This window comes from Prionailurus viverrinus, chromosome F1 (assembly GCF_022837055.1).
Source record: "Prionailurus viverrinus isolate Anna chromosome F1, UM_Priviv_1.0, whole genome shotgun sequence".
In the NCBI taxonomy this organism is placed as follows: Eukaryota; Metazoa; Chordata; class Mammalia; order Carnivora; family Felidae; genus Prionailurus; species Prionailurus viverrinus.
Genome location: NC_062577.1, coordinates 268,385 through 338,818, shown reverse-complemented (window position 1 = coordinate 338,818; position 70,434 = coordinate 268,385). Strand labels below are relative to the sequence as shown.

Below are 70,434 nucleotides of genomic sequence, written 5' to 3'. Positions count from 1 at the left end.
ACCCCCTCTCCCTGCCCAGCTCCCCCTCCTTCCTCCACGAGCGCTCTCCCCGCCTACGAGCGCGGTCGCCTTCACTCTCTCCTTCCACCGAAACCGTCCCGCTCGAGTCCACAAACCCGCTCCCCCAGCCTTCTTGGGCCAAGTATAAAGATCGCCCTGCTGACTGCCTCCCGTCCCCCCCCCCCAGCCTCCTCTCGCTCAGCAGACCCCAGTTCCCCCCAACACTCTCCACAGCCATCACGGCCACCGGATGCCTCAGGCCACCTGGCTCAGCTAACACCACTCCCCTCTGTTTCCTACCGGGCCCTCGCTGTCACGTGAAACCCTTCCTTGGTCCCCACAATGCACTCCCACATCTCGCTCCAGCTCTGCAGCCTACACCGGTCCCTCCTCCACCTCCCACCCAGCTCAGGGGGTCCCCAGGCCTGGTCCTACCCCACCCCCGTGCCCCCCGCCAACCCTCACCATTCCCCGGGCTGGCCCAGGTCTGCGCATCCCTGCGCTCGGCCCGGGCCATCTCAACCACTGAGCCGGTTCTAGAACTGACCCGGCTACACACACACACCACATCATCCCCCCAAGTCCCACAGGCACCGATGAAGGGGCACAGGGAAACGTGGGCGCCGACGCATCTGTCCTACACCCTGACCACAGTGACAGTTATGTGACTCTGTGCGGTTGTCAAACTGCACGACAGCCCGTGAGGAAGGTGAGCCCATTGCACACAAACTATATCTTCGAGCAAAGAGCAGTTGAGTCCACAGGCACCTCAACCGCTTTGTGTCCGGAACCATCATCACCGCCTTCCCTAAACCAGCTGTCCCTCCTCCCGCAGACTCTGTTTTCAGCGGTGACACCACCATCCGCCCCAAACAGCTCCTCCCGAAACTTCAGCCGCCAGCAGCCAACCAGTTGCTTCATCTAGAACCTCCACCTGCACAGATTTATATTCTCTTCAACCTATGCATTGCACCTCCCCTCCCGCACCCTGCCACCCTCGCTTCTCACAAGCCGCCTCACTGGGCTCCCGGCCTGGCTTCCACCCGGCACCCTCCCCCTGGCAATGCCCACTGGCCGCCAGACCTTTGTCCCTGCCTCGGCCTCCAAACTTTTCTCTCCTAGGGAAAACACACGCGTCCTTCAGGCCAAGCACCTAGGCGTCCGGGCACAGAAGGCACTTTCCCAGTCCTCTCCAGCAGAACCAGCTTGCACGACACCCTGGGCTCCCGCAGCAGAGGGCTGGTACCCCGCTGGGCCCTGCACCATGTGCCCCAGACTGTGCACACACCAAGGCAGCAAGCGATCTCTCTTTCTCTCTCTCTGTCTCTCTCCGGGCCCCCTAGGCTGCAGCTGGACTCATGACCGGGAGTGCTTGGCAACCCCTTCTGGCCTGAGCTGAATGTCAGCTGAAAATTGCCAGGAGTGCAACGCCAAGCCCTCCTGGCCCCAACCCCACTGCTGAGATAAAAGGTGTGGAAGCACCACTCTGCCTCACCCAAGCTCACCCAACTCACCCAAATTCACCCAAGCTCACCCAACTCACCCAATTCACCCAAATTCACCAAAACTCACCCAACTCACTCAACTCACCCAAATTCACCCAAATTCACCCAACTCACCCAATTCACCCAAATTCACCAAAACTCACCCAACTCACTCAACTCACCCAATTCACCCAAATTCACCCAAGCTCACCCAACTCACCCAAATTCACCAAAACTCACCCAAACTCACCCAACTCACCCAAACTCACCCAACTCACCCAACTCACCCAAATTCACCCAAGCTCACCCAAACTCACCAAACTCACCCAAGCTCACCCAAACTCACGAAACTCACCCAAACTCACCAAACTCACCCAAACTCACCCAAACTCACCAAGCTCACCCAAGCTCACCCAACTCACCCAAACTCACCCAACTCACCCAAGCTCACCCAAATCGTGAGGGTGGAGGACAGAGGCTACTTCAACAGGAAACATGAGAGCTCATCCCAACTGTTCCCACCAGCCTGCACTCACCCACCCCACGGCCCCTGCTCAGGGAGCCACGGGTGCTACTCAAACAGGAGTCTTGGACGGGTAACGTGCTCCATGCAGTAAGAGAAGTGAGCGCCTAGAAACTTCTACAGCAACAGCATCGTGTGACATGTTTACTCTGCTTTGCACGCACCGCTCAAACAAACTGAGGGAAAATAAAACCTGGTCCTTTGCCACAGAGAGTCTGGGAAGCACTGACCCCTGACCCCTCAAACTCCTGCCTCTTCCTGCGGATGCCCTGCTCATCCTCAGAGCCCTCCCCCAACACTCCTTGTCCAAAAAGTCTTCGCAGTTTCCCCCCCAGAGCCCCTAATCTAAACCACACGGAGGGCCGTGAGATGGGATCTTACTACAAGGTCCCTGTGGTCAGGGACCCAAGTGCTGTTCACTTTGATACTCCCAACACCAGGCGCAAGGCCGTCAACCAATCAATGAGGAGGAAATTCCAGATTGCAGGGTGGGCTTTTCTTCAGGGACAGGATACGGAGGGGCACTGACCCGCAGGGACACAGGATTTTCCAGGTGTGGACCAAATGTAGCCCCTCTCCCCCAGCCCAGGTGGGAATAGGAGGACATTTAAAACACACACACACACACATACACACACATGCAAGTCTAGGGCTCTCAGGACAAGAACACAATCGCTGTTCCGTTACACCCTGAAATGTCAATCTGAGCGAAAAATCACTCGGCTCTCCCGTGAATCTTCTCCACATGCACACACTAAAAACAAATCACGCCCAAGTATGAAAAATAAAAAGACATTTCCAGGGTCATTTCTGACTTTATTCTATGGGCCCCTGACCTCAAAGCAAAAGGTCAAGGGTTCAGGAGTCTGTAACCCCACAACGAGCAATATCGCTTACGACAGACCAGCGGGTACCCACTCGGGTTCGCAAAGTGCAGGGAGAAGCCCCCAGATGCATCAGGGTCCTGGCCCTGCCTCAGGATGGGCGGATGTCGTCCCTCTTGTAGATACAACTCTCGACAAAAGGGGCCCCTGTGCTCCCCACTGCGCTCTCTCTTTTCCACGGGCCCCAAGTTCCTGGCTGTTATTCGGCAGGAATGCACGAACTATTTCCAGATGCCACTGTCAGAGCAAGACAACTCTCTAAATATTCCTGTCTAATTTTGCACACGGCTCTTGTTTCAACCGGCAAAGATAATGACTCACTGTCCGTGGCTCTTGGCGGAAAATTATCCTGCCAAGTTTGGAACTTCTCTAAACTTCTTGTTGAGAAAGGAGAAGTGACCTCTCTGCCCAGATCCTTTTCTACAGGCAACAAAAGGCACCCAGCCGCCGCCTAACTGACCAAACAACGTTATGGGAAAATCCTGACACATCCCCCCAGGATCGATGAACAAGAAAGGGAAATTTGTGGGAGGTGGAGACTTGAGATGTTTTTCCTCACCCTACGCAATAATCACTGCTTTTCAGCTTTTCTGCATCCCCATCGGTTTGGCACTTAGAACTCTGGGATGGAAATTCCAGGTTATCCAAAAGGCAAAATCTACACGCAGAAGTAAACGCATCTTTCTCCGACATGACCGTCTTTGACTCGGACGCTTCGATCGACCATAAAAGAACTTTACGAAGGACACATGTGCCCACGCTGCACTCTCTCTCGTGGAGGAACACACGTTAACATCCCCACGCACGTGCTTGAAATGTGGCTGCTTACTCTCTGCGCACACGGCCCGGCCCCCTCCTACATCACAACACGCAAGATAACTGAAGTGTCACCTTGGTAACGCCACTTGTGGATACGTGAGTTGGCCTTTCTGGCAGGGTTCAGAAGCTGAAACTTGTTTTGCTCACCATTTACAAACCACCCCACGGTCATTTCCTATGCTTATCCCCCACCGTCTCGCAAAGCCCCCAAAGATAGAAACCGCCAGCCTCCACTTTTGCACTCTGGACCCAGCCAGCCACTCACTGTCTTGCACCCAGCAGGCGCAAGTCAATGCCCGGGCGTTCCTCCCTCCTCCCTCCTCCTCCTCCAGGGGCAGGTGTGGAATCCCCTTTAAAGCCCAATTGACAGGGCTTCCCTCAGTGGCTTAGGGCACGGGGACCACACGACCCTTTGCCTAAACCCCTCAACTACTCACAGGCAGGGAACAGCAGGCTTCATGAGAACACTGGCGACATGAGAACACTCTTGTGACAGTCTCATGTCAATTGTTCTCAACCAAGGGCGATTCTGCCCCCGGAGAGACAATGTGGCAACGGCTGGAGAGATTTCTGATTGTCACCACTGGCGGGGGCGGGGGTGCTACCAGCATCTGTATAGTGGATAGAGGCTGGGATGCTGTTATACATCCTACAACGCACAGGTCAACCCTCCCACAACAAAGAACTCTCCGGTCTGAACGTCAACGGTCTGAAGAGTAAAAATCCCTGTTTTCCCGCATCACACAGGGAAGTCCTCAGACCACCTGCTTCGCTTTGCCCTCGACTTCCCCAAGGTCAGGCCCAAAATCGTAATAACCCTGCTTTGCCTGCATTATTTTGCAAGGCTGAACAAAATACAGAGCCGTCGCCAGAGTCCTAAAGATGCTGGTCCTGTGAACCAACAGCACCCGCCCTGTCTCTTCTCGGAAGGGCCCTCCTGCGGGGTGACCTGTCCAGCCACAACATGACAACTGGCGGGCTGGCATCATGCACGCTCGGATCTCTGGCAACCAGTGGGGCTTGGCAGGCCCAGCTCTTCGGTCCTCTGTCACGCACACCCAAGGGCCAAGTGAGCGCCACAAGTTTTCCAATGGGTAGCGTCCAGCGCAGGCTGAGAGCCAGCCCAAAGTCTGTCGCCCTTCAGGAGGCTGGCATCTCTCAACCACGTGGAGAGCACCTGCACCCAGACTTGCCCTTGCTGCATCCCCCATCCCCAGGGCACGCGGGAGGGTGGGGGGAGGGGAAGGCAATGGGCAGGGTGCGGCAGGGGGGCTTGCTGGGGCGGGGGAAAGGCACCAGCGCGGGCAATGTAGCCCAAACCCCTCCCAGGACCCCCAGTGCTTGGAGAAGTAGGGGGACGGGCCCCAGGGAAGCGAACGGAGGAAGGGACCAAGAAGGGCCTCTTTTCCCAAGTACACCGCCAGCCGCCACCTGTGAGACCCAACAGCTGGGCCGGGCCCAGGGGGTCAAAGTTCGGACACAAGCCTCCAGCCGGGGACGCGCAGAGCCCCTGAGACACAGCGCACGGGGGGTGGGGGTGAAGAGAACGAGCCTGAGACGGCCAGGCGACCGGGCGGCCACCGGGACTGCTCTGCGCGCCTCAGGGACCCCGCGGCCCGCCAGGGCAGGAGGCGCCGCGAGCGGGGCCCGGAGTAGGCGGAACTCGCGGCGGGGAGGCCGCGGGCCTGCAGCAGGGTGCCGAAGGGGCCCGCGCGGAGGGCGAGCAGGACGCGCCGCAGGCTTACCCGGCGGCAGGAAGCGGGGCCCCGCGGTCACCTTCGCGCCGCCTCCACGCGCTCGCCCGCCGCAGCGCCGGCGCCGCACGCGCCCCGGATCTGTTTACCCACTCGCCCGCGCCCGTGCTCCGGGCCTCCGCGGCCCCGCCCCGCGGGCGCCCTCATTGGCCGCGCCGCCGTCTCCGGCTTCACACCGTGACCAATCGGGACCGAGGGCGGAGCGAGGGAGGCCAATGGGAGGCCGCCCGCCGCTCAGGCCCCGCCCGACCCCCCTCCGTGCTGCCCTTTGCCCTAGTTAGGCGGCCCGAGCCGCGGGGCAAGGTGGGGGGGCGTGTCCCCGGGACGCGCCCTCCGCAGGCACCCCCGCTCCGGGGCCGGAGCTCGCGGGGCGCCCCCCCGCCAGGCTGATCCCCTTCCCGAGGGCCCCCGAGAACGGGACTGCGGAGCTGTCCTCGGCCGTCACCCAAGCCTAAGGTGGTCCAGTGTGAGACTGTTTGGGAATAAACGTTGAAGTCTTTGGAAAAATATCAAAACCCATCCGTCCACACGGAGTGGGGGGCGGGGTGGCATAATAAATCCAGGAGTGAACGTAGCTCCCCAGTTCCGTATGGCCCGTGGCCCCAAGAAGGAGCCCCTTCTTCCCGGGGAGGGGGCTTCGTCCCCAGGAGAGCGGATCCTGCGGGGCGCGGCCCAGATTCTGACCCCGTCCCCCCTCACTTCTGCACCTGAAACACAAAGTTTACTTCGAGGAGACTTAGGGGGTTGTGGGGAGGGGCATAGCTGCTAAGAACTTGACAGGGCTAAGAACTGGGAACTTGGACTTTAGCAGGAGAGAAAGGTCAACCCCAAGGGTCAAGTCTTCAACAGGTGCCCCCTGCTGCCTCCCACCCTGCTCCCTCACACTGCCCCCCTTCCTGGACCCCTGCCCGCCTGGGACCCCCGCCCCGGTCCTTAGGGTCAGGGGACCCCCCCTGCCCCCGCCCCCGTTCATCCCTTTCTGTAGTTTGTAACTCCACCCCCTTAGATGAGTCGGATGAGGCTTGCTTCATGCCAGCTCAGTTCTCTGCCTGCAAAGCCAGGGGTCGCTTTTCTCTAAAGGACCTGAAGATCAACATAACCCCCTTCCATAAAGAGTTTTTCTAAACGGCCACCAATCTAGTTTACTAGAGATGTGTCCCCTGCTAGTCTGTGCAAAGAAGGAATCCGCCACATTATAATGATTTGGACCTTACTCCTTGCGAAATGACCTCAGCCTTATTATGTTAAAAACGCATTTCTCTCTTTCCTGATCTATGGTGTGTGTGTGTGTGTGTGTGTGTGTGTGTGTGTGTGTCTGTGTGTGTGTGTCTGTGTGTGTGTGTCTGTGTGTCTGTGTGTTTACTGCAAAACAGATTCCCCCACTACTGCAACTTAAAGATTCCTGGAAATTACATTTCAAGGTATGATAATGACATTGTAGTTGTTTTTTTGCAAAGATTCCTTGCACACACAGAAGAGATACACACGAAATTATTTCCAGATAAAATAATACAATGTAGGGGACTAGCTTCAAAATGTGACAGGGTAGGGCAAGGGTTGATAATCATGGAAGGAGAATAATGGATATATTGGGGTTCATATTACTTTGTATCTTTTTATATCCTGGCACCTTTACATTAAAAAAAAAAAAGTTGGGGCCCCTGGCTGGCTCAGTCTGGAGAGCATCCAACTCTATCTGAAGATGGTGAGTTCAAGCCCCACATTGGGTGTGGAGCCTACTTATAAATAAGTTAATTAATTAATTAATTCAGGCGGGGTGAAGAACAAGAAAATAATGAATACAGTCATGACAAGAAAAGTCATGACTGCTGTTCATATGAACCTTCACAAGAGCAAGGATGACTCTTAACTGTAGCTGATAAACAGCCAAAAAATTCAAAATTAGCGAGATGATATTTGAAATACGGATTTAATTTCCTATGCACCTCACTCTTGAGTGTCTTGCGGTATTAGTTAATGATTATAGAATATGTCATCTTCATTAACAAGACATTTTTTCAAGTTTTTCTTAAGCTTCTAAATATTTATATTTTGTGCATTTTTTTTAATACTTGCACATCCACAAATATTTCTCTTTTTTAAATGTGTATCTATTTTTGAGAGAGAGAGAGAGAGAGAACATGAGCAGGGACAGGGGCAGAGAGAGAGGGAGACACAGAATCCAAAGCAGGCTCCAGGCTCTGAGCTGTCAGCACAGAGCCTGATGTGGGGCTCGAACTCACAAACTGTAAGATCATGACCTGAGCTGAAGTCAGATGCTTAACCGACTGAGTCACCCAGGCACCCCGATTTGTATATGTTTCCTAATGGGTGCGATATATTAGTACAGTATTATTCAATGTATACATACTCTCCCAATAACCAAAGATGCCAGTGCCTGGGGCATTTGGGTGAGAAGCATCATGCTCCAATAATCCCCCTCTGATCTCCAAAAATCTTCCTAATGACAGAGACAGAGAAGGCACTTATCAATTTTTCCCACTCTGAATCTTTCCCACCAGCATGCAAACCTGCTGAGCTGCCTCTCACCCTTCACCCCATCTCCATTTCTCTGCTCCCATTTTCAGCAAAACTCTTTATATTCATTTTCTCTACTTCCTTTTCTCCCATTCTACCTGATCCAACCTGGTCAGCTTTCCCCCCTCCCATCCCCCAGAATTGTGCACCCGTGACGTTAATGTTGCCAAACCAACCAGTCAATCCTCAGGGCTCATCTTAAACTATCAGTCGCGTGTGACAAAGTTGGTCATGCCCTTTTCTCTTGGTGGTTGCGCTGGAGTATAATTAATATTCTGGTCCAAATTAATACTAACTTCGTTTCAATAATATACAAAAACTTTGCTCCTATATAGTTCCATTCTCCCCCTTCTGTGTTGTTATTGCCGTACACTTACATTTTTTTTAAGTTTATTTATTTATTTAGAGAAAGAGAGAGTGTGCAGCATGAGCAGGGGAGGGGCAGAGAGAGGGAGAGAGCAAGAATTCCAAGCAGGCTCAATACTGTCAGAACACAGAGCCTGATGCAGGGCTCGAACTCACAAACCATGAGATCATGACCTGAGCCAAAATCAAGAGTCGGACACTTAACCAACTGAGCCACCCAGGCACTCCAGTACAATTACATTTTTATACATTGTCTGCCCATCCCCACAGATTTATCATTATTGCTTTATGTAGGTTTTTTTTTTTTTTACATCAGGAAAAAAATAAGAGTTACAAACAAAAAATATACCTATCCTGCCTATTATACTTACCTATGTAGTTTCCTTTACCAGGGTTCTTTATTTCTTCATATGGATTTGAGTTACTGTCCCTTCATTTTAGCCTCAAGGATACCATTTATTGTTTTACAGGGTAGATGTGCTAGTGATGAATGGTTTTTGTTCATCTGGAAATGTCTTAATTTCTCCTTCATCTTTTTTTTGGAGGATAGTTTTGCTGGATATAAAATGTTTAGTTGACAGGGCTTGCTTGCTTGCTTTTTTTTTTTTTTTTTTTACTTCAGTACTTTAAAATCTGTCATGTCACAGCCTTCTGGGCTTCATGGTTTCTGATGAGAGAAACTGATCTTATTGAGGACCTTGGTACAAAAGTACATGATGAGCGGCTCCTTTCTTGCTGTTCTCAGGATTGTCTTTGTCTTTTGACAGTTTGATTGCCATGTGTCTAGGTGTCTATCCTGTCTCTGAGTTTATTCTATTTGAAGTTCGATGTGCTTCTTGGACATATAGATTAATGATTTTAATTAAAATTGGGATGTTTTCTGCCATTATTTTTTACAAATATTCTTTCTATCCCCTTTCCTGTCTCTTCTCCTTCTGGAACTCCCATTATATGTATGTTGATATGTTTGATCCCATTCCACAGATTTCTGGAGCTGGGTTCATTTTTCTTCAATCTTTTCCCCTTGTTTTCTTCGAAGTGGGTCATCTGAATTGACCTTTCTTCAAGTCAGGATGCTTTCTCCTGCCTGCTCAAATCTGCTGTGGAGCCCCAGCCATGAATTTTTCATTTCAGTTACTGTTTTTTTTTTCAACTGTAGAACTACTATTTGATTATTTTTTATAATTTCTATTTTTTTATTGATTGTCCCCATTCAGTGAGACATTATTCTCAAACTTTTATTTCATTCATTAGACTTGGTTTCATTTAGCTCTTTAAATACATTTAAAACAGCTGAGTTAAAGTCTTTGGCTAGTAAGCACCATGTCTGGGACATTTACGATGCTTCTATGGACTGCTTTTTTTCGTATACATGGCCATACTTTCTTGTGTCTTTGCCTGCCTCATAATTTTTTTATGAAAAACTGGGCATTTTAAATAATATAAGGTGGCATCTCTAGAAATCAGATTCTCCTTTACACCCCGGGTTTGTTTTTTGCTGCTGCTTATTGTAGTTGTTGTTGTTTGTTTAATGACTTTTGGAAACTAATTCTATGAAGTCTGATTTTGTTGCATGTAGCCACCAAAGTCTCTACTCAGTTACCTTAGTGACCAGCTAATGGTAAGACAGAGATTTCCTTGAGTGTCTGGAACCAACAATACCTCCAGCCATCGCTGACGGACTGTGTGTGTGTTGGGGCATGCCTTCAGCACTGAGCTGGGCAGTTGACAACTCTACCTTCCCCTAACTTCCTGCTAGTGCAGAGCCTCACAGTCAGTCAGAAGTGAGATCTTGGGGCCTTCTCGGGCCTTTCCTGGGCACGTGCACAGCCCTGACTCAGCAGGGTTCTTGCTAAAACCAGATTATCTTACACAGAAGTACACAGATGGCCCTAGGAGAAGGTTCAGGAGCCAGACTCAAGTTTGGTCAAGCAAAGAATCTTTGCCAATTCCTGGGACATTGGGGTATAAATTAAACAACATGTGGCCAAAATTAAAAACAACTCAAAACTTGGGGTGCCTGGGTGGCTCAGCTGGGTAAGTGTCTGATTCTCCGGTTTCCACTCAGGTCATGATCTTGTGGTTCATGAGTTTGAGCTCCACATTGGACTCTCTGCTGTCAACGCAAAGCCTGCTTCGGATCCTCTGTCTGTCTTTCTCTCTCTCTCAAAAATAAATATAAAAAACTTCTGAACTTTTAATTATTCCAATCTTCCACTGGGTAATATATTCACATGACTTTGAAAAAACTATTTTTGCGGGGCGCCTGGGTGGCTCAGTCGGTTAAGCGGCTGACCGGCTCAGGTCACGATCTCACGGTCCGTGAGTTCGAGCCCTGCGTCAGGCTCTGGGCCGACAGCTCAGAGCCTGGAGCCTGCTTCGGATTCTGTGTCTCTCTCTCTCTCTGCTCCTCCCCCGTTCATGCTCTGTCTCTCTCTGTCTCAAAAATAAATACACATTAAAAAAAAAAAAAACTAGGGGCGCCTGGGTGGCGCAGTCGGTTAAGCGTCCGACTTCAGCCAGGTCATGATCTCACGGTCCGTGAGTTCGAGCCCCCGTCGGGCTCTGGGCTGATGGCTCAGAGCCTGGAGCCTGTTTCCGGTTCTGTGTCTCCCTCTCTCTCTGCCCCTCCCCCGTTCATGCTCTGTCTCTCTCTGTCCCAAAAATAAATAAAAAACGTTGAAAAAAAATTAAAAAAAAAAACAAAACTATTTTTGAAAGATTTTCAGTGAAAAGTCTACCCCACTCCATCTCTCTTCTGCCCAGTTCCCAACCCCAGTGACCCCTCCCCCCACCCCCACACATGTGACCACTGCAATTCCGTTCCTTACGCCTTTTCAATGCTTCTTTATGTATATGGGCAAAGACACACACTTGTATTTTATACAGATTATACGCTCTGTTGGTTTTTTCATTGACCAGCCTGAAACTTTCCAAATTTGCACACAGAGAACCATCCTCACTCATTTTTCAGTATTACATTATGCGGACAAGCCCTAATTTAACGAGCCTCCAACCGATGGCTGTGCAGACTGTCTCTACTCTTTTGGCATTTCAAACAGTGCTGCGGTGAATAATCCTGTTTTCAAAATGCAATTAGCCTGGACCTAGGTGAGGCTGGGTTGGCGGGCGGAGAGTCCCGTGCCAGTAGAGAGCCCACCACGAGTGCCCTTGCTGTGCTCAGAGGCCTGACGTGCATGACTCATGGACTCCAAGATTAATCACATCCAAACACCCAGTGGTGAAAACAGGTCATTTCTGGAGCACCAGAGATACAGCCTGACGGGCCACAACCTGAGGTCTCCAGACTTGGGAAAATCCAACCCAGTCCTGCGAAAAGAATGACTTCAAGGAATCCCCAAGCCTGTTCAACAAAGGCAACACTAATGACTGTAATTAGCTGGCTGCACAATTAGAAGCGATTAACTGCATTAAGGGAGAGATTCGACTCCCCACAACTGGAGACGGCCCAGCCCAGTGCATTAACCATGTCTGCTCCCTTCTCTCCATTTCCCTCAGCCTGTACTCACAGCACACGTCTGACTTCACAGTAGGGTATTTATTTTTCTTTTTCCAGATTAATTTCTTGTCAATGCACCGTAACATGTGGACATTAGCCAAGGAAGGCTAATCGTCGGTTTGATATTTTTCTATTTTCAAATTGAGATCTAGTTCACATGCAGTCAAATGCACAGATCTTAAGTCTATGGTTCACGAGTTTTTACATCATGTAATATATATCATGTATATATATCATGTAACTAACACTCCGATTAAAACGTAGAACAAACTTTTTTCCTCCAAAATGTTCCTCTATGACCTCTTCCCAATCACCCCCACCTTGACCAAAGCAATGGTTCTGGGTTTTGTTTTCTCTTGAGAGAGGGAGTGCAAGAGGGTCAAAGGGGGAGAGAGAGAGAGAGAGAGAGAGAGAGAGAGAGAGAGAGAGAGAGAATCTTAAGCAAACTCCACACTCAGCACAGCGTCCAATGTGGGGCTCGATTCCACAGCCCTGGGATCATGGCCTGAGCCTAAATCAAGAGTCAGCCACTCAACCAACTGAGCCACCCAGGTCCCTCCCTACGTTGATTCTGTTAAGGAGAAATAGCTCATTATAGGACAGGAACTGAAAAGTAGCATTCTCTTGATCCAAAAAGGGTAGGTAATCCATTCTCTTGTCCTTATATTCTCGAGTTTGTGTGGAAAGCCATTCTGGTCGCTGACTGTGTATTTTTTTTTTAAGTTTTTTTTTTTTTTTTTTTTTTTTTAGTATTTATTTATTTTTGAGAGACAGAGCATGAGCAGGGGAGGGGCAGAGAGAGAGAGGGAGACACGGAATCCGAAGCAGACTCCAGGCTCTGAGCTGTCAGCACAGAGCCCAACGCGGGGCTTGAACCCACAAGCCGTGAGATCATGACCTGAGCCAGAGTCAGACGCTTCACCAACGGAGCCACCCAGGCACCCCACTGAGTGTGTATTTGACTTTGTCCTCCCTCAATCACTGGATACTTTAAAACTTTTTTTAAAAATTCACTTGTATTTAGAGTAGTTTCCAGATTTGCGCCCCAAGTTCATAGACTAGAGAAGCAGCAGCATGCTGGGCACTGGAAGCCAGGAGCGGAACCTAACCGTGTGTCTGTCTCTTGCACCACATCCCACTGAGACCAACAGAACCAGGGTTGAGACAGCAGGGTTGTGAAAGGGAGGAGGCCTAGAAGGAAAAGAACTCCAGCTGGAAAGTGGGGACGGCCCAAGGGCATACACATGACTCTATTTTGCCAATGACCACAGAGGTTGAAAGTCAATGTGAACTTTTTTTTTAAGTTTATTTTTTTATTTTGAGAGAGAGAGAGAAAGAGAGAGAGTACGCTGAAGGGACAGAGAGAGAGGAAGAGAGAGAGAATCCCAGCAGGCACGGCACCATCAGCGCAGAGCCCAATGCGGGCTCGAACTCACAAACTGCGAGATCGTGACCTGGGCAGAAATCGAGAGTCAGACACTTAACTAACTGAGCCACCCGGGCGTCCTCATGTGAACTTTCAGTAAAAGAACAGAGAGAGCCTGGCCCCCTGGGGTGGGACAAGCAATCCCTGGCTGGAAGAGACAAGATGTATGAACCCACTAGTCTGGGTAAGGCAGAATGTCCCTCTGGGGACTGAACTATGGGTTCTATTTTCTTTCTCTGTGGCAGTGAAAGTGACATCCTCGGTCAGGGCAACATAGTTTTGCACCCCAAGGCTCCCAGGGGTGTGCGTGTGGTGGGGAAAGGGTGTGCAGGGGGGTAGTCGTAGAAGGGAGGGCGGATAACCGTGTTGCTGGGGATGGTGTGGCTGACACGGAAAAGCTCCCAGCCTCCTGGTGCTGTGGACCCCAGGGAAGGACAGAGGTCCGGAGTTCCGCATCCACGAGGGTGCTCCCAAACTACCTGTTACCCCGAGTCCCTGGGGCAGCGTTGGGGGGGCGGGGAGGAGAGTGGGAGCAGCGGGTGGGTATGAATTTAACTGAAAGGCAGAGCTCTGAGGTCATGGCTCTGGACCACCAGTGAGGGGCACTGTTCTCCAAGGTCAAAGTGACAAAATGCAGCTGTCCTTCCTGAGGAGTCACAGAGACCTGGGGACTCACTCCTATGATGGCCAGACCAGAGACCAGTGGTCCCTGCTTGCATCTGAAGGTCAGACTGACTGCGGCCCCCTACTTTGGGCTGTGGAAGCCTCTAGGTTTCGAACAGATACTAAACTTCCTGCTAATAAGGCCAAGGGGGAATAAGCCAGTTTTGTTGTTCTTTTTCTTTTTTTGAGAGAGAGAGAGAGAAAGAGAGAGCACAAGCAGGGGAGGGGGAGGGGTGTGGGAGAGAGAGAATCCCAAGCAGGATCCGCACTGTCAGCACAGAGCCTGATGCAGGGCTCAAACTCACAAACTGTGAGATCAAGACCGGAGCTGAAATGAAGAGTCAGACGCTCAATTGACTGAGCCCCCCAGGGGCCCCCAAGCCAGTTCTTTACGGGGGAGAAATACAAGGCAGGATCATCCTGCACCCTGACTTTGGGGATAAGTTCCTACCTCTTCAGATATCACCTGATCGGGATCTCTCTGGACTGGGCTAACATTTCCTGACTCGGCAGCAACTTCTCGAATCTGGGCTGCCCCTCTCCTGGGCTCTCTGCCTCTGGGGCTTTGCTCTCGCCACTGCCCTCCCTCCCATGGCCTCCCCGCACACCTGCAAGCCTTAGGCTCCTACTCACTCTTTGAGACCCGATTCCAATGTTACTCGCTACGTGATGCCTCTCTGGTCCCCTCAGCCAGATGCAGTCTGTCTCCTTCACTTTTACGGTACTTGGTTTTAGCACGCGAATATTCTTGTCAACATTACACCTAATGGTGTAATTTAGTTCTGAGCCAGCTCATCTTTCTATTTCAAATACATTGTAAACTGTGTATCTCGACATCTCCCATAGGGCCTTGCACCCAGAAAGCACCTCTTATACTTAAAAACAAAAATTGCAGGGCGCCTGGGTGGCTCTTAAGCGTCAGACTCTTGATTTCGGCTCAGGTCATGATCTCACAGTTTCATAGATTCAAGCCCCACACCAGGCTCTGCGCAGGGTCTGCTTCGGAGTCCCTCTCCCTCTCTCTGCCCCTCCCCTGCTCATGCTTTCTCTGTCTCCCTCTCAAAAAAAAAAATAATAACCTTTTAAAAAATTATTAAATGAATAATAATAAATTTTTAAAAATTGCTACCGAGGTGTGGTAGGCATTGGGAAAGTCTTGCCAACACCTCTGGTTCTCCCCTCCGCCCAGTTGTGGCCACCAGGGCCAAAGGCAACGGCCTCACCCAATTCCAGGGCTGGCCCCCTGTGGTGTAAGCCGACCTCAACTCACTTGCCCCGGCGACAGGTTGTCTTTGAGCCTGAGCCAATCAGCACACAGTATCCCCAGGGCGACTGGTCCTGGTTGGCCCAACCAGAATCAAGGGCAGGACTTGTGCTCCCAGGAAGCAATAGCCCCCTGGTCCTCCAACCGGGTGTCAAGAAATTCACCTGAGTTGTTCAGTTCCCAGCCCAGCTGCTGTTCACAGGCAGAAAGCCGGCCTAAAAAGGAATCCAGGCCAGGCAGGAGGACAGAGCAGAGTCCTAGAAATGGGGCTGGAGCCCTGGTTAAACCATTTTGGAAGCTTGATCTATCATTTAACTTTTGAATGATGTGAACCAATAACTTCTCTTCGTGGTTTCTCCTACTTGGAACCCAAAGCGTCCTCCCGACCAGTGTATGTGGGATTGTTGTGGGTTCACACACGGGCACACGCATGTAACCTTACTAGGGAGGGGAACCCCACATGCACCTCCTTTGGGAACTGATGTCTCTTCGTAAATTTCTGTATTTAAAATGATTTTAAATACAGGGAGCCTGGGTGTCTCAGTCGGTTGAGGGTCTGACTCCTGACTCCTGATTTCGGCTCAGATCGTGATCCCAGGGTCGTGAGATCCACGCTGAGCCTGGAGCCTATTTGAGATTCTCTCTCTCCCTCTCTCTCTCTCTCTCTCTCCCTCTGCCCCCTCCCCACTCGTGCACATGCGCTCTCTCTCTAAAATAAAATAAATAAGTAAAAACTTTTTTAAAAGACTTTGCTTTTAACCTGATTTCCTAAGAACATCTCAGACTCTAGCAACTGGTAACGAATTGTAAACATTTTTCCTTTAAAAAAACACAACTGATATATTGTTTGTGACACACCCAACGCGGGGCTTGAACCCATGACCCCAAGATCGAGAGTCCCACGTTCTTCCGACTGAGCCGGCCAGGCTTTTACCAAAATCAGCTTTTACCTTAACATGAAATTTATATTTCCATTTTCCTTGAAAGGTGAAATGGGTTCTAATACTTGGAAGGGGATACTGACATTTTCTTGACTGAGCCCATGCTTTGACATTATTTACAGCTTTAAGACTTTTCCAACCTGCTGGTTCACTTGCTTTCTTGGCAAATGTCCCCGAGCCTCTTCTCCAGGGGCCCAGCTCCTTGTGAGCTGGGACCACATCTTATGTCTGTTTCGTAACTCCACGCCGTCAGGAGCCCCAGAGCCTCCCGGGAGCTGGTGGACGGCCCGTGGAAATTTCCAGAGCAGCTGCTCAGCCCCGGCCCCCCCACCTGGGACCTGGCCTGCAAGTGTTACCGGCTCAAGGACACTGAGCCTGGCACCGGTCAGGCCCTCGGTCTATTTATGACTTTTTATATCAGGGTTTGCACCTCGGCACTTTGCACTCAGGAAACCTCCCCCTCTCTACACCCGTCAACACACGTCTTTATCTAGAGAAGAGGAAAACAGCGGGTCCGATAAACTCTCTTCCTCTATGGCTGCCCAGATGGCCCCGATGTCTCCACCCCTTTGGTTTGGGGCCAAAATTCTTTGATGGAAACGAAGAATATTTCTGACATTCAGGAAAGGTAGCTTTATGACCCTGACGAGCTTCCTCATGAATTTGTTTCTTACATGCTCCTCCTTACCCGGGAAAATTTCTGTCCCAAGGGGGAGGAACGTCCTCCTCACCCCCACCATACACACTCCTGAGCTCAGTGCATCAACAGAGCTAGTCATGGATCACCCCTAAGCCTCCCGCGGGAGTAGCTCAGGGAAGAGTTGAGCCCGGGACGTCCAGGAGCACCCGGTGCTCAAGGACGGACAGAAGACGCGTGAGGATCCAGCCTGTTTCTAACCAGCATCACTGCTTTCTGCTCCCAGGCACGGAGTGAGAACAGGGGCCAGGAGCCAGAGAGCCCGAGAACAGAGCAGAACTCTGCCATTACACCAGCTCACAGTACAGAACCCCTCTGGCCTGGGTGTTCTAAGGTGCCAATTACCTGACTACCTACTTAGGTCTTCGTGATATGATGTTTTTTTTGGTTTTTTTTTTTTTGTTTTTTTTTTGTTTTTTTTTTTTAGCAATGGCTTTGTTTATTTCGTAACTCCCATGTCAGCTGAAGCCTCCCTAAATAAAACTGGTTCAAACATCCATTCCACATCCTGTGGACGTCTAAATCCTCCCCCCGAAGTTTGGCCAGTTCCCGGGAGGCTGGGCTGAAGGGGGGTTGGGGTGGGGAGGAGAAGGCTCACGTCCACACAATCACCCCCCCAGGCCCTGAGCGCCTGCAGCTGCTGAGTCCCTCCAGCCTGTGGCCGTCCTGCCATCGGCGCGCCGCGTCTGTCCAGAGCTGCGCCAAGCCCTTGAAGGGAATGGAGGGGTCACACAACAGCTGCAAACTCACCATTAGACACCTCTGTTCTCCAGGGTTCTTCAGCCCTCCTATCCTCTGGGGACTTTGATCAGCGGACTCCTCTCAGGGGGTGGTCCAGTTTTTCCCTGCCCTCCCCTGCCCACCTGTCTTCCTTAACCCTCCCTTTCAGATGGCTTCCGGAACACCAAATTCTCACTGTACCCGGTGAGGCTGGTCTGCCAAACTCAGCGGTCACACTCATCAGGGTACAGACCGCCCCCCTTCGCGCCCCCCCCACCGCCTCCCAGCAAGACCCACCTTCCTTTTTTTTTTAATTTTTTTTTTCAACGTTTATTTATTTTTGGGACAGAGAGAGACAGAGCATGAACGGGGGAGGGGCAGAGAGAGAGGCAGACACAGAATCGGAAACAGGCTCCAGGCTCTGAGCCATCAGCCCAGAGCCCTACGCGGGGCTCAAACTCACGGACCGCGAGATCGTGACCTGGCTGAAGTCGGACGCTTCACCGACTGCGCCACCCAGGCGCCCCTAGACCCACCTTCCTTATGCAGCAGGCACGCAACGGCTTCTCATCACCCTACCGAAACTGCAATACAATTTCTGCTAAACTCTCACCAAAATTTCTCGGAGAAAGTGCAGAGGAGTACCATTGCGGATCCAATTCTGCACCACCAGGGGCATCCGTCTGCAAGGGGAAATGCGAGAAAGCTCCCTGGGACCCAGGAGTCTGGGGGCAGCTGGGGAGGGCCCGCCGGACGGTCAAGCGTGTTGCCAACACGTGGGAAGGAGAATCCCCAGGACATTTAGGTGGGGCTGATCTCATGATCCAAGAATAAAGGAAAGGCCGCTCAAGCGGGACTAAATGAAGTTATAAATCGCAACCGAGCCCAAAGAGGGCAAAAGATTAAAGCGGGTCCACGACCAAACACAACTGTAGGTAGGGGTTCCTTAGCCCGCCCTCCTCACGTTGCCCCGGGAGACGTCTCCCTCCCACAGGGTGGGTATTGACGCGCCAGGCCCGGAAGCAGTACGTCACTTCCGCTCATGCGCAGTTGGCTGGAGCTCAACCACGCCCCCCCCTCCCCCCGCCCCAAAGGCCCGGGAGCTTGGGGAAGGTGGTCCTGGTGTGCGTTCAGAAGCATGAACGAGGATTTTGTCGAGCGGGAAGCAGCCTCTGCCGCACACTCGTTCCGTTTCCCATATTAGGGGGAAAGATCACCAGCATGGAAAGTGTAAGAACAGTGACAGCAAGACAAGAATTGGAGCTCCAAGTACAGAAGGAGGTAGCAGGACCGCACCGAGTGGATGAACGAACGGGGCGGGCCCCACCGACGAGCTGACTTCATCCTGCAGGAACTTTAATACACAGAGGTGCTGCTGGAGGACGGGGGAACCCGTCACCCCGATTTTCATAAAGGCTAGGAAACTGGAATCTAAGAAGCATATACTGGCGGACTGGACATTAATGTGGGATGATAATCAAATGGTGTCCAACGTTCAGAAGGGAAAGCATTAACCGCGGAGAGCTGGCACGGGGTCTGGGCTAACTTCCCGTCCTCTCTTGAAAGAATTAGCCTTAACAGGTGTCCATATCCATGGGGTCCCTGGGTGGCTCAGTTCGGTTAAGCATCCGGCTCTTGATTTTGGCTCGGGTCATGATTCGTGCGCCACCAGAGCCTGCTTGGGAGTCTCCCTCTCTCCCCCTCTCTCTGCCCCATGCTCTCTCTCTGTCTCAAAATAAATAAATAAGCTTAAAACAAACAAACGAACCAACAGTGTTCATATCCTTAGCCTTAACGATACTCCTTCAGGAAGTCTGTGCGGAGGAATCAATGCAAATCATACACAGAGCTATTTTGGACAAAAAGATGTGACCGTCGGTTTATTTACAATAACAGAAAAAGTTAGACGCAAACCAAAAGTACAGCCATGGGGGACTGGTCATACAAATGATTAGTCATTAATATAATGAACTGCTCTACAGCCTTTAAGACTGTTTTGGAAGAATGTTTAACGATCTGAGAAAACACTGTCGATGAAAAACACCAGTATGCAAATGTCAGAGAACGTATGTTCTCAGCGATGTGAAAGATATCCCCACAGAAAAAAGATGAAGGCAATATGCTGAAACAGTAACAGCAGTTGTCCCCGACGGCAGGATTATTGGTCATTGTTCATTTCCTCTATGTGCTCTCCTGCATTTCGCCACAGCGGGCATGAATTCCTTCCACAAGTATGAAAAAAAAAAAAACCAAAAAACCATTTTCTTTAAAATATATGTATATAGAGGCGCCTGGGTGGCTCAGTCGGTTAGAGTTGGGTGGTCTGCTCAGAGTTTTTGCCCAGTTCTCAGGTAAACATCTAGATGTACTCTGTCCAGTGTGGTATCCACTAGCCGTGACTATGAAAATTTGTTCAGAATTAAATACAATTGAAAATTCAGCTCCTCAGTTGCATCAGCCTCAGTTCAGGTGTTCAACAGCCACCAACAGGTACCATCGTGTACCACTGAGCCATATGGCATTTCCATCGCCATGGAACGTTCTGTTGGGAAATACTCATCTAGTGATCAGTTTCACAGAGGACACCAGGCTTCTCCTTCATCATCAGCCTCCCAGACAACCACCGGAGGCTGGAAGAACAATACTGGTCTAATCGAATGAACCTGAATAAATGTAAACATAGCATCTTCAGTGGGGGCTCCAAAATACACCTGCAGAGGTATAGCAGAATCGGGGAGGAATTAATTCTGGTTGAAAACAAGCTCCATGTGTATCTCTGGGTAATGCAGGGTCCCAAAACCTGAGCTCTTGAGCTGAATTAATGAAGTACAGGGCTCGGAACAAGAGAGCCATCCTTCCAAGCTACAGTGGTCCAGTCAGAGTCCCAGTGTTCTTCAGCGGGGTTTTCGGAACTACAAGGGGGCTCTAAGGAAATCGATTCAATAGTAAAAAAGCAATTTGCCTCACTAGGCACCACCATCGGTTATAAGCAGATCACAGCTGGGACCAGCACAGCGCCTGGGAGGCTGTTAGGAACAGCCGGCTGCTAGGTTTTCCTGGCTTTGTGCCTTGTTTACCAAACAATGAGTCACAAGGGTAGAAATGGTGAGCCTGGTAAGAAACTGGGAACGGTGCTTGGAGGGAGGGGGGCAGAGAGCAGAAGCTGGGGCCATCAAGTGTGGCTGAAGTTCCCAGAGCAATACCCCTGGGGCTATGAAAAACAGCTGTGAGCAAAATTCTTTTTTTTTTTTTCTGAGAGACAGAGAGGGCTCTGGTGGGGTGAGCGAGGGGCAGAGAGGGAGGGAGAAAGACAGAATCCCACGAGGAGCAGGGAGAGAGAAAGAGAAGGGAGGGTGTCAGCACAGAGCCCGAAGTGGGGCTCGAACTCAGGAACCGTGAGCTCATGACCTGAGCCAGAGTCAGACGGCTAACTGACTGAGCCACCCAGGCATCCCCGTGATCAAAATTCTTGATGGAAAGATTTTGGCATTGTACATCGAAAACTTTTTATCCCTTAACCTTGTCTAAAAAAAAAAAAGCTCCTGTATTGGCCAAGAACTCCCTGGAAAAAAAGTTACGTTTCTTTTTTTTTTTTTAATTTTTTTTTTTGACGTTTATTTATTTTTGAGACAGAGAGAGACAGATCATGAACGGGGGAGGGTCAGAGAGAGAGGGAGACACAGAATCTGAAACAGGCTCCAGGCTCTGAGCGGTCAGCACAGAGCCCGACGCGGGGCTCGAACTCACGGACCGCGAGATCGTGACCTGAGCCGAAGTCGGCCGCTTAACTAACTGAGCCCCCCCAGGCGCCCCAAAAGTTACGTTTCTTGACACCAGGTGATATCCTAAAAGCGTAACCATCGTATTATAGTGGAGTAGACGGAATCGTGTTCAGTTGAGTCTCTCTATCCAAAAGGGATGCTCACGTAGCTAAAAGAGAAAAAGGAGCGGACCGGATAAAGCTCTCGAAACCATGGGCAGAGGGTGTCAGAACTGAAATCGCTGTCGGTGCGCCTGGGAGAAAGGGGCGTGGCTGGGAATGGACTTCGGCTCAAGACAAGGAAGGACCTTCCAACAGTTAGAGGTGATGCGGTGGCCGCAGGAAGCGGCCCAGGCTGGTGGGGATCCCGAAGTCAGACGACCGGAGTTTGCATTCTGGTGCTTTCCAGCCACGTGACCTCGGGCAAGTGTTACTTGGCTCTTCTAAGCCTCAGTTTCTTCACCCGTGGAAGGAGATAAGGGCTCTCTCGTAATGTTATTCTAAGAACTAAGATAACGCGCGTTTAGTGTTTATGACAGCGTCCGGCACAAGGCAGACCTTCCCCCACTGCTGTTATCTGCGGTGAGCGTCCATGGGGACCAAGTGCCTTGTGGCCCGATGTCCCCGCAGAATGCCCACGGTCACTAAGGGGAAGAGTCACAGGACCGTCTGCTGCGTGGTTAGCAGGTGTTGTACCGACACCAGCAGCCCAGGAGTCCAGAGGGGACGTGTGGAGAGGGTTCCGTGGTCGATCAGTCTGACCAACGTCGGGACAGTCCAAGTTGAACGGTTTCTTGACCCCGTGACTTCTCTGCGCCCTTCATATACTACCTTGAATTTTAAATGCCCTGTGTCATGCTTGGCCACAGAGCCCTTTCTCACGGAACATCCTGAGAGAAGAAAAAAACACCGAATCAGACGACTTTTGAGATTCTTCCTGACTCCGGCATCTGAAAACGTCGTGCATTTCAAATGCAGCGATGTTTAACACGTTACCGTGTATTGAGCATTTGCCACGAGCCGGGCACTCGTTTAAGCACTTTATTTTTATTTTTTTTTAATGTTTATTTTTTGAGAGAGAGATTGACAGAGCGTCAGCAGGGGAGGGGCAGACAGAGAGGGAGACACAGAATCGGAAGCAGGCTCCAGGCTCCGAGCCGTCAGCACAGAGCCGGACGCGGGGCTCGAACCCACGCACCGTGAGATCGTGACCTGAGCTGAAGTCGGACGCTCAACCGACTGAGCCACCCAGGCGCCCCATAAGCACTTTAGAGACCTAAAGCCACAGGATTCTCACAGCCGCCTCAGACATCGTCCAGCGTCCCTTTGTTACACTTGAGATACTGAGACTGAAGGGAAGCCAGTCGGCCCAAGGTCACAGAGCTAACACGTGGCGGAACCAGGAATATCCCCGGCCTGCTCCTTCAAAGCCCTACTCTAAACTCCGAGATCGTACGTGAGCAAAAACTGATTTTTTGTCTATCACTGGGCTGATGATGAACACTTAGAGAAGAAAGCCAGCGTGGGGCTGGCATTACAGGTAAGAGGGAAGGAACACGGCTCAGCAGCCAGGAGTCTCGGGACCCGAGGACTTGTCCTGCAATTTTAGATGGCACGACCTTTGTCCTGACCGGCATCCGGGCCAGCTGTCCCTGCCAGGTCGCTTTCAGGTCGTGAGGAGCGGTCACTGGGACCGAGGGCTAAGAGGAAGGGAGAGGGTCGTCTAGGGCCACGGGCTTTCTTTCCCACCGCTAGAGACGTCCACGGCCGATGAGCAGTGAGGCCCCAGGTCTGGGTAAGACGCCACATTTGCCCCTTAACCGCCCGCTTCATCCCAGACCATGTCAAGCGTTCGGTGGGATTCCTCTGCTCCCTGGCTCCCCTCGCCGCACCCCTGCTTGGTAACGAGGGGCTCCTTTCCAGGCAGGGCCGTGAGAACGAATCCTCCCAGGTGAAGGCTGAGCCTCTGGAGAACTGGCGTCTCGGCTCAGCTACGCAGGACGTCGAGGTTCGTGCGCTGACGGCGTCCACCCTGCCGTGTGGCCCCGCTCTGGCCTGCACCCTGTGACTGTTTCAGACGCGCAGTGGTCTGCTGGCTCCCCAGCTCATGGCAGGGGGCGCTGGAGGGCCTGAGCCTCCCGCGGGCCACGACGTGGGTTTATCCTCTTTGCTTCTCCAGCACTGGCGGCCAGAGACTGGACAGAAACCCGGTGCTGCAGGCGAGGCCTGGTAAACCCGGCCTGGAGGGCCCCACGGTGGCTCCTGGAAGCCTGCTGCCCTCGTGTGGCCACTGTGACCGGGAGCTAGCAGAACGGGAAGGTCAAGGCAGAGGGAGGCCCTGGAGAGGCCGGAAGGGCATGTGGTCCAAGGACAGTTGAACCAAAAGCCACCAGAAGGGAGCAGTGGCCCTCCTGACCTTTTGGTTCGGGACCCCTGTGTGCTCACGAGCGTTACTGAGGACTCCAAAGGCCTTCTGTAATGTAGAATAATTTAGAAATTACACCTGAGCCTCCTTTTAACTTAATGACATATCGGTTCCTTTTAAAATAACAGTAACATTTGATGTTAACATAAATAACATATAGGGCGCCTGGGTGGCTCAGTCGGTTGAGCGTCCGACTTGGGCTCAGGTCATGATCTCACGGTTCGTGGTTTCGAGCCCCGCGTCTGGCTCTGTGCTGACAGCTCAGAGCCTGGAGCCTGCTTCGGATTTTGTGTCTCCCTCTTTCTGTCCCTCCCCCACTCATGCTCTGTCTCAAAAACAAATAAACAAAAAATTTAAAAAACATAAATAACGTATTTATGAAAATGACTATATTTTATTTTTTTAAAGCTTTATTTATTAAGTAATCTCTACACCGAACATGAAGCTCAAACTCACGACCCTAAGATCAAGAGTCATATGCTCCATTGACCGAGCCACCCAGGTGCCCAGAAAACGACTATATTTTAATGAAAAGAGTGGCACTTAGTGACACTTCTGCAACTCTCTTTAACAGAACGCATAGTCTCGCAGAAGACAGTGGGATTCTCCGACCTTTCACATTCGATGCCTTGTGATGCTGCGTCATGCAGCTTCTGGAAAATTCTAGCTCACACCACTCATGTGAGGAGAATGAAAAGGGCGAAGAGTGTCTTAGCATTGTCATGACACAGTTTGGACTTGGTGGTCCCAGGACCACACTGAGATCTAACCCCAATTCTGGGTCCTCCTCCGTTGGCCCAAGAGCCCGAGGTGGGGGCAGCCGGGAAGGGAGGCAGCCAGGTGATGAGGCAACCCCATGCCCGGCTTTCCTTTCACCCTGACTCACTGGCTTTCAGGCCTAGAAGCAGCCCAGACCTCTGCCCCGAGAGGAAACTTCTGCGGGAATAGGCGGTAGAGCCTTCAACCTTTTATGTTATTTATTTTCTTAATGTATATTTATGTTTGAGACAGAGTGCAAGCAGGGGAGGGGCAGAAAGAGAGGGGGACAGAGGATCTGAAGCAGGATCTGTGCTGACAGCGGTGAGCTCGATGCGGGGCTCGAACTCACACACTGTAAGATCATGACCTGAACCAAAGTCAGACGCTCCACACACTGAGCCACCCAGGTGCCCCATTCCCTTGTATGTTTAAAATAGCTACACTGATGGGAGACCAAAAAAGCTGGGGAAGAATGTTGGCTGAGTCTGATGCCTCATCAGAGACAAGAGTCTGAGGGAGAGGAGTGCCTGTGAAGAGCCCAGGCCCCATGGCCCCCTCATCTCCTTCATCAGGCTGCCCTCCAGGGAGGTAGGTGCTAGAGCCCCAGACATCATGGGAGACCTGCCCACTCCTTCTGGAGACCCCAGGCTCTCAGAGGTCCTTGTCCTACCGAGGCACCAACACTCAAGAGCAAAGGCAGCTGCATGATGCGACAGGCAGAACTCAAGACTCTCTGGGCTTCCTGTGGCCCCCATCATGGGCACAGAAGCCCGCAGAGGGGCAGGGGGTAGGGATGGAGAAACTGAGACAGCCCCACGCTTGGGACAGGGGGATATGGTGTGGATCCTACGGTCAGAGATCACCTCAGTCAAAACCAACGTAGACCAACAAAGAACAATCCAAAAAGGAAACTAAGAAAATCATGCCATTCACAAGAGCATCAAAAAGACTAAACCACTTAGGAAGAAACTTAACCAAGGAGGCAAAAGACCTGGACACTGGAAATGGCTGGAAAAAAAGGAAAGACGACACAAATAAACAGAAAGACATCCCATGTTCATGGATCAAAGACTTAATAATGTTAAGATGTCAATTTTGTAGAAACAATGTACAGACTCAATGCAATCCCTATCAAAATCTCAATGGCATTTTTGGCAGAAATAGAAAAAAGCATCCCAAAATTCAACACCTCAAGGCACCTCAAATAGCCCAAACAAAACCATCTTGAAAAAGAAGAACACGCTTCCTGATTTCAAACTTACTACAAAGCTACAGAATCAACACTGTGGTGCTGGCATAAAGACAGATTAATGGAACAGGATGAAGACCCCGGAAATGAACTCATGTGTGGAAGGTCAAATGATATTCGACAATGGTACCAAGACCACTTAACTGGGGAAGGACAGTCTCTTCAACAAATGGTGCTGGGTGAGGCTCCTGGGTGGCTCAGTTGGTTAAGTATCCAACTTCTGCTTAGGTCATGATCTCACAGTTCGTGGGTTCAAGGCCCACGTCGGGCTCTGTGCTGACAGCTCAGGGCCTGGAGCCTGCTTCAGATTCTGGGTCTCCCTCTCTCTTTGCCCCTCCCCCCCCACACACACTTTGTCTGTCTGCCTCTCTCTCAAAAATAAATAAACATAAATAAGCCATACAGAGAAAGACAGATACCATATGTTTTCACTCTTATGTGGATCCTGAGAAACTTAACAGAAACCCATGGGGGAGGGGAAGGAAAAAAGAAAAAAAAGAGGTTAGAGTGGGAGAGAGAACCAAAGCATAAGAGACTCTTAAAAACTGAGAACAGGGGCGCCTGGGTGGCTCAGTCGGTTGAGCGTCCGACTTCGGCTCAGGTCATGATCTCGCGGTGTGTGAGTTCGAGCCCCGCGTCGGGCTCTGTGCTGACAGCTCGAAGCCTGGAGCCTGCTTCAGATTCTGTGTCTCCCTCTCTCTCTGCCCCTCCCCTGCTCATGCTCTGTCTCTCTCTGTCTCAAAAATAAATAGAAACATTAAAAAAAAAATTAAAAAAAAAAAAAACTGAGAACAAACTGAGGGTTGATGGGGGTAGGAGGGAGGGGAGGGTAGGTGATGGGCACTGAAGAGGGCATCTTTTGGGATGAGCACTGGGTGTTGTATGGAAACTAATTTGACAATAAATTTCATATAATAAAAAATAATAATTAATAAACATAAAAAAATAAAAAGGTGGTGGGAAAACTGGACATCCACATTCAAAAGAATAAAGTTGGACGCTAACCTTACACGCAAAACATAATTTGACAAGAAGTCAATGCCCAGAATACGTGAAGAACTCCTACAACTCAACAACAACAACAACAAAAGAAACGCTCTGATTTAAAATGGGCAAAGGACTTGGAGAAGACATTTCTCCAAAGGAGAACAAGCACACGGCAAGATGTTCAACCTCACTAATCGCTAGGGAAACGCCAAGCAAAACCACAGAGATACCACCTCACAGCCGTTAGGATGGACACGATCAAAACGAAATTAACAAGCACCGATGAGGATGGGGAGAGATCGGAGCCCTCCTGCCCTGTTGGTGGGGATGTAAAATGGTGCAGCCGCTGTGGAACACAGTATGGGGGATCCTCAGAGAGTTGAATAAAACTACCCCAGGATCCAGCAATCCCACCTCCGGGTCGACACCCAAAAGAACTGAAAGCAGGATGTCAAAGAGACCTTCGCACCCCTATGTTCACTGCAGCATTATTCACAGTAACAGAGGTTGAAGCAATCCCGAGCGTCCGCTGACCAATGAATGGGTAAAGAAAACGTGGTCTATACGCACGACGCGGTATTATCCAGCCTGAAAATGGAAGGAAATACTGTCACCTGCTACACCACAGACGCACCCGGAGAACATCACGCTGAGCGGTCAGTCACAAAATACAAATACCGTATGACTCCACTTACGTGAGCCATCTCGAGCACTCAAAATCAGAGACAGACGGTAGAACAGTGGCTGCCGGGGGGGGGGACCGCCACGGAGCTGCTCACCGGGTACAGAGTTTCAGGGTTGCAAGATGAAGAAGTTCTGGGGACCTCATCCACAACCAGGTGAAGCCGCTGACACTCTTGCACCCACCGTGGCGTGCCGGAAGATGAACAGGTGATACGTTGTACATTGTACGTGACAGGTGTCCACCGAGGACCAGTGCCGCCCCGCCCCTCCCACGGGTGTTACTCCCAGAAGAAAGCGCGGGGGGTGGGCGGCGGGTGGGGGGGACAGGACTCACAAAACCGAGTTGACCAGTGTGTTTTCTTTTTTTTTTTTTATGTTTATTTATTTTTGAGGAAGAGACAAGAGTGTGAGCAGGGGAGGGGCAGAGAGAGAGGGAGACACAGAATCCGAGGCAGGCTCCAGGCGCCGAGCCATCAGCACGGAGCCTGACGCGGGGCTCGAACCCACAAACCGTGAGATCACCCGCCCCCATGAGACTCAGGGTTTCTATACTGGAACCGAACCTGGCATCTGGTTCTTACTTCAGGGCCCTCCAGTCAGTGAATCCTACAGTTATCTCAAATAGAACATCTCGATGGACTCATGACTAATCAGCCCATGATCACACATAACTACGGTGTCATGCATTTGGTATTTTTTAAATTTGGGGGGTGTGGGGGGGAACTTGCTCTGATTCAGCTATGACCGTAAAGGTCTCGACGCAGTCAAATAACTCGTCGCTGGGCTAATTCACTGTGCTATGTCTCCGCATTCACACAAACAAGGTGTATTTCAGTCAATGGTTACAGGACATGTACCTTAACTCTAATGCTTCAACTGGACACATATACACGTACACACACACATACATGTACACACACGCACACATCTTTATCCAACCGATAACTGGCTTAACCAAAACCCCCCAACTCCCTGTAACCCTATGATAAGAATACGTATTTATCATTGTCCAATTTATCATTGTCCAACCCCCCAAAACAAGACTAAATTCACATCCAAACAGAAGGCCTAAGTACAAATCTTTATAAATAACTCAAAATCCCAATGAAACATCAGTCGCAAATACCCGTGTGACATCTCGATTCACCTCGAGCGCTAATCCGTACCGACTGGGCAATATTCTCTCACAACTAATCCCATAAATTCACCAACCCATCCAACGTGTTCCCCGTTAAGGTAGCTTCAGTACACAGAGCAAGGCACCGGAAATGCCTAGATGAATCATCAGACTCCATAAACACCAAGGTTTGGCCCTAGCCTTTCCATTAGTTAAAGAGGATTACACATGGAAGCCTCCGGAAGGTGAAAAACGCCTCTCAATCATCATGATCTAAAGGAGTGGGTGTGAAGCACAAACAATAACAATGTAGCTCGTGACACCTTGCTTAGCCACACGCCCACGGGATACAGCGGGGATAAAAATTAAGCTGTGAATGGAAGTTCGACTAAGCCATATTAAATTAGGGTTGGTAAATTTCATGCCTGCCAGCCACCCGTGCGGTCACACGATTCACCCGAACTAATAGACCCACGGCGTAAAGCGTGTCATAGAGGAACCCCACGCTACTGTTAAACTTTTACTAGGCTGGCAAAAGCTACAAGTAACATACAACTATAGCACGAAAGTAACTTTAACACCTCCGACCGCAGGATAGCTAAAACCCAAGCTGGGATTGGATACCCCGCTATCCTCAGCCCTAAACTTAGCTACTTAAACAAATCTATCCGCCAGAGAACTATAGCAACAGGTTAAAACTCAAAGGACTTGGCGGTGCTTTATATGCCTAGAGGAGCCCGTTCTGTAATTGACAAGCCCCGATACACCTCACCACCCCTTGCAAATCCAGTCTATACACCGCCACCTTCAGCAAACCCTAAAAAGGAAGAAAAATAAGCACAGGTATCTTAACATTAAAAAATCAGGTCAAGAGGCGCCTGGGTGGCTCAGTCAGTTGAGCGTCCGACTTCGGCTCGAGGTCCGCGAGTTCAAGCCCCACGTCGGGCTCTGTGCTGACAGCTCGGAGCCTGGAGCCTGCTTCGGATTCTGTGTCTCCCTCTCTCTCTGCCCCTCCCCTGCTCATGCTCTGTCTCTCTCTCTCTCTCTCTCTCTCTCTCTCTGTCAAAAAATAAATAAACATTAAAAAATTTTTTTAAAAAGTTAGGTCAAGGCGTAACCTGTGAGGTGGGAAGTAATGGGGTACGTTTTCCATGCCAGAACACTTTCCATGAAGTCCTTATGAAATTAAGAACCAAAGGCGGATTTAGTAATAAATTGAGACTAGAGAGCTCAATTGAATCGGGCCATGAAGCACGCACACACCACCTGTCACCCTCCTCGAGTGACAAAACCCAAAGACGATCTATTCGAACCGTAAAAAACACAAGAGGCAAGTCGTAACAAGGTAAGCATACTGGAAAGTGGGCTTGGATAAAACGAGACGTAGCTTAAACAAAGCATCTGGCTTATGCCCAGAAGACTGCATATCAAAGTGACCATCGTGAGCCAAAACTAGCCCAAACAACCACACATTCAACTAACGTAAAACAATAAATCAAAACACTTGGTTAATTCTTGAAAGTATAGGAGATAGAAACTTAACTTGGCACCACAGAGAGAGTGCCATAAGGAAAAGACAGAAGAAAAATTAAAAGCACTATACAGCAAAGATTACCCCTGGTAGCTGTGGCGCGATGAATTTGCTAGAATAACCGAACAGAGAACTTAAGCCAGGCCCCCCGAAACCAGACGAGCGCCTCTGAACACTCTTTACAGGATGAACTCATCTATGTTGCAAACTAGTGAGATTTGGAGGTGGAGGTGAAAAGCCTCACGAGCCTGGTGACAGCTGGTTACCCAGAATAGAATTTTAGCTCAACTGTAAACTTATCTAAAAACCCCCAAATTCGAATGTAAGTGTAAAACATAACCTGAAAAGGTACAGCATTCCAGAACCAGGATCCAACCGTTTTTAGAGAGTAAGCATAAACGTTAACCACAGTCGGCTTAACAGCAGCCATCAATTAAGAAAGCGTTCAAGCTCAACAACGAAAACATCTTAATGTCAAAAATATGCAACCAACTGCTAACTTAATACCGGGTTAATCTATTTAACAATACAAGCAATAATGCTAACGTGAGTAGCAAGAAATATTTCTCTTTGTGTAGGCTTCGATCAGAGCGGATAACCACTGATAGCTAACAAGATAAAAAGAATAAACTAAACGTCAAACCAATTGTTGGCCAACATTGTATGTTGGGGTGACCTCGGAGAATAAAATCACCTCCGAGTGATTTAGGTCTAGACCAACCAGGCAAAAGTACAACATCACTTATTGATCCAAAATACTTGATCAACGGAACAAGACCCTACTGGTCTCCACTGGCCGTGACGACCCCACGCTTGTCGCCCAGGGAAGAGACACGGCGCCCACCGATTCAGGATTCGGGAGCAAATCTGCCTGGGACGGGGCGGGGGGGGGGGGGGGGGGGGCTTCGAAGGATGATTTCCACTGACCTCAAAAAATGACACAGATCCATTCTCTTCTCTCTCCCGCCTCGCCTCTGTGCACTTGGCTCCGTGCAGGTGGGAGCGCCGGAGGGGAAAACAAAGAACGAGACAATTATCGATGATGATTTCCTCGAACTGCCGAACCGACCAAACCAGACCGTGGTGCTCCGTTCTTGTCGTGAGATCCACACGCCTGACCGTGTGCCACCAGGAGCCTAAATTAAGACGAGACCCCTCCTGATTTAACCGATTTGTTACCCTCCACTAGGGCCCGCAGGTGCTTGTAGACACAGCAGCCTGTGTTTTATGGATTCCTTCACACCTGGAGACACAGGGACGCGGGGTGGCTGTCTGGAGTCAGAGAGGCTCCCTTTCCCTGCGGGTGGCCTCTGGGGGCCCCGCACAGACGCCTCTGACCAGCTCCACACTGCTGTTGGCTTTGCCACTGGGCTTCTGGAAGCTTCTGGACATACTTCCAGTGAACCGGACTCTGAGCCCCTTGAGACCTGGGTCTCCTCCTTCTGTACCTCCACGCTGCCTGGAGCCCACCCAGTACGGGTAAGTTCTCTGGCACGAATAAACTAACTCGCTCCTGAAATCAGAGCAGATCAGGTCCATCCAGAAGGGTCTCTGTCCGGGGTCCCAACGGAGTCCCCCTCTGCCCGCACCAGCCCCTCCAAACTACCCTCAACACACAGGACCCCGTCAATAGGGCCGAGCCAGGGACGGTGAGCGGAAGTCCCCGGCGAGGGGCCAGGGGTCCCGCCTTCCCCCCTCCCAGACTTGTGTGGGGTTCCTCCACTTTGGTCTACAAAGCTCACTGCCGTCGTAGCTAATGGTTCGAGCCGCCTTGTCGTGGCCTCCTAAAATCCGTGAAAATGCCATCAGGTCACCTTCACCCAGCTCCAGATCACAAGCTGGCAAATCACTAGCATGTTCTACGTCCTTCGCTTTATGAACGTCAGACACTGAGGCCCAGAGAGGTTACCGGCCTCTGGTAACAGAACACGAGTCGGCTCGCTAGGCCCCAACCTCCATACGTTGTACCGTTCTCGCTCTGCTCTTGGGAGACGCTGTAACCACGGCTGGTTCCTGTGTGCGATCCCGGACGCGGGGCTCAAACCCACGAACCGTGAGATCAAAACCAAGAGTCGGACGCTTAACCGTCCAAGCCACCCAGGCGCCCCTAAGGATTTATTTTTAAAAATCTGGAGATGTGGGAAAAAACATGAAGACTGATAGGCTGGTTACATGGGGAACCTAGGCACGTGCCCGCCCAGCAAGTCTGAACCACCAATTTTGTCCCCGCCCCTGTGTCAGGGTCCCAGGCTCTCCGCTGTCAGGACCAGCTTCCGGCTTCCCCAGCAACGTCTCTTCAGATACCTTTGCTTCCCTGCAGGTCACCTGCCGCCCCCCCCCCCCCCAACCCCCGAGCTATTCGTTCAATTCCCAACCCGAACGAGCTAATCCCAGCTTCCTCCCGTTCACCACCAGGGACCGGCCCTCATCTGCTGAGACTCCCACCGACTTCCGGCTTTCCGGGCTGTGATGCCACCACCTGGGTTCTGACTGTGAGTTAGTCACCGGCAGTCACGGTGTCCGGATTCCAAGCGCCAGCGCGGGAAATGCCACCCGCGGCCAGTCCGCGTCCGGCCTCCGGGCTGCCCGGTTCCTTCTGCTCTTCCACAAACAGCCCAGGGAAAAGCAAGCGACGTCAAACGTCAAAATACATGATTTTATTCTCTCGTGACAAATACACAGCTGCACGGCACCTGTATCATTTCAGGAACGAGGACACGGGGCCGCGGTCAGGACAGCACCCACAGGCCTATGTTTGCTCAGCTGCCCCAGGGCTCAGGCCGGCCGGAAGCTTCGCTGAGATTCTCTCTGTGGCCCGGGATGATATGGAGGGGAAAGGGAGACGCCGGCCAGTCCACTCTCCCCTCACGGCACCCCGAGGTGGCCGCAGAAGGGACGACAACGAGGTGGCCGCAGAAGGGACGACAGCGGGGCTCTCGAGTGCGGCCCCAGGGCACGCTGGTTCATCCAGGCACCGCACTGCTGGTCTTGGTGACAAGACAGCGGGGCCAGAGGGGGGTCTGCCCAGGGCCAGCAGCCCCGCACACGTCCGAGCTGCGGGCCGTCGGGCGCCCCTCGCCCCACACACCCCAGCTGAGCAAGCTACCCGGAGAGATGACTGCACACGGGGCCGTTAGCCCCTCTCCTGGGTGCGTCCTCCCTCCGAGCCGGGAGCACACGTCCTCCCGCGAGCGGCCACAAGACGCGTGGGGTGGGAGGGCTCGGCGCTTAGAAACGGACCGAATCCAGCATTCCAACAGGATTCACTTATTTATTGATTTTGATATTAAGCCACTTCACAGCAGTAACTGCCGGAGCGAGAACAGGACCCGGCTTCTAAAGGTAATAAAATAACAATGACGTCACAGACAGAAGCACTGGGGACATTCCACGCAGGGCACGCTGGCTTCCTTCTGCGGCCACAGCGGGCAGGTGCTCAGCGCCATCCTGGCACGGACTCCTGGTCCCTTCCTTCGCCTTGGCCCGCGGAGCACCCCGGGCTGTGGTGCCGGGCCAGGTGGCCTCGCTGCACCGTCCTCGGTCCCTCAGTTGGTGAGCCGTGCTCCGGCGACCAAACAACTAGCGCCAAAAAGCTGCTTCTTCCTCTTCGCCAAGTAAACACGACACTCCCTTCTCTTTCTTTCTCGTCAAGGAAAGAAAAGTCTCAGAGACATATGGCACTAGACCGGGACACTACGCGGGGGCACCCGTCACGACCCGCCCAGGGCCGCCAGCCCGCGGCACCTGGCCCGCCGTCAGATGTAGAGCTGATGCGAGGCCAAGGTGTCCATGAAAGGGCGCACCAGGTTGTCCGTGGAGAAGTAAAAGATGAGGCCGAAGGTGATGGAGATGGGGAGGGCGGGAAGCGCCTTCTTGAACACGGCCAGCAGCAGGAGGGTCAGACACAGACCCTGTGGGACACGGAGGGGAGGGGAGGGGAGGGGAGGTGGTGACCGCCGGTGCGGACGCGGGGCGGAGGTGGGGGTGGTTAGCGACGTCGGGCCCCCTGCCCAGAGCTCAGCACTGGTGTGGGGCCCGCCAGACGACAGCCCGACCCCCCCTCTTCCCGGGTCCTCTCGATGGCTCACCCCCGTGTCACACCCTGCCTGAGCCCGACTCCCAGAGCGGCCCTGCTCTACCAGACTCCAGCTACGGCGGTGACACGTGTGACCAGTGACAGAGGCCTCCCCTGGGGGACGTCTATTTATAAAAAACCAGATGAGGGGCACCTGGGTGGCTCCGTCGGGTTAAGCGCCTGACTCTTGATTTCGGCTCAGGTCCTGATTTCACAGTGGGTGAGACGGAGCCCTGCATCGGGCTGTGCGCGGACAGCGCGCCAGCCTGCTCGGGATTCTCTCTCTCCCTCTCTCTCTCCGCCCCTCCCCCAATCTCCTTCTCTCTCAAGATAAATTTAAAAAAAAAATTCTAAAAAAAAAAAAGAGAACTGGACGAGCTCCATTGAAACGCCAGCGAGGGTCTCAGCAGCTGGCACCAAAGGGGCACCAAAGAAGCCACATGACCCACGGCCTCAGAGGTGGGTGCCCATCCTCCCCCGCCCCTGCCCACGTGGGCTGTGGTCCAGGGAGGGGCGGGGCTTAGGGTCAGACAGTTCCGAGGTGGAGAAGCGTGGGGGTCCACTACCCCCCCCACCCCCCCAACACACGCTGGACAGACAGAACTCCTCCACCTCACTGTGCCCAGTGACCACCCCCTTCACCGGGGCAGAGCTCGGGTATGCGCCACTCAGAGCCTCCGCCGCTCAGAGCTGTGGTCTCTCAGGACCTGTCCCCCAGTATGGGTATCTGGCCACGTTAAGGAACTCTAGGGACCCACAAGCTTCTGGGGTTCAGAGCACCCCATGGTGTCTGGGGGGCGTGGAGGGCATCAGAGACCAGAGCTCAAGTCACAGCCTGCCCCTCCCCCCCAGCTCTGTGTCGACGGGCGCGGCCCGCAACTTCTTCCCAGTTCCGAGAACCTCAGCTCATCACCCCACCTCGCAGGCGTCGTGAGACCGCACGAGGCTGGCCAAGCCCCTGGCACCACCGCGTGCCTGGTCGGTAACGCGGGAGCCCCTCAGCCAGGCCTCCCCTGCTCGGAGCCTCCCGTAAGCCCTGCCCGGCCCCGCGTCGTCACTCCGCCCCTGCAAGGGACTCGGCACCTGAAAATCCCCCTGGGACCAGGGCCCCCCACGAAGTCCCCGGGCCACTCACAATGAGGATGGCCACAAAGCACGCCAGCGTCGTGTTCCAGTCGCCGCTGCCCGTGGCCGCCGCCTTGCCCACCAGCACGCTGTAGAAGATGAAGTCCCCCAGGCCGAGCTTCACGCCCCCTGTGCGGGGAAGACAGAGCGAGCCGGTCAGTGTCGGGAGCCCCAGACGGCAGATGTCAGCTCACAGCCCAGCCCCTCCGCCGGATCCGGGGGCCCCGGGGGGCCCCAGTCCTGGCTGTCCCAGAACAGCAGCAGCCGGCAGGAAACGGGGCCCTCGGACGGGCTGACCTGCCGTCTGGGCTGTGAAAAAGCTGGCATTTCTGACAATTCAGGGAAGTGGCCCTCAGCTGAGTAAAAAAGAGCAAATATAACGTGCCGTGGGGGGCCGGCGGGAGGCCATAGGATTTAGGGCTGAGTTTAAGTTACACGTTTTTGTACGAAATCCCACCACCTTCGAGGACGCGTACGATGTCCAGAGCTCGTCGGGCGAGCCTTCCCCTTAAAAACAGAGGAGCATGGCTGCTAATTAACTGACCGACAGTGAACGCGAGCTCGCACATCGGCCGGTGCACTTGTTAACAGGGTGAGCGTTCACCGCGGATGATAAAACCGTCTGACGAACGCGCCTGCTGCCTCCTCTCCTCTCTCTCCCTCCTCCCGGCCACGGGGGCTCCCTCCTCCAGCTGTCACTGCCGCTGCCGTCTCCGATATAAAAGGGGGCTTCTCCCCACCACCCTCCCCTGCCTCCGGGGAGCCCGTCTCCACCCCCCGCCCGCACCCTGAGCCCACGCGGACCACCCAGGCACAGATGACTTACTTTCCTCCTCTTCCTCCAGGTCGTCCCCGGGGTAACCAGGCAGCGGGGGCTCAAAGACTTCGGGGTACGAGGGCTCCCCAAAACTGTCATAGGAGTCTTCCTCTGGGGATCCGAGAACGTGACCGTCATTGCGCGAGGCAGGTGCGCGGGAGAGAGACAAAAGTCCGGTCAGAGGGATCTGGGATCTGTGGGGAACCGGCCTGAGCCCGGGGCTCCCCTGCCCTCACCCCACTGGCCGGGCCAGCCCAGCCCTGAATGGAGAGGAACCTTCCGGCACACGCCCAAGGGAAGGGAAGGAGGCCAACGGGCTGAGGCACAGGCTGTAAGTCCCACCTGCTCCGTCCAGGAGGGGACTTTCCCCTCCTGCCCCCCACCCAGGGTTGGGGGGTCGGGTGCAGGGCAGCAGGCCCCAGCGAGGAGAGGCTGCCAGCCTGCGACACTCACCCATCTCTGGGTCGTAGGGCAGCTGAAGGGCTCCCTGGGAGGAGGGGTCCAGCTTGGCCATGCCCACCGTCCACACCATGGCGGCTGGGGAAGGAGACGAGGGGTGGGGGGTGCCTCAGGTGCTGCCGACTACAGCTGCCCCCGGGCTGGGGAGGCAGCGTCCCCAGGAGGCCCGCGTGGGACCCCCTCTTCCAGCCGGTACTGGCTTCCACCCCTTGTGAAGAGGCCGCTGGGGGAGGGGCCTGGACACAGCCACAGCCTTTCCTGGTCTTTTGGCGTGTGTGTGTGTGTGTGTGTGTGTGTGTGCGTGTGTCTCCTCACGAAACCGATGACAAGGTCAGCAGGGAACAAACAGTCCGGGGAACCAGCGGTGTTTCCGTCTCATGGTGGCAAAACACGCGTCACGCACACGGTACCCGCATCACCTCCGTTAACTGGACGCTTCCTTAGAGGGAGGGGTGTTCATGGCCCGAGCTGTTCCTCTGCCGGCACTCTCTGTACCTCGAGCACCCCCGTGTCCCCCATTTCCCTGTTCTAGTTCTAGGAATCTGGCTCCTCCAGATGGATCACGGCGGGGGGGGGGGGGGGGTGGTCACAGAATAGTTTCCTTTTTGTGACGGGCTGAATTCACTGGGCGCAGAGTCCTCAAGGATCATCCACGTGGCAGGTGTGAGAATCCCCTTCCTTTCAGGGGGCCGAACAGTAATCCGCGGTAGGGCGCCCCTCACCAGTCCTCCACATCTGTACGCGCGCACACCTCGCCGGCCGGCATCTGTGCGCGCGCACACCTCGTGCACCTGCATCTGTACGTGCACACCTCGTGCACCCGCATCTGTACGTGCGCACACCTTGCCCCGCCCACATCCGTACGTGCGCACCACGCCTCCTCCACCCACCCGACCCCTCGGCTAGCGGGCAGACGTCTGCTCGAGACCCTGCTTGTGCTCCCTGTGGCGTAAGTCCAGGGCGGGATCACTGGATTGGGGGGGGGGGGGGGGGGGCGGGAGGACTGCCTGTGTGCTCTCTCCCTCTCTGGCCGGGTTCACTCTCCCCGTGTGAACTCAAGTCCCACGAGTCCTTCCCCGTATGGCCTACCTAGCCATGAGCATGCCTTACCGGGAACATTCTCCATGGGGGGGGGGGGGGGGGGGGGGCCGCCGTCTCCTCCCCCGACGTGGCAGCCCCCGGCCCTTTCAAGGTTCAGATCCACAGCACTCTCACCACCCACACCGCGGCCACTGCAAACCTGCCTCCAAGATATCTCCAGACTCCACCCGCGCCTCACCGCCTCTCCCGCTGCCCTGGGGCCGGCGCCTGCCCTCTCTCCTGGGGGGGTCATTCTGTCCCAGACCCGGCTCCACTTCCGCCCCTGACCCCATGCCTTCTGTTCTCCCTTCCCGCCACCAGTGCGATCCCACTAAAATGTAACGTCAGGTGGGTCTGAAACCTTCCAGGGGCCCACTCGGGAGGAAAAGCCATGTCCCCACCGTGGCCTGCGGGGCCCAGCACATCTGGCCCTGCCCCCTTCTGCCCCCGCTGGCTCTGCTCCCAGCACCCCGGGCCTTCGCCTGGCGTTCTGTCCCCGGGTTTTCCCGAGGTAGGTCTCTGGTCAAATGTCACCTTGTGACAGAGGCTTCTTTGACCACCTTCTGCAAGACAGCACCCCCACTACCCTGAAGTGCTCAGGTCCCCCACCGAGTCATCTTTCCACCGAGCGCTCACCTCCTGACGTATCATCGCCTGCTTAGCTGCGGCCTCCCCTCCGGGAACGTGTGCCCCCAGAGCGCGGAGGCGGCGAACGCACGTCAGGGCACCGCCTCAGCCTTCTCACACATGGTCTCTGCTCCTCCCAAGAGCGGGCCTAGAACGTGTTTTCACGCTGGGGACCACCTGCCCTGGCTCCCACCACAAGCTCCGTCCTGCCTTCGAGATCCTGCCCTGGCACTCGGCAGCCAGTCTGTAAAGTGTTCCTTCCCCACGAGGCCAGGGCACCACAAAGCGGGGACCCGACACACATCTGCTGAATCCATATAAACACCCAGATCCCTACCTGGCGGCCAGACGCGCACACTCCCGTGTCCCTTCCCTTCAGAGACTTTAACAGCCACGGAGCTGTCGAGGGAGCCCAGTGAAAAGCAAGTGCACCCTGTACCCCAGACCCCCGCCCTCAAGAGCCCCTCTCCAAAGTACCCTCTCAGGGGGTGCCTGGGGGGCGCAGTCGGTTAAGCATCCAACTTCGGCTCAGGTCATCATCTTGTGGTTCGTGAGTTCGAGACCCGCGTTGGGCTCTGTGCTAACAGCCGGAGCCTGGAGCCTGCTTCGGATTCTGTGTCTCCCTCTCTGCCCCTCCCCTGCCCACACGCTGTCGCTCTCTCTCTATCTCTCTCAACAATAAATACTCACAGGAGTATATCAGGGCAGGGAATATGGGCTCGTTTCTCTCCTGGGCCGTTTCCACCAGCATTCTCAGTGGCCCTTTGGGGCACAGCACAGCCACGAGATCTGGGAGAACAAAGACAGCCGGGACGTGTTACAAGTGACATTTATTCCCAAGCAGCCCCAGAGAGGAGCCGGCCTGCTAACACCGGGGCACAGGCGAGGCTCGGAGCATGTCCTGCGCGCCAGCTCCCAGCCCCCGGTTTCCAGCCATAACCCCGAGAGTCTGTGCTGGCTGAAGCCCAGAACGGGGTCTCAACGGGCAGACTGCAAACGAGGAATCGCCGTGTGGCTCGGGGACCCCGATGGCCGGCTTGCCATCCGACTTCCCTGAGCCTCGGATTCCTCACCCTCAGATGGAAGTCACGGCACCGGGCACAGAATTACACCGACGCTTGTTACACGGCAGCTAACGCTTTGGGTGCTCAGCATTTACAGGGTCCCGTGGCCGATCCCACAGCCAAGGACGTAGTAGCAAACCGCTTCCAGGGTGTCGCGAGCGCTCACCGGATGCGCGATTATCAGTGGCCACGTCAAGCGCCCACGTCTCACGAAGACGAACCTCTCGGAGGGGAGACCACCCACCCAGCTTTCTTCGGGGAGGGGGGCACCTTTCAGCACCTGCCGCTCGCGTGCACCAGTGAGGGGGACTCGACCCGGACGCAGCCCCCGCCCGCAGCCTCGAGGCCCGCCTGAGCCCGCCTACCGTACACAGAGATGGCACCCAGGATGACCCACGCGGACCACTCCGGAAGGTACTTGATGAACACCAGGGCCATGAGGGCGCTGATCATGATGAGGTAGGCCTGCTGCAGGACCAGGGGGCCCTTCCAGTGGATACACACCATGCCCACCGCCCCGAAGTTCCAGACCGTCAGGAACAGCGTGGGGTAGTCCATGGCCACGTTGTAGGTCTTGAGCACCTCCCTGCGCGACCAAGGGCCAGCCCGTGGGGCGGGGAACTCGGTGGAGACACCACACCCAACCGGACTCAGTTCGACACTCCCGGCTCCTCAACCATGAAGTCCCAGCCCGGGTTTTTCCAACCTCTGGCTTCACTCGCCAATCTCCCCTTCCCCGTTTCTGTGAGCCCCACAACCACCCACTTGAAGTATTTTCCGGAACGAGGTGGGGAACGTATACCAACGTCTCATCCTTGGACTGGCTCCCGTAAACGTGTGCCGGCACAGCCTGGAGGACCCCGTGCCCAGGAAAAAGGTCCTTGGCAGAGGGTTTTCCCCTGTCCCTCCAGTCCCTTTGGGCCCCTGGGTCAGGCTGAGAGCCCAAATCGAGGGCAAGAGAGCACATCACTTTTCCCACGAACAAGGAAGCACCCAGGCCTGGCCCAAAGTGGAGAATGTAAACTTTAAGGGATGTATATCCCTCTTGGGTTCACAGAATTCATCCTCCGTGCTCATTTGTTTTAAATCAGCAACCGGGGGCGCCTGGATGGTTCAGTGGGCCGAGCGTCTGACTCTTGATTTCAGCTCAGGTCCTGATCCCAGGTCGTGGGCTTGAGCCCCTTTTGGAGCCTGCTTAAGATTCTCTCTCTGCCTCTCTCTCTGCCCCTGCCCCTGCCCCCTGCTCACTCACGTTCTTTCTCTCTCTCTCTCTCTCTCTCGAATAAATCTAAATCATCCATCAGGAACCAGGTAGGGATGGAGAGGCTTGCCGAGAGCGCCACTGGCGCATGTCGAGGCCGTGGGAGGAGGGGTGGGAGGCCTGGCTGTAGGAGCGGTGACACGGGCGAGCGAGAGTCTGGAGCCTGCTGGGCACCCCTCCCCGCCCTGGTCCTCGAGGAGCCTGCTGCCCGCTGGGGGGCACTCACCCGAGGTAGATGTAGGTGAAGAGGAAAAGCAGCATCAGCGAGGACATGATCAGCCAGCCGTGTATAAACTAGACAACAGAAACGGACAGAATGACCACGGGCCCCCAGCTTCTCGGGACCGACCCCCAAGCCTCCGAATCTTCGTTAGGCCCCTCTGGGACTACGCTGGAAGGCACCGGGTGGCCGTGTGACAGACCGAGGGGGCAAAGAAATTCACGGAGTTCTCTCAAGGTCACCCGGCAGGTGGATGGGGTGAAAAATCCCTCAGGTCCAAGCAGCCAGACCCCTGTTCCCTCACTGAGAGACAGGACGTGCTGGACAACTGTCACCTATAGGCGTGGCCCTAGGCTCCGGGGAGGCAGCCAGCGGGGTTCCCGACCATGGCGAGGGCCGTCAGCCGATAAACATATAAATGTATTGACAGGTAGTCACAAGGGCTACGGAAAAGAAAACGGCAGGACAAAGGGACAGGAGACTCCCTGGGACGATGCCTGTGCGATGGGGCCAGGGTGGCCTCCACTGGGGCCTCTGCTCGTCCGCTACCCCCTGGGCCCCGGCTGCAGCCACAGGGCGCGCCTGTCAGCACGACCCCTGCACACCCAGCCCAGGGGGAAACGGGAAGGGCAAATAAACCTGCCGGGGAGGCGAGGGGCGGGGTGAAGGGAGCCTAAAACAGAACATCTCGCTTCTCCCAACACCGCGGGGAGGGACCCGGGCAGGTGGGATTCTGAGTCCGAGCAAAGGAGGGTGACGGCGGGCAGGCAGTGCGGGGAGGGGCGAAAACCGGCTTCTGCTCTGCAGCGGGCCACGCCGCCGGCCACAGGCGGCTCCGCGAGCGGTGCGGGGCCGGCGGGCAGGACGGGGCGGCCGCAGGCCGGGCACTCACCTTGTAGCAGCGGTATTTGTAGAGCACGACCAAGAAGATGGTCATGGCCACAATGACACTGATCATGATGAGGGTGTTGAGCACGGAGTTGAGGAGGCGCTGGCCCACGGAGGGCGTGTCCTCGGTGAATGGTGTGTAGATGCTGAGGGAGACGGCGGGCTGCAGACTCTGCTCCCTGCCTGCTCCATAGGGCCTGCCCACGAGCCACCCAACCTCAGCCTGGTGCCCGAGACCCAGGGGGCAAGGAAGGGGCCCCCCCAGGCCTCCCCCTCCCCCAGACCCACCCCGCGGCCCCTCCCCCAGACGCCTCCTCCCCACCGCCCAGGGCTCCTCCCCCTCCCCAGGTGCTCTCCCCCCCCCCCCCAGGCTCCCCCTCCCCGAGCCCTCCCCACTCCTGTTGGCCAGGGCACCCGCAAACACCCACCCCAGCCCAGGGCTCACTGGCCGCTTCCCCCACCCCACCTGACACAGGCCAGCAGCTGCACTGGGGAGGCCCTCCGCCGGCCCCTCGCCCTGGCCCTGTCCACCCGGGGCTGCCCACTGAGGGCCCCACCTGCTCTGGGGCCCCAGCCTGCCACCCCCGACCACCCTGGGGGGGGGGGAGGCCTTCCCCCTCTGCTCCTCTCTTTGAAAAAACCAACCCAAAATGAAAGGTAAGTTCCCGAACTAAAAACAGTAACAAGGTTTGAAGGAGGCAGTCGGCAACCCCAGAGGAGCGGGTGACCCCCGGAGGAGTGGTGACCCCCAGAGGAGCGGGTGACGAGCAGAGGCGGGCCTCTCGCTGCCGCCCCTCTGTGCTCTTTTGACTGCAATGATCGAAACCTCCCTCGAGGGGCTGCAGGTGCCGTGAACCCGACCCCCCCCTGTTCCCCGACTTACAGCTGTCCGTTCTTCTCCGTGTAGAAGCGCACGGACTTGATGGTGGCCACCACCACGATCATGCACAGCGTCACCGGCACGAACAGCATGATCACGTGCTTCGCCCCGTATTTCAGGGTCAGCTCCTCCTCCAGGCCTGACGGCTGCCCGGGGACCCCCCCGCAGACGTAGTGGTCAGGGTCCTCGTCAAAGTCGTCCTCGCTATCCTGGCCTCTCTGTGGAAAGCCGCGGGGTGAGGGCCACGGGATGCCCCAGCGCTGGCCTGCCGACGTAGCGCACGGGCGTCTTGTGACAGGAAGCCAGGAGTTTTAATGCTGCCTCGCGGAGGTTAAGTAAGGACCAGCTAGATGCAGGAGTGGGGCTGCGCTTTTGAAAGGTTTACGAGGACATCTAGGGAAGACCTGGGGCCAGCACTCACCACCAAAAACGCGGGAAAGGGGCCACAGCAGCCACAGAAGAGGGCGGGCTGCAGGCCCAGGACGCGTGGCTAGTGGACCCGGAGCACGTCTAAGCATCGCCACCCCCCCCTCAGTCCAGGGACTCAGATGCCACTCTGTTCTTGTCCAGTGGCCATACTGACTCGGGAGGCCGGCCAGGTGACAGAGGAGGAAGAAATGAAACGTTCCCGGTGGATAAACCACAGTCTAGAACCGTCAGTGCACGTGGGGACTCTCTTTGATGGTAAGACACTGGGAATTTGCAGAGGAGGAACTTACTCTGGACTCCTGCCACCCCACCCCCACCCCACCCCCCACCCCCGCGGGCGGGCACGATGCCCGCAGACGCTGGGCCGAGCCCCTGCAAGAATTTCTATTTGGAAACCGTGCGGATTCAGGGTCATCTGTGGCCTTGCTCGTTGATTAGCCGCCAAAGACAAAACCAAGGGAAACAAAAATTCAAAATGACTATGGTTTCAGTATCAGCTCTTTGCGGAGAGAATTCCAAGCCAGGCGCTCAGCTGAGAAGAAACGGAAAAGCCTAGACGAACGGGCAGGGAGACAACTAAAATGCACGAAAGCCCCGGGAGACAAGGTGAAGGGGCCGTTAGGGTGGCCCCGCGGTGGCCTTGAGCTGGCAGAGCTCAGAGGAGGGAAAAAAGGATCTTTGACTTCGGCAGCGGGTCTGAGGCTGGCTGGAAGGGGAAATCCTGCATTTTAAACACTGTAAGGGGCAAAATGGAGAAGGGGTTTCGGGCAAATTCAGATGTCGTTTTGCCCTGATGGGGAGGGAGGTGGTGAGGTTGGGAGGCTCTCCCCCAGAACACGCCCCCCCCCATGATGTTATAATCTCCTGCCCCATGGGCTGCAGACGACATCAGAGCATCTGTGCCCCCCCCCCCAACGCACACAAATTCACACGTTGGACCCTAAACCCCAATGTGATAGCACTTGGAGGAGGACCTTTGGGAGGTGACCAGGTGACTTCATCCCAATGGGATGAGGGCCCTTATAAAGCCCCGCCCAGAGCTCCCCAGCACCCCCTCCCCCCATTGCTGGATTTGCCAGCACCTGAGCTCGCACTTCCCAGCCCCCTGAACAGTGAGGAAGACGTTGCTGTTGTTGATAAGCCCCCATTCTATGATACCCCGGCCCCTACCCTCCACAGTGCCTCCTGCCCCCCTCTGCCTGTGCTAAGGAAGGGGAGCCTGCGCTGCTGGGACCGGGGGGGGCGGGGGGGGCCAGAACCATGCAGCCCAAGGCAGACTGTGGGCCCCGAGGCCGACCAGGGCCCACCGTGTGACCGTGTGACCAATCCCCGCCTACACGGTCCCCGCCCTCCCACGTCGGGGCGCGTGGGTTCCAGCCTCGAGGTCCAGGAACCCGGGGGCTGGGTTTGAGGCCTGTGGTCACCAGCGATTACCTACCCACTGGTCGGCACCCTCTCCATCCTCCAAGCCCTGCCTGTCCTCCGGGCAGCAGCGTGGCGGGGGGCTCTCGGCCGACATCAGGGACGCCCTCTCGTCACACACTTCCTCCTCGCTGTCAGAGGCCATGAACGTGAGCATGGCCCTGCCTCGGGAAGCGCCTGCAAAACGGAGCACAGGGGGCCTCGCTCCAGCTTCCTGCAGGGCCAAGGCAGCAGAGGGCTGGGGGTGTGGCCTGAGGACCGGACGCGGGTCCTGCCTGACAACCGCCCAGGACATGTGTGTCCAGTGGCTTCCCAGGGGCCGCCTGCGTGGCTGGCACAGACCCTCGGGGGAACGGCCCGAGGAGATCCAGGCCACGGGTGAAACACCCCACGACAAAAGTCAAGGCCACTCCAAACCGCACGCTCGTTCGTCCGATCAACAAACATCCACTGAGCACCGACATTGTGACATCAACCATAAGCCTGCTGGGCTCCGCGGACGTGAAGATGAACAAGAAACACTACCGTCATCCAAAAACAAAACAAACAAACCAACTCGGGGCTCGGCCAGTGGAGCGTCTGACCCTTGATTTCGGCTCAGGTCATGATCTCAGTTTCCTGGTTTGGAGCCCCACCTCGGGCCCGGAGCCGACAGTGTGCAGCCTGCTTGGGATTCTCCCTCCTCCTCTCTCTTGGCCCTCCCCTGCTTGTGCTCTCGCTCTCTCTCAAAATAAATAAGCTTTAAGAAACATTACTGGAAAAAAAAAAAAAAAAAAAAGACCAACCATCATCCAACGTGACCGGTTACATAACCTAAGTGTTCACCAAGAGGTACAGAAACCCAAAGGAGGGAGTCAACCTCAGAGATCAGGAACGTCTTCTAAAGAGGCCACCAGCCCAGACGGAGACAGAATGTTCCAGGTGGGAGGAAGGGCAGACGGCGCGAAGAAGGAACGTGCCAGTCAGGGCCGTGGAGGTGTGAGGGCCTCCTGTGCCACGTGAGGGGGTGTCCGGCCCCCCGGAAGACAACGGCGGGAGGTGGACAGACGCTGACTCACGGGCAGCGGGGTGGATGCCCGTGAGGGGACCGGACCCGAGAGGGCTGGGAGGACGCCAGTCAGCACTGGATGTGGGGGAGAAACACAGGACAGAGTCCAAGATGGCAGCCAGGCAGGGAGCCCCGGGCAGGGGACAAGCCCATCTCAGGGAAAGACAGAGTCTGGTCCAGGAACCAGTTGAAAAGGGTCAGGGAGGGGCATCTGGGGGCTCAGCCGGTTAAGTGCCCGACTTCGGCCCAGGTCACAATCTCGCGGTCCGTGGGTTCGAGCCCCGCGTCGGGCTCTGTGCTGACAGCTCAGAGCCTGGAGCCCGCTTCGGATTCTGTGTCTCCCTCTCTCTCTGCCCCTCCCCTGTTCACACTCTGTGTTTCTCTCTCTCTCAAAAATAAATAAACATTAAAAAAAGGGGGAGGGTCTGGGGTGCAGGGGAGCCGCAAGACCACGCGGGATGGGCATGTGCGTGTGTACGTGTGTGTGTGTGTGTCTGAGAGAGAGGAAGTACAGCTGAGGGCAGGACCTCAGGGAAGGCCAGCCCGGAGAGTCTACACAGCAGGGATGCCTGCCCCCACCTCACTGTGCTGTCCCCGGCCGGAGTGTCCTTACAGCAGCAGGACGGGAAGCCAGCGCGGCAGAAGGGCCTAGAAGGGCGTCAGACAACCCCTGGTGGACCAGGCTGTCCCTGCCTCCCCCTGGGCAGGCCTGCTCTCCCACCGACGCCCCCAGAGGCCGTGGGAACGCTGAGAGTGCACGCGACCGTGCGGTTGCCCCCGGAATGTGTGATTTCCAAACAAAGCAGGTGCCTTCTTCTGTCTCTGCCCTATTTGAAGCTGGCGACGGGGGGCCCGTGGCCCAGGTGACTCCTGAGGGGACCCCACCTCCGTCCCCCACCTGCGGGCACAAGGCAGAGCCCACACCCCTCCCGGGCCAGCCTCCCGAGGCTTCACGATGAGCCAGCTCCCCTGACCCAGGGCAGACAGACAAAGACCATGTGACTTCACTCACAAGCAGACTTTAAGAGACAGAACAATCGAACATACAAAGAAACCGGCCTTAAACCCGGAGCCCGACAGGGGGGTTGCTGGGGGGAGGGGCGAACAGGTGAAGGGGAGTAAGGGACAGTGGACGGGAGGCACACTGAGACACGTACGGAATTGTCGAATCGCCACAGTATACACCCGGGGCTGATGTTACACCGCCCTTCCATTATTCTTCCATAAAAAAGAAAAACAAAAGCTCTGGCAGCAGAGGAACAGAAGCGCCAGAACAGGGAGGGGCGAGCTTCTACAGTCAAGATCAAGATCGAGATCGAGATCGGGAGGGGTTGCCCCCCTCCCATGGAGGGGCAAGGGCTGAGGCCAGCGGGGAGGGGCCAGCCAAGGCTTCTGGGCAGAAGCAGGTGTCCACGGTGAGCTTTACGAAAGCAGTGTGCCAGCAGCACCCTCGGGAGGCGGGGGGCTCCTCCCGCTTCGCTGCAAGCCCCCCCCTCCCCGGCACCAGCCTCAGCTCAGGGTCACAGGAGGGCGACTAGACCCGGGCACCAGCCCCGTCTGGGGGAGGGACACGGCTCAGCAGCCCCAGCACGCTGCAGGGCCTGGGAAGTTTCAGGCTTCGTTCCTTCAGGTGTGGTGACGAAAGACACCGTCTGGTACAGGTCTGGGGGGTAGGGGGCACCTCAAAGTCCTCCCCCTGCGAGTCTCGGTGTCCAAATCCTGAACAGCAGTTTGGACCCGGCAGCTGTCATCACCCATGGCAGCAGCCGTGAGTTCAGTCTCACGCAGGGAGGGGCACCCGAGACGAGAGCTGGTGGCATCTTCCCAGGCTAGATCATGACACCCCGTCCGGAGCAGGGCCGCGGGTGGGATGGGCACGACACGGCATTTCCCGGCAGTCACTTCTAGGGATGTGAGTTAGCAACACAGTCTCCCTCCTCTTCCTCCCAGGCCCCCCGGGGTGCCTGTGACTGGTCTGAGCAGGGGCTGGAGGGACAGACCTAGGGTCCCCACATGCAGAGCATCACAGAAGGCAGGGGGCAATCTCAGCCTTGAGAACCACAGCAGCCGCAGCATCGTGGGGGCGGGAGGAGGGGAAATGTACAGAGAACAGAGACGCTTCTTCAAAGGAGAAGGGGAGTTGCTTGGGGAGGGTGAGGACAGAGAGGCGGGGACCAAGTCCTGGGGTGCCTGGGGGCTCAGTCGGTTAAGCGTCTGACTCTAGATTTCAGCTCAGGTCGTGATCTCACAGTTCATGGGTTTGAACCCCGCATCGGGCTCTGCGCTGACAGTGTGTAACCTGCTTAGGGTCCTCTTTCTCTCTCTCTGCCCCTGTCCTGTGCTATCTCAAAATAAGCATTAAGGGGCGCCTGGGTGGCGCAGTCGGTTAAGCATCCGACTTCAGCCAGGTCACGATCTCGCGGTCCGTGAGTTCGAGCCCCGCGTCGGGCTCTGGGCTGATGGCTCGGAGCCTGGAGCCTGTTTCCGATTCTGTGTCTCCCTCTCTCTCTGCCCCTCCCCCGTTCATGCTCTGTCTCTCTCTGTCCCCAAAAAAATAAACGTTGAAAAAAAAAATTTAAAAAAAAAAAAAGCATTAAAAAAAAAGATCCTTCCAATTTCCATTTCTTCAGCCAGTGGCCAGCAGCTGGCAAGACACTCCCCAGAGAGCATTTCTGCCCCAGTGTTGCCCTGCTGTCGAGCAGGGGGCGCTCACAGGCTGTCAGAGCTAATTCAGGTGTGGCACCCTCACTGGAAAGCAAATGCTCCCTGGGCAGATTCCTCCCTTATCCGGCTCTTTAAATGGCTCTTTAAATTCCTCCCAAGCCTTCCCTGAAGCCGGGCCCAAGACCCCCAGGAGCGCAGGCCCTGAGGGGCTCCCTCGGCTGTCAGAGCAGGGGGGGTCTATCTAATCACAACCTTCTGGGCCTGGTGGCCGGGGATCACAGGTGAGGTGCCTCTCAGAGCCCTCAACACCTGACAGAGGACGCAGGACTCGGGAAGGTGCTGCTTCTCAAAGTGGCCCAGGCCACCTGGGGCAGGGGTGGGGGGACACTGAGCACAATGACCGGGGAGCCGGGCACTGCTGTTCGTCCCCATTTCACAGTTGAGGAAACAGGGTCTAAGACGTGAGAGGTTCAAAGTCACCCTGAACCCAGCAGTCAGGGTCTGCACTCTGAACACCGTGCTAGACCACTTTACTGGAGGTGCGGATCCCCAGCTCCGTTCCGACCAAAGGTCCGGGGGTCTGCACTTTGAGACGGTCGCTGGGTGACCGTAGGCTGCAGTCAGACCTTCCCTGGGGCTGCCGGGCCCTGGAACCCAAGCCCAGCTGCCCCCGGGCCCCCAGCGCAGGGATCCAGTCCACCTCTCTGTCCCTGTCCCCTGGCGCGGCTCAGTCGGGAGTGAAAGAAGGAACAATGCCTTCTCCTGAAAACCGTCTGACCAGAGGGCGGCTGGGGAAGCAGAGGGACAGCCACTCGCGGGACCAGGAAAGCGGCAGGGGGAGAAGGCAGTTCCCAGCGGAGAAAGTGCCCAAGCATTTGCCCACCGGGGACAAGAACGGGGAAAAAGTGGCCTCAAAACACGTCCAGCACCGCCAACGGGACCGGCCTTTCTGAAGGCAGTAGAGATCGAAAGCTTTAAAAAAACATCCATACCTTTTGGTCCTGAAATGCCACTTCTCAGAATTTGTCCTAAGAAAATAATAAAAGATTTCCATAAAGACCTGTTTGCTGTGGATGTTTCTCACCGTAAAAACGCTGACATGCCAGAAACGCTGTCCTGTGACATGTCCATCTGGTGAGGTTTATCCCACGACTGCTTCAAAAGTCACTCCAGAGAACAGTTCACAACAGGAAACAACGCGACAGGAAACCCCAGGTAATAGACACGAAACTTCATACACAACCGTCTGAATTTTCTCAGAAAACGAACGTATTTGAAGGACTGGCCAGATACAGCACGAGCCACCAAACGCGGTTACCTCTGGATGCGGAGACCGTGGGTCGCTCCGCGTTTTCCCACACCTCTTACACACATGGATCGTCTGTGGTTTTATTTAAGCCCTTAATTTTTCAGTGGGAAATACCAAATAGCAACACCAAGGCGGACTTCCTTCCCGTCTGCGCTCTCCTGCGTCCCCTCGCTGGACTGGGGCATGGGGCGGGGGGCAGGTGGACCCCGGGGTCACTGTCCTCCTTCTCGGAGCCCCCCTTTTTACCTGGCTCCTGGAGAACACAGCAGCTGGGAGACACTCCTCCGGTTTCTCAGTCGGAACCGAAGCCTGATGCAACTCTGAAATCCCTGGAGGGAAAATCACCATCACCACCCAAATGTACGCGGTTCAACAACCTTTATACTCGGTATTTGTGCACATCAGAGCGCCGGTGACGTCAAAAACAACCGGCCTGGGAGGCTGACTCCAGCAGGCGGGGGTGGGGCCGATCGGCTCTCCCGCTGGTGGCAGAGTCCTACCAGCCACATAGCAACCAGCCCTCCGCGCCGGAGGAGGGGGCCGAGGAAGGCGCAGAGGGCGGACGGGAGGCGGGGGCAGCCCTTCCCAGGGACGGAGCCGCCGGAGGATACAAAACCCACACGCCCCGGAGGAGCCACCGAAGCCACCGCTTCCGCCCATTAATAGCTGAACGGGATCGAAAAGCTGAATTAGCCAAACCAGGGGAGTCTGACCCAGAGACTTCCCCCAACGTGCCTGTGTCAGCAGCTCCTGCGATTATCGAGGAAACCGGGAAACCCGGTGACCCAGCTTCCTCGACCTTCTTTCCATCGCAGAGACATGCGAAGGCTCTGACCTTAAAACGGGAGGCCAGGGGAGCTCAGTAGGAAAGAAGACTGTAAAACGCCATCGTAAACACCAGTGCCTCGCTGGAGAAAGAAAGGAGTAGAGCACTGCTCCCGAAGCAGATGGGGGCCGACTGCGTCTACCGCTGACGCGGCTGCGGAGACAGGTCAGGGTCCTGGTACCTGCCGTCTTTCTGCAGGAGGCCTAACCGGCCGAGGAGCCCTCTCCTTCAGAGAGGGTGGCGCGGGTCTAAACGGACCACTTTCTGTGGTCACGAGGCTGCCTCCCAGCACTCCCACGACTGCCCGGAGGCTCTCGCGTCTTCCCTTATACCAGGGCAGGGTTTATCAGGGAGAGAAAAATCCCTTAGAAGCCCCCACACCTTCCCTGCCTGCCTGTCCCCGCTGGCCCTGGGCAACTGACCAGGTATTTGACCCTGGCTGACCGTCATCCATCTGTCCATCCACCCCAGCCCTTACCGTGACGCACGTCACTTGCCGGAAGGTTCTCCCAACACCGGGAGGCAGCCTCGGCCAGCGTCCCGTAGGGACTCAGATCAGAGGCCGCAGGGGACCCTGACGGGGCCTCCTGAACCTCGACCCAGGCTCTGTTATTTACCTCTGCCTGCCCTTTTCTGCCCAGAACTGTCTAGGCCCCATGAAGCTTTCTCTTGTGTCGTGAAGCAGCCTGGGAAGGGGGCAGTTTGGGGAAAGGGGTAGAGGTCTGGCCCTAACATGCCACCTTTGAGTAAGACCCAGGAAAAAAAAGGTTATGTTTTAAACAAGCAGCGGCAATCTGATCACCCAGCTGTGGGATGTGAACCGCACGCTCCCTGGCCGCGCAGCCTCAGACAACTTAACGTCACACGGCCGTCCCCTCTTCTGGAACAAACAGAACAGGCACACCTCGGGAGAGTGACGTGGAAAAGTAGAGATAATGTGTGAGGTGACTGGCACAGAGCAGGTGTTCGGCCAATAGCCGTTACAATGAAGATGAAAAGGCGGGGCACAGATAGAGCAAGAGGGGACAGGGAAGCTGCTGACACCCCCGCCCCCCCACCCCGCGGAAAGCTACGGATGTGCTAAACCACCAGGCAAAAGGGTCGTCACCAAGGTCACCCTTCACCCAGGCCCCAGGGAGACACCGTTTCCACCTAGCCCCAGCCCCGGGCACTCTGACAACATGAGCAACTTGTCAAAGGACAGGGCATGTCCACGGGACCGATGCCAGAGCTGGCAAGGACCTTAAAGGCCATCCGGTCAGTGCCCTATTTTGTACTCAGGAAACTGAAACCCAGAGGGACAAAAGGCACGGCTGAAGTGCCATGACCAGAGCCACAGCGGCAATTCGGGTCTCGGGCCGGCCGACCCGAAGTACTCTGAGGCCCGCACACTCGGGGCGTGGCCGAGAGCTGCGGTCACACAGGCGGCCAGCACAGCACCCCACGTGGGCTCTCTGGGGGCACCCCCATACTTAAAAGGTACGTGCCTTTGCCACGGGCAGGTGTGTGTCTTTACCACCCAGCTTCTCCGAAACACCGGCGAGAGGTCACAAATGCCTCCTGGTCACTGACTCACTCAGTCCCTCTCCTGCCCCCAACCCCACAACACCAGCCTGGAGGCCTCCTCTGCTACTGGGGCTCCTCCGCATGGTGGAGGAGGGCGGGGAGGGGGGCCGGGGGTGGGGGACTCCCATGTGGGCGTGGCCTGGGGGGCAGGAGCCAGAACACTGCTTCCAGGGGTCAATTCAAAAGGGAAAGTGAGAGGGGCTCCTGGCTGGCTTAGTTGGCTAAGCATCCGACTCTTGATCTCAGCTCAGGTCATGATCTCACGGTGCGTGGGTTCGAGCCCCGCGTCGGGCTCTGTGCTGACAGCCGGAGCCTGGAGCCCGCTTCCGATTCTGTCTCTCCCCTCTCTCTCTCAAAAATAAATGAGTACATATTTCAAAAAAGGGAAAGTGAGAAAGCGCCCTGCAGCACCAGTGAATTAACCAGCGACACTCACGTGCTCTGTGTGCCTCAAACCTGATTTACCAAGAATACTCCTGAGGCGAAAATTCTGGAGACCTGACGTTAACAGGAAAAACAGAATACAAACCTTCAACTCCAGCTTCCTGCCTCTGATGCTTTAATAAACGAACACATGGGCGTGCGTGGAGTGCTGTGAGGAAAGGCATTTGACAGCGGTGATCTCTGGGCTGAGAGCTGATGGGTGACTCTTTAAAAAATATTTCCTGAATTTTCTAGAGCAAACGCGTGTTCCTTTCATCTCTACCAAGTCAAGACTTTTCTGGTTAAGGTACAGCAGAAAAGTCAGTGCCCTTTCCAATTTTCTTCCTGTGCTCCAGAAGACCCCATTTTTGGCAAAGACGAGCCAGCCTCCTGGCGTCCCAGGCACTGAAGACGCAGGACAAAAATGATCTCCTCCCTGATGTCTGGTCTTTCCCGAAGAGTGACTGGAACTTTCTCTTTCCCCAGACTTTACCACGGCAGCCTCGCCATCCCCAGGCCTGGAGGCCGATGCTGATTACCCTGAAGCCCATGCCCGATCGGACCAGCTCAAGGTGAGGAGAACTTTCCAGGCCCTGGCCAGAGACAGCCTGTGCCAGCCTTGGAGCCCTGACATTCCTTCCCTCAACCCTCCCCCAGCCACCGGAGTCTGGGAACAGGTGGAAATACTTGCAGAAACACGGGTTGTCCTGCCAGTCGCCAACTAAACAGTGTCCAAAAGTCAGAGCAACAGCTGAGAACGAGCCAACGATGTCTTCCGTAGAAACACGCATGTGACCCCGCCCCCCCCTCCCCCCGCATGCACACTGCTTGGGTCTCTTTAAACAAATTATTTTTTTTCTTTTGCTCTGTCAGGTAGTTACTAATAGAGAGCACAAAAAAAAGTCCTGGGCAGTTGGGGCGCCCGGGCGGCTCAGTCGGTTGAGCGTCTCACTCTTGGTTTTGGCTCAGGTCATGATCTCACGGGTCACGGGTTCAAGCCCTGCATCAGGCTCCACGCTGACAGCTCAGAGCCTGCTTGGGATTCTGTCTCTCCCTCTCCCTCCGCCCCTCCCCCCACTCTCTCTCTTCTCTAATACAATAGATTTTTGAAAATAAAAAAAGAAACGGGCACCTGGGTGGCTCAGTCGGTTAAGTGTCCAACCTCGGCTCAGGTCATGATTTCGGGGCTCGTGAGTTTGAGCCCCGCATCGGGCTCTGTGCTGACAGCTCGGAGCCTGGCACCTGCTTCCGTTCTGGGTCTCTCTCTCTGCCCCCTCCCTGCTCACTCTGTCTTCCTCAAAAATAAAATAAACATTAAAAAATAATAGTAATAAAAATAGAAAAAAGAAATGCCCTGGGCAATAGTGCAGGAATACGGGGGCAGGGGGCGCATGTGGGAACCTCCTGTGCAAAAACTCGAGAGTTAAAGACTGGAGAGTTAAAGCTGGGTTCAAATCCCGGTGCTCAAATCCCAGGTGGCTTAACTCCCTGAACCTGTTTCCCGTTCTCTAGAGGGTAATAGCGACATCAGTGTGATCGGAGGTGTAAAGAGGTCTGTGGTAACCACTGTCCCCAAAGGGCTTTTTCTCATATATGACAAACCCACAAAGTAAGACATGTTATGTCACGATCATCATGGGTAACTCAGAGGCCAAGGTAGGGGGAGTCTTTCATTTGGCAGACCCCCCCCCCCCCCACCGGGTGTGCAGTGGGGCTGTGAACAGCCATCGGGGAGCTGAGGGGAGGGGTGACAGGCATGGTGACCGGCACCAGGCCTGTGAGTGGCAGCCTGCGGCCGGGCTCTTTCTTATCCCGCTCCTTCTCAAACAGATAGGATCCGGGTGTCCGTCTCCCGTGCACGCAGCGAGTAAGACTACTGACTTAGTGCACACCCACTTCCACGGCAAGCCTCCAGAATTTTCCCTGGAAACCTGAAACAACGTCTATCCCACTCTGCAAAAACGCTCCACCAAAGCCCCACCCCGGTCCAGCCCCTGACCTAAAGGTGCCCTCACCCACCTGAGGAATGAACCTGGACAGCCAGCCCGCCAGCTCTGAGCTGGCGCCAGGATCCACCCCCCTGCCGCTTCACCAGCAGGTCCCAGGACACACAGCTGTTGACACACCTCCCTGCTCCCACCAGGCCACCTTCACACCGGGGGAAACCTGAGCCTCCCACACCTGAAGCAGCTTATCCAGAGCCTTTAATTACTGCTGAAGGTCCTGGCGGCCAGCACTGGAGGCTCAGGCGACTACAGAACGGACATCAAGGGCGTGGGTACCAGAAGCCCGGGTCTGTCCGGAGCGGGGACAGGCTGGGAAGCCCAGGCTGCGGATTCTGAGCCAGGCTGGCTCTGCAATTGCTGTGGATGGGGTGCTATCTCCATGCGTAAATGGGGGGGGGGGGGGGGGGTGCTGTCGGCCCACCGACCAACGGTTCACACCTTAGAAAGGGGACACCCATTAATTCAATACACAGGGGCCCTTCATCCAGCTGTCAAAGGGCTGAGGCCCGGTGCCAGGGCTGGACAGCAGAGCGAGACGCCAGACAACGGGTTCTAAGCCTGGCTCTGCGCTATCCTACCTGGGTGGCCTTGGGCAGTCACGTTAGCTGTGTGGGCTGAGTTTTTTCATCGATAAAATTGGGGGCGGGGACTAGCCTCTGTGTCAGGCTCCTTCAGCTTCAAAAGCTTGATTCTGGGAGTCTTCCCAGGGCTGTAAGAGCCTGATAAAAACAGCCAAGCACCCCCGCACCGAGGACCCCGATCGCGGTTCCAGGCCCCACCTGCGGTCGGTTCCTCCCCCGGGCGGGAAGACCCTCGCCTCCCCCTGCCCCGTGACGCAGAGCTCGGGGCCCGGTGCCGCAGGCCCACCGGACCGGGCGCCAAGGCGGTCCGAGCGCGGGGACAACGCCGGGCCCGCGCCTCCCAGACCCACGTGCGCTGCTCCTTTAAATGCCAGACCCTTCGGCACCCCGCGCCGCGCCCACCCCCAGCGGCCGGGGCGGCGCACGCAGCCCGGCGCAGGCCGAGGCCTGGGGGCCGCTCCCCGCGCTCCGCCCACCCCCGAGGTCCCGGCCGGGCCCCGCCGCCGCTCCCCTGCGCGGTCCCCTCTGCGCTCCCGCGCCGGCCGCAGAGGCCGGACCCGGCGCGCGCACGGACCGCGAGCAGCTCAGCCGGGGCAGGGGCGGCCGCGACCCGCCGCGGCGAGGAGCGTGCGGGAGTCAGCGCCCGGTCTGCGGGTGGAGGCTGCACCCGGGCCGTCCGCTCGGCGCGAGACCCGGCCCGGCCCGCGCGCCCCAGCCCCGCCCGCTCACCTGCTCGGCCGCGGCGCTCCGGCGCTGTTTACGCGGCTGGCCGAGCGCCCGTCGGCCCGGGCCCTGGCGCCGGCGCAGACTCCGCCCCCAGCCCGCTCCCAGCCCCCCCTGGCTCCGCCCCCGGTTCCTCCCCGGCTCCGGGCCGCCCCCCAGCGCCGGCCCCGGCCCCGCCCCCGGCCCGGCCCCGGCCCCGCCTCCACCCCGGACTCTGGCTCCGCCCCCGGCTCCGGCCCGGGCCTCTGCTCGCCCCCCTGGGCCGCCCCCGTTTCCTCCCCGGCTCCGGCTCCGCCCCCGGCTCCGGCCGGGGCCCTGGCTCGCCCCGCCCCCGGGCCCGCCCTCTCCCCCCCCCCCCACGCGGAGCCTGGAGCGCAGGAGGCGGAGGTGGGGTTCTCGGGGCGCGCGCCGGGGGCCGGCCTGCCGGGGTGGCGCCGTGGGGATGCCGAGGTATAACCTGGCATAGGACAGGGCGCTGACCTTAGGAGTGACGGGAAGACCTGTGATCTCACAGGGGTCTGGCAGCTCTGCGGGGACCTTAGCTCATTTGCTCGAGGGGTATCTTTCCTTGTGGTGTTAGGTCCCCGCATCTCCTCCTTCCGCCCTCCCAACCCCCGCCCCGGCATTACTCACAATAAGGGAGCACTAGTGGCCTGGGGTGAGCCAACATCCTGAGAATTTTCCTGCTCTGTTTTCTAGAGCCTCAGAGCCACCAGGAGCTCTAGACAAAATTGTTGGGGGATGATACGGCTACCGATGACCCGAGAATTGGCCTAAGAATTCTGGATTTGGGGGTCCACAGGGTGAGCTGAGATTGTCCATACCGTGACATTTCTGAGTGGCTTCCTTTTTTTTAATGTTTATTTATTTAGCTCGAGGGGGGAGGAGCAGAGAGGGAGGGAGAGAACCCCAAAATGGCTCCATCCCACAACCATGGCATCATGACTTGAACCAAAATCAAGAGTCCTGCCACTCAACCCACTGAGCCACCCAGGCACCCCTCATTTTTGTAAGTTAGGGTAAAACTCGCATAGCATTACATTAACCTTTTTAAAGTGTACAACTGGGGGGGGGGGGCGCCTGGGTGGCTCAGTTGGTTAAGCCTCTGACTCTTGATCTGGCTCAGGTCATGATGTCATGGTGGGATCCAATCCCAAATACCACTCCATGCTCAGCATGAGATTCTCTCTCTCTCTGCCCCTCTCCCCTGCTTATGCACTCTCTCAAATAGAAAAATAATAATAATAAAATAAAAATAAATAAGTTTAAAGTGTACAACGGCATTTAGTACATTCACAGTGTTGTGAAATCCCAGCCACCTCCTAGTTCCAAAATCTTTCCATCACTCCCAAAACCTCCCGCTTGTTATTTAGTTTCTTCAGATTCCCCCCCTCCCCCAGTCTCTGGCAACCACCAAGCTACTTTTATCTCCGTGGATTTATCTATGGATTTATTTATTTTGACATTTCAAAAAATTGAATCATACGGTATGTGACCTTTTGGGTCTGGCCTCTTTCGTTAGCATAACGTTTTCAAGATTCATCCACGTTGTGGTATCTATTTGCCTTCATTCCTTTTTACGGCTAAACAATATTCTAGTGTGTGTATGTGCCAGTATTTGTTTATCCATCCATTCGGTAATGGACATCTGGGCTGTTTCCTCCTTTTGGTTATGGTCAGTCGTGCTACCGTAAACGTGTGTACATATATTTGAGTACCTTTTTCAGTTATTTTGGGTACATACCTAGGAGTTGAACTTCTGGATCATATGGAAATTCTGTGTAACTTTTTTTTGCGGGGCTTGAACTCATGACCCTGAGATCAAGACCTGAGATGACATCAAGAGTCGGATGCTTAACCAACCTCTATGTTTAACTTTCTGAGGAACCACCAAACTGTTTTCTGCAGAGGATGAACCATTTTACATTCCCACCAGCAATCAATAGAGTGTTCCGGTTTCTCCATACCATCCAATGCTGTTATCTTTTTATTTAGACAATAATAGAATAATAATTATCATCGTCATCATTATTATTGCCTTCCTAGTGCATACGAAGGGGTACCTCATTCTGGTACCACTGTTAATTAGTGGTGGTGACCGTCTTTCGTGTGCTTGTTGGGAGAAACATCTAATAGAAAACATCTAATAGAAACATCTATTCAAGTCCTTTGCCCATTTTTAAATTGGGTTATCTTTTTGTTGTGGAGCGGTATGAGTTCTTTCCCTATCTGGATACCAGCTCCCTATCAGATAAACAGTTTGCAAATATTTTCTCCCATTCCTCGGGTTGTCTTTTCTGACTTTCTGATAATGTCCTTTACTGCACAAATGCCTTTAGTTTTTATTAAGTCCAGGGGATCGGATTTTTTCTTTCCTTGCTTGTGCAGTGTCATGTCTAACAGTCTGTCATCAAACCCAAAGTCATGAACTTTTATCTCTATATTTTCTTCTAAGAGTTTTATAAGAGCACTTGTATTTCGGTGGTTGATCCATTTTGATTTAATTCTTGCATTATGGTGTGAGGCCTGGGACCAGCTTTATTCTTTTGCATATGGATATCCAGTTGTCCAGTACCCTTTGTTAAAGAGACTGTCCTTCATAATTGCCAATAAAAACCCCAGACCCCAAGTAGAGACTAGACTCGTGCTCTTTTCCTTCATGACTCTCCAGGATTCTCCATCAGTATCTCTCTCTCTCTCTCTCTCTCTCTCTCTCTCTCTCTCTCTCCATATATACAGTAAAACCTTGGATTATGAGTAACTTGCTCCACAAGTGTTCCACAAGACAAGTAAACATTTCTCAGAAATTTCAACTTTATAAATGAGCGATACCTGGCAATATGCGTAGTATGTGACACTGAATGTCACATGATCACAACTGAGGCAATGGTTCTTGAAATTTGCTTTGATATACAAGTGCTTTCGATGACAAGCATGTTTCTGGAATGAATTATGCTTGCAAACCAAGGTTTTACTATGTATATATTTTTTTCAATAAACTCTGCTTTCATCTCAAATAAATAAATATAGATACTGCCCTTTCGCCAATAAATGGCCTTGGCCCCCTTGCCAGAAATCAATTAGCTATAGACAAATAGGAGAAACCAAATTATTTTTAAAAGTCTGCTTCAAAGCAAGCTAACCCAAGATGGAAATGGGGTGGGCCAGCATGTTGACAGACAAAATAATCTACAAATAATGATCCTTGATACATTAGGGAAATGAATTACAATGAACAAAATTATAAAATAATAAGTTCTTTAAAAGGGAAGGGCACTTAAGGATCACGACAAACTCCAACTCGAACTAACACATGAGTGCCCGCTGCAGAATCCTTAAGGAAGGACTACCCAGCCTGGTTTGTTGCTGTTTTGAGAGCATTCGGTGTTGTACTATAGTGAGAGGTTGAATTTCAGCCCCTAACTTGGAAAACAAAGAGTAGAGTTTGGTAGAGTTTGAGGATTTGTATCAATTCTTCTTTAAGGGTGTCATAGAATTCACCCTGAGAAGTGTCTGATCTTGCCTTTGGGGAGATTTTTGATCCATGATTCAATCTCATTTTGGGTTTTGTTTGTTTGTTTTTAAATAGGCTTGCTCCAATTTCCTCTTTCTTCCTGAGTCATTTTTGATAATTTGTGTGTTTCTAAGAATTTGTTCCTGTCTTCTAAGTCGTCTAATTTGTTGGTGCACAAGTGTTCATAGGATTCTCTGATAATCCTTTTTCCTTCTGCAAGTGTTACAGTATTGTCCCCACTTTCATTCCTGACTTTAATTATTTGCATCTTCTTTTTTCTCTTAGTTTACCTAAGGATTTGTCAGTGTTGTTGAGCTTTTCAAATTTTTCATTTCAACTGTTGTATTGAAATGTTTCACTTTCAACTCCAGAGTATTTTATTTGGTTCCTTTTAATGATTTCTAGCTCTTTGTTGATATCTTCTGTTGGTATATATTTTGATTGTTCTCTGGCTTCCTTTAGTTCTCTGTCCAAAGTTTCCTTTGGCTCTTTCAGCATATTTAAGACAATTCATTTAAAGTCTTGTTCTTGGCAAGTCCAATATCTGGGCTTCTTCAGGTATGGTTTCTGTCCATGTCTTTTTCCTCTGAACGAGTCATGCTTTTTCTTTGTTTGCTTTGTAACTCTTTGTTGAAAATCGCAAATCTTGAGTACTATAACTATAGAAATTAGATTCTGTTCCTCCTTTGGAAGGTTTGCTGTTATTTCTGATTAGGGGTTACAGTCATCCATTTGTTTAGTGACATTTCCAGACTATTTTTTTGGAGACTGTATTCCTTATCATGCGTGGTCACTGAAGTCTGTTCCGTTATCTCATCAGTCAACCACTGACCAAACACAGATTTCTTTAAACACCTGGAGCCAAAAAACAAACAAACAACAAAACAACCCCCCCACACACACACACAACTAAAAGAAAACTCTCTTGGTCTTTTCAGATTGCCTCTGAGCTGGACATTTCTGCTCACTTAGCCAGGACACCTGCCACTCTGCCTTAGCCTTTACCTCCTGTTTGCATGGGGCCCAGAGATCAACCAAAGGTGAAAGCCTAGGGTCCTCTCAGGTATCTTCTGAGCATGTGTCTGGCCCTCAGCATATGCTTTACACTCTGGGCTCCCTGGTATATGAAGTAGCCCTTCAGAGACCTTGCTTCCCCAGTGTTTTCCTCCTCAGTCTCCTTTTCCCCAGCCTTTCTGGTTTCTCAGCTGCCTACCCCCTCTGCCCTCACTTGCCCCAGACAGCTATGGGTAGTATATGTCTTTAAATGTTTTCAACAGATGCCACCTGGGGAGCTGCTACAGCCAGGCGATGAAGCAAAGGTCAGATCCTTCAGAGAACTGCCAGCCTGGTCAAAATGCACAACCACACTTTTAAAACAAAGTCCATATCAGGGCCCCAGGGATTCAGGCTACTGTCATCTGGGCTGTTGCTGGGCTGGGGAATGGGAGACGGTAGGCAGGTAAGCAAAAAATGCTGCAACATTTTCTTACTGAATTTAGAGGCTTCTTTCTTCATTAATCATTCCCCTGCTTGCTCTAGGGTTTTTTTTGGTTTTTTTTATTAGATTCCAACGTTCCAAAAAAAGCTGATTCTATCAGTGTTTGCCAGCTTAATGGTTGCTTAAATGGAGGGACTGATGCTTGGGGCATCTTTATTGTCATTTTCCATGACGTCTTCCTGGGTGCCTCACTTTTAGCACTGGTCACTGTCGATTGCAATTTTCTCCTTGACACAGTGATCTCCGTATTTCCCTCCAGTCTTGTGGACTTCCCTTCCTCTGCCCATCCTCATTTCCAGGCCTCCGGGCGGGGATGGGAGGGTGGTTCTGTCCAAATGGGGGCACTCTCATTGGGGAATCCAACCACTCCCAGAGCTGCCACCTCTGTGTTGAGGAAACCCAGCACTGAGTCTCCAGTTTAGTCCTTAGAGCCCCAGACATGTGGACAACTGCCCACAGGCCACTCTAGTGAAGCCATGTAAATAAGTTCTGCCTAAGAGGATGGAAGAAGAAGGGGCATGTCCTCACTCTCATTCTTCTTGCCATCTAGAGTATGGAGGTGGTAGCCAGAGCTCAGGACGCCATCTTGGACTGTGATGCCCACGAGGATGGAGAAGCACAGAATGGAAGGAGCTCTAGCCACTGTGGAGGCATTAGCCTACCTCCTTTGTCTCAGGGGTGGAAAAACAACCTTTATCTTGTTTAGGTCATTATTTTTTGTTTTGTTTTTTTTTTTCCTGTTTTTAAGTGTATTTATTTGAGAGAGACAGAGGCAGCGTGAGTGGGGGAGGGGCAGAGAGGGAGAGGGAGAGAATCCCAAGCAAGCTCTGCACTGCCATCGCAGAGCCCGGTGCGGGGCTCAAACTCACAAAACTGTGAGACCATGACCGGAGCCCAAACCAAGAGTTAGACGCTTAACCGACTGAACCATCCAGGCGCCCCTAGGTCATTGTTGTTTGGGGATTCCCTCACATGCAGCTGAACGGTGCTTGCGTAATTCAGCAGACCTTTCCAGCCCCATTCCCCATGCCACCAGCTCCCCTCAACTGCCCTTGTAAAGCGTTCACTGCAAGCTAGTACAAGGGCCCGCTCACTTGTCTCTCCCGCTCTCCGAGAACATCTCCAGACCTGGGACTGGTTCTTTCTTGGATTCTTGCCATGCGATCAGCTTCTTTAAGGCAAGAAAGGGAGGGATTGGGAATGACCGCTGGCTGGGTGCCAATTGTATGCGCTGTACATTTTATTTGTCTTAATTGTTGGAGTGGCCCTGTGAGGGGCAGCACAGGACTCTTGCTCTTGGGGAAACGGAGGTTCACAGACGCAAAGCTGCTTCTCAGATGCGCGTAGATGAAGAGCGACAGCTCTAAGTGTGGAACTCGGGTCTGCCTGGCCTGACACAGGCCTCTCTCCCCATCTAGAAGTTTCCGTGTCAGCACACCAGCCAAGTGACCCTTGACGAATTAATTCCCTCCGTGGTTCTCCTTTAAGGTCATCACTGTCAGCTGCTTTTCACATGCTGGTTTGAGAGGGATCAAGAAATGCCTTCCCGAACCTGCTGTCCTTTGGGAAGGCAGGGCCTCTGCCTTAGGCTTTGGTGTTCAGGACGTTGTGTGTTCTTTAATTTTTTATTTTTTTAAAAATGTGTATTTTATTTAGTTTGAGAGAGAGAGAGCACACAAGCAGGGGAGGGGGCAGAGAGAGAGGGAGAGAGAGAATCCCAAGCAGCCTCCCTGCCATCAGTGCAGAGCCTGATGCGGGGATTGATCCCACCAACCAGGAGATCACGACCTGAGCTTAAATGGAGAGTCAGATACCTAACCAACTGAGCCACCAGGGCGCCCCTGTGTATCCTTTTAACACTGGGGGACCATGAGGGGTAGTAGAAACCACATGAGCTTGAGAACCAGGTGTACTTGGGTTTAAAACCCATCTGTCCCACTTATAACTGCATGACCCAGGGCGGAAAGGGCATAATGTTATCTGCGGAAGACGGTGGAGAGGATTAAAAGGGAAATAGGGTGGGGCACCTGGGTGTCGCAGTCACAGTCGGTTAAGCCACTGACTTTGGCTCAAGTACTGATCTCACGGTTCATGAGTTTGAGCCCCACGTGGGGCTCTGTGCTGACAGCTCAGAGCCTGGAGCCTGCTTCGGATCTGTGTCTCCCTCTCTCTCTGCCCCTCCCCCACTCACGCTCTGTCTCGCTCTCTCTCTCTCTCTCTCTCTCTCAAAAATAAACTTAAAAAAAAAAAAAAAAGAAATAGGGTAACAGTGGCCAGAGCACAAGTGACTTGTAGCAAATCTGACCTGGCCCCCTGCCTCTACCTCTCTCTCTCCTCTCTTTGGGGTGGGGGTTTGATTTTGTTTACGTTGAAATTGAAAGGACATTGAAATGACACCCTGTATTACTGTTCACAAATATGCTGTATCACTCACTTCTGGGGTGCCATACTTTTCCTCCCGTTGAGCAGGACCGGCGGTGTGCCCCTGACCAATGTCAACGGGAGCGCTACGTGCTACGTCCGGGCAGAAACGCTAACTCGCTGGCTATGTTTCATCCTGTTCTCTCGTCCTTCCGCCAGGAAATCAGCTGTGTTCCAGATGGAAGTTGTTCTACTGGGCTGGGTCCACGGCTCGCATATGAAGTCCGAGTCCTGCGAGCAATAAATACACCTGCGTTGTTGTATGCCCCTGAGACCCGGAGCCATTTGTCACAGCCACGTAGCCTAGCCTGACCTGATCCGTGCCTTTGACATTTAGCGTCTTCCGGTTCCATGCGATATTTTTCTTTGTAAACTTTTCTATGCATTTATGGGTTCTGTGGTGGGTAATTTAGATATAAGCGGTTATTTTTCTTGTTATAAAAATTGCACCCGTCGCAGAAAACATTTTTCTGTCTTTTTCTTGTATTTCTTTTGCAATGTTCTTTTCTTTTTCTTTTAGAGAGAGAGAGAGCAGGGAAGAGGGGCAGAGGGAGAGAGAGAGAATCGAGCAGACTCCACGCTTAACGTGAAACCCGACTTGGGGTTCAATCCCGTGACCCTGGGCTCGTGACCTGAGCTGAAACCAAGAGTAGGATGTTCAACTGACTGAGCCACCCAGGCACCCCGCCATTTGCTTTCATTGAGAATCTGGTAGAAGTTTTTAAAGCTGGAAGCCTTGTTGGCCCCCAGGTCCATCCTTCCTGCCCGGACATGTGCTCTGTGGCTCAGAGTGATAGATGAGGTCTCCAATGAGGTCTTCGGGGCACCTCTCACAGCAAGGGGAGCATTCAGGTTGTGAGACATCTCCAGATAGTTGCATGACTAATGTGACCTTCTCCAGTCCTAAGTCTATAGAGTTACTTAACAGCAAGCGGAAAGAACTTCATCACTCAGCACTCCACTCCCAGCAAATACCTACTTCGCCGTGTACTTACGAAGAGATGAGACCAGGTCACCAGCCTTCTTTCTTTCCCAGGGCGCGTCCCTCCAGAATCAGAGGAGGAGTGCGTCACAGGCCAGCAGCTTTGTTTCTTTCTTCCCCACTTTCCATGGCAGCTCTTTGCATTGTATTTGGTGTGTGTGGTGTGGTTTTTGTTTGTTCGGTTTGGTTTTTTGGGGTTTGTTTGTTTGTTTGTTTGTTTTGGACTCTTCAGGGGATTTCTGGGCATGATAATGACCGAGTAGAACGGACAACAGTGATAAACCCTAGACAAAATATTTTAGAAATGTATCATGTTACATTACTGAAGAGAACTAGAGGGAGGCAGAAGCCGGAGGTATTTGACGGAAGGGAACTGCACTATGGGATCCCGTGTTCTGTGTTTTTCCCCTGGAGGCATCACCAGTCCCTGACTGCCCCCGGTGACTAAAAGTCAGGCAGAAAGGCAGACTCAGCCACATTCAGCCTTCTCCTAAAGGTACAGTCAGGTACGAGACACTAGAGGGAGGAGCCACGAGGAGTGAGCCCCCCAAATCCGCGTGGAAATTCCCTCCAAATCCGTGGTTGCCCCCCAAACTGATAAAGGACATTTCATGACGATGAAAGAGACAGTTCATCAGGAAGACATCACCATCCTAACTGTGTATTTTTTTTAAGTTTATTTATTTATTTTGAAAGAGAGAGAGAGTACGCGTGCAGGGGAGGGGCAGAGAGAGAGAGAGAGAGAGAGAGAATCCCAAGCAGGCTCTGCACAGATAGGGCCGAGCCTGACATGGGGATCGAACCCATGAATCATGAGATCAAGACCCGAGCAGGAATCAAGAGCGGGGCGCTTAACAGACTGAGCGACCCAGGTGCCCCCAACCGTGTATTTTCCTGGCACCAGAGTTTCCAAGCACTTGAAAGAAAACCCGAGAAGTAAAGGGAGAAATAGGAAACACGAGGATGGCTGGAGAGCTTACCAGACCTCCCTCAAGAACTGATGGGATGGACCCCCCTCCCCCGCCCCCGAGCACACAGAGCAGCAAGAATAAAGGTTTAAACAACGCACACCGCTCCTGTGTGTGTGTCCTTTGCTCGCCCCTACCACCCTCAAGGCTCTTGTGACACCACCTAGGTGGGAGACTTCCCCACACCAAACGATTCTGGGCAACACCAGCTGCGTGTCCCACACTTCAACTCAGTTCTGACGCTGCCTACCCAGAGATCGCGTCGGGCCCCACAGGTCCCAAGCCCTTCGCTCCGTCCCCCGACCCTGTCCCCCACCTCAGAGGCCAATCACTGGCAGTAGGTCCCCGGGTGACCCACAACTTCCGCTCGACTTGGCTATAAATAGAAGGTTCCCATGATCTCCCTCCCTTTGGATTTCCTTATTTGCCAGAACAGCTCACAGAGTTCAGGGAAACACGTTCACCAGTGTATTAAACGATGGGATAAAGGGGTACAGATGAACAGGCAGATGATGAGATACATAGAGCGAGGCCCGGACGGTCCCAGACGCAGGATCTTCTGTCCTCGTGAGGCTGGGGTGAGTCGCCCTCCCAGAAAGTGGATGGGCTCGCCAACCTCAAAGCTCTATTGGGATTTTTTTACGGAGGCTTCACCATGGGGGCATGCCCAACTATGAATTCCATTTTCAGCCCCTGTCCTCATTCTCCAGAGAAGGGAGAGGGGCTAGAAATGAAGCCAATGGCCCATCACGCCTCCGTGGTGAAGACTGGCAAAACCCCGCAAGTGTGGGATGAGGAGAGCTTCTGGGTTGGCGAGCACGTGGAGGTGTGGAGGGAGTGCCCATATCCCCTACCTTGCACATCATTTCTGTCTGGCTCTTCATCTGCGTTCTTGACCACACCCTTCTGTCAGAAACCGGTAAACAGGAAGTAACCCGCTTTCCTGAGTTCTGTGAGCCGCTCCAAGAAATCGGTTGAACCCCACGAGGGGGTTGTAGGGAGCTCCCATGTATAGCTGGTCAGCCCCAAGCCCGGCGCTTGGAGGAGGACTGGGGTTTTCTTTAAAGCCACCTAAATGAATACTCAAGGTTCCAGGGATCGGGACCTGGTATCTGCGGAGGCCATTGTTCAGTCCACCATGGGCCAACCCTCAGCCCTCAAAGCTTCACCTCCGTCCCATGTGCAACACGCTCACCCCATCCTAACAATCACCAGCCCCCCCCCCAACTCTCAACCCATGGCAGCGTCTACTCAAGCCCCAAATCTTGTGTAAATATCATCCGTTCAAAAGTGACAAATCTCATCACGTAGATCATCTTTTCTTTTAACTTTTCTTTTTAAGTTTGTTTATTTGCTTTTGAGAGAGAAAGGGAGTGCTAGCAGGGAAGGGGAAGAGAGCAAGGGAGAAAGAATCCCAACCACGCTCCTCACTGTCAGTGCAGAGCCCAAAGCAGGGCTCAAACCCATGAACCGTGAGCCCATGACCTGAGCCGAAACTGAGTCGGACACTTCACTGGCTGAGCCCCCCAGGCGCCCCTCATCACGTATATCATCTTAATCAGGTAGGGGCGAGGCTCCAGGGGACGGTCCATCCGGTCCGTCCGGGAACAAAGTTCCTCTCCATCTGTGGACGGGTAAAACTAGAAAATGAGTTATCTGTTGCCAAAACACAGTGGTGGGACAGACACAGGATGAGAGGTGTAGACATTCCTATTCCAAACGAGAGAGGTGGGAAGGAAGAAGGGAGTCACCAGTGCCAGGAGATGTTGAAATCCAACGGGGCAAACTCCGTTAGGTCGTAAGGCCCAGGAAGGATCCTTTATGGCTTGAGAGACCACCCACCCACTCCGGGTCGTCTTCCTTTTTCTCAAAGGGGAGCATGCTGGCAGCTGAGAAGATTCATCAGCCTGCTTCCTGCCTGTAGAATTTGGGGAGTCTGATAGCCTTCTTGCACTCCATTCTCTGTCCCTTTTAGCCTGGGCTGGCAGGCTTCGGCTGGTGTAGCATTCTCAGAGGCCCCGTGCACGTCCCCAGGGTGCGCGCCATTGGACGAGGGGTTCCCCCCAGAGCTTCCCTGAGTTCTCCTGCCTCTGTTCTTGGCCCCTGCTCCAGCGGCTGACTGGATCATGAGTCACATCCCTCGTCTCTCCAACACCAGCAAGTAGCTGTGCAGCCACACCCATGGCCTCCCGTCCAGACTCCGCTTTCTGGGCAGTGAGCAAATCTCCTAATTTTCGCGTGTTTTGTAGTCTAGGTGGCTTGAGAGTTTCCCAAATCATCAAGTCTTGGCTCTTTTTTTTTTCTTTTTTTTAACCTTATTTATTTTTGAGAGAGAGAGACAAAAAAGTGAGGGGGAAAGGGCACAGAGAGAGAGAGAGACAGACAGAGACAGAGAGAGAGAGAGAGAAAGAGAATATCAAGCAGGCTCCACGCCGTCAGCACAGAGCCCGATGCAGGGCTCAAATTCACAAACCATGAGATCACGACCTGAGCTGAAACCCAGAGTCGGACGCTCAACCGACTGAGCCTCCCAGGTGCCCCAACTTTTTTTTTAAGTTTATTTATTTAAACAATCTCTACCCTCAATGTGGGGCTCGAACTCATGACCCCAAGACCAAGAGTCACGTGCTCTACTGAGCGAGCCGGCCAGACAAGCCAAGCCTTGGCTCTTTTTATCTTGAGAGTTCTTCCACCCGTGTCTCTGTTACCTCTTGAATTTTACTAAAAGCAGCACTTTTTACACATATTATCTATTACAGATGCTGAATTCCCAATTTAAAAACCGTCCCACAAACACAACCCCAGGGCCAGATGGCTTCCTCGGTAAGTTCCATCCAACATTTAAGGAAAAAATACTAAGGCCAATCTTACGCAAACCCTTTCGGAAAACAGAGGAGGAGGGAGTAGTTTCTGATGCCAGCAACAATCCTGAAACGAAAGTATGGCAGACGCCAGAAGAAAATTACAGATCAAGGTCCCTCAAGAACATGGATACATACGTCTATAACAAAATAGTAACAAATTGAATCCGCAATGTATAAAAAAAAGTAACACTCTATTCTAAATGGGATTCATCCTATGGGTGCAAGGTTGTTATCATTTGGGAAAATCAATCGTAATTCACCGTATGAACGGAATAAAGCAGACAAACCATATGACCATCTCAGTAAATGCAGAAAAAGCATTTGAATAATTCAACACTCGTTCATAATGAAAGTCTCACAAAACCAGGAATGCAAGACAACTTCCTCATTCTGATCAACACTATCTATGAAAAACCTATAGCTAATATACAGAAAGGAGAAATACTGAATGCTTTCCCTTAAGACTGGGGTAAAAGGGTAGGAATGTCTGTTCTCAATCCTGTTCAGCCTTATGCTGGACCTCCCAATGATTGCAAACAGGCAAAGAAAAATAAATAAAAGGCATCACGATTAGAAAGGAAGGAGAAAGGGGCACCTGGGTGGCTCAGTCAGTTGAGTGTCTCACTGGCTCAGGTCATGATCTCTCGGTCCGTGAGTTCGAGCCCCGCGTCGGGCTCTGTGCTGACAGCTCGGAGCCTGGAGCCTGTTTCCGATTCTGTGTCTCCCTCTCTCTGACCCTCCCCCATTCATGCTGTCTCTTCCTGTCTCAAAAATAAATAAAACGTTAAAAAAAAAACTAAATATATAAAAAAAATTTTTTAAAGAAAAGAAAGGAAGGAGAAAAATCGTATTTACATCTGACATAACCATCTATAAGGCATTTACAAAATAACCACTAGAACTACTGAGCAAGTTTAGTAAAATCATAGCATACAAAGCCAACATACAAAAATTAAGTGTATTTCTATATACTTACAGCAAGCAACTAAAAATGAAAACATTGAAGCCCCCCCCCCTTTTTTTAAAGTAGGCTCCACACCCAGGGCAGAGCCCAACGTGGTGCCTGAACTCAGGACCCTTAGATCAAGACCTGAGCTGAGATCAAGAGTCACATGCTTAACCAACCCAATCACCCAGGCACCCCTAAAATCCTTTTTTTTTCATATTTATTTATTTATTTATTTATTTTTCAGAGACAGAGAGAGACAGAGCCTGACGTGGGACTCAAACTCACATACCGTGAGATCACGTCCTAGCCGAAACCAAGAGTCAGACACAACGGACCGAGCCACCCAGGCACCCCTAAAATCCCGTTTTAATAGTATGCGAAACAAGAAAAAAAAATACGTCAGAAAAAAATGTATCAAAATACAAGCAAGAACTCTACCATGTAAACCACATGACAATCAGGAGAAAATTCAAGAAAACCTAAATACACAGAGAAATGTATCACGCTTATGGACTGGAAGATGTCGATTCTCTCCACATCGATGTATAAATTCAATGTCATACCAACCACAGTCTCAATTAAATTAAATTTTTTTGGTAGAAACCGATAGGTTGATCGAAAAATCGCACCAGAAATGTAAAGAACCTAGAGTAGCCAAAACAATCTTGAAATAGAACCAGAGGACTCACAGAACCTGATTTCAAGACGCCCGTAAAGCTACAGTAACCGAGACAGGATGGTGTTGGCATATAGGCAAATGGATCGATGGAACAGAATAGGGTCCACTCCTAGATAATCAATTAATTTTTGACGAAGATGCCAAGGCAATTCAATAGGGGAAGGAAAGTCTTTTCAACAAACAGTGCTGGAACTATCGGATAAATGTACAGGAAAAAAAATGAAAACTTGTCCCCTATCTCTAACACCAGAAAGCTTCTGGGAAATTTTTTTAAATTAATTAATTAATTAATTTATTTATTTATTTTCAATGTTGATCCATTTTTGAGAGATGGAGACAGACCACGAGCAGGGGGAGGGGCAGAGAGAGAGGGAAACACAGAATCCGAAGCAGCTCCAGGCTCCGAGCTGTCAGCACAGAGCCCGACCCGGGGCTCGAACCCACAGACTGCGGGATCGTGACCTGAGCTGAAGTCAGATGCCCCACCAACTGAGCCACTCAGGTGGCCCCTTGTAAGAAAAATTTAAATCATTGTTTTCATCACCTTGGAAAAGAGAATGTTTTCTCTGAGCGGACACACACACACACAAACATTAAACATAAAATTAAAAGCTGATTAAATTGGACATTTTTGAAATTCAACATCACTGCTTATTGAAAAGTTAGATTGTTGGAAAAATATTTACAATACACATGTTTGACAAAAGACCTATATCCAGAATATATAAAGAACTCCTGCAAACAAATAACAAAGAAACAAACGGTTTGAGCAGATACCTAACAAAAGAAGATATGTAAATGGCTAATAAGGGACACGGAAATATCTTCAACATCGGCAGTCGCCAGGGGCACGCAAGTGAAAACCACAAGGACATACCATTTGTCCCCCTCAAGGACGACTCAAAAAAGAGCGACAAGGGCAGATGTGGTGAGGATGTCAAGCAACTGGAATGCT

The 70,434-nt window shown here is 53.5% G+C and overlaps 1 protein-coding gene and 1 long non-coding RNA gene across 6 annotated transcripts; one reads left to right on the top strand and one right to left on the bottom strand.

The window, feature by feature from the left end:
- Window positions 1-33,365: 33,365 nt before the first annotated feature.
- Window positions 33,366-55,698, bottom strand: PSEN2 (presenilin 2). 5 transcript variants are annotated; one of them, XM_047841083.1, is made up of 13 exons: window positions 55,611-55,698; window positions 49,726-49,808; window positions 49,163-49,198; window positions 44,475-44,635; window positions 42,611-42,825; window positions 41,732-41,924; window positions 40,846-40,913; window positions 39,724-39,944; window positions 38,985-39,083; window positions 36,582-36,665; window positions 36,138-36,239; window positions 35,322-35,440; window positions 33,366-34,022 (listed from the first exon to the last, which is right to left on the bottom strand). In XM_047841083.1, the coding sequence occupies exons 4-13, from the start codon at window positions 44,613-44,615 to the stop codon at window positions 33,867-33,869; spliced, it is 1,398 nt and encodes a 465-aa protein (XP_047697039.1). In that variant the 5' UTR covers window positions 44,616-44,635; window positions 49,163-49,198; window positions 49,726-49,808; window positions 55,611-55,698; the 3' UTR covers window positions 33,366-33,866. The 5 variants fall into 5 exon arrangements, with proteins under 5 accessions (XP_047697039.1, XP_047697044.1, XP_047697040.1 ...); XM_047841088.1 differs by having other exon boundaries at window positions 41,732-41,873; XM_047841084.1 differs by lacking the exon at window positions 55,611-55,698 and adding an exon at window positions 50,315-51,210.
- On the top strand, window positions 51,201-54,446 carry LOC125155627 (uncharacterized). The gene is made up of 3 exons (XR_007148290.1): window positions 51,201-51,784; window positions 52,781-52,866; window positions 54,125-54,446. It is a non-coding gene; the product is annotated as an uncharacterized LOC125155627 (long non-coding RNA).
- Window positions 55,699-70,434: the final 14,736 nt, after the last annotated feature.

Bases quoted from the DNA above. Each gene is read 5' to 3' on its own strand.
- PSEN2 (XM_047841083.1), bottom strand. From the start codon at position 44,615: ATGCTCACGTTCATGGCCTCTGACAGCGAGGAGGAAGTGTGTGACGAG. The intron at 40,914-41,731 runs GTGAGTGCCCGG...TCTGTTGTCTAG, and splicing joins ACAAATACCGCTGCTACAAG to TTTATACACGGCTGGCTGAT. The intron at 36,666-38,984 runs GTGAGTATTTAT...CTCCTTCCCCAG, and splicing joins CCCTGCCCTGATATACTCCT to CCGCCATGGTGTGGACGGTG.